Raw genomic sequence first — 70,903 nt, 5'->3', positions numbered from 1 at the left:
AAGGGAATTGTTATTGGCACTCCAAAAATCTCATTCTACACTCCAAACTTTGTATAGTTGGAAAGAAAAATACACTTGTGAATAGTGTAGAATGAGATTTTTGGAATACTAATAACACTTCCCATGTCAAATTTTCAGTTTTTTTTTTCAATGCTTGACACTAGATAAAACAAAATGATTCTCTTTTAGGTATCAGGGTAACCAATTACGCAATGGCAATGGTATGATGTCAGTAAACCATTAGGAAAGTTCAGACTGGTCATGCAATATTTAGAAGACCCTCGTTTGACTTCTGATTTTGCTCACCAAACACGTCATCCCAGCCAGCATTTATAGACGTATAAATAGCAGCCAACCACTTCCCAAATTTAGCAATCCCTCATGCTCTCTCTCTCTCTCATTCTACTAGCCAAAGCGGGATTAATCAAGGGCAATTTTGTGATGTCTACAGAACAAGAACACCCCAAGAAAGCCTTTGGTTGGGCCGCCAGAGATTCATCAAGCTTTTTCTCACCCTTCAAATTCTCAAGAAGGTAAATATTAATCCAAACTTCCTCATCAACTTCTTGTTTAATCAATCTTTTTATATGTTCTCTGAAAATTGCATTTTTTGGCTGCTGAGAAACCGGTGACAAAGATGTGATGTTTAAAGTGTTATACTGTGGGATATGCCATTGGGACCTTCACATGGCCAAGAATGAAGGGGGAATGTCTAACTATCCATTGGTTCCCGGGTACGTACTAAACTTGCATTTTAAATGCTACAAGTACTAATGTCAAATGGTACATTGTAGAACGAACACATATATTTATAGTATCTAAATTTGGATTTTGGTATCCATTTAACTTATGGAATGTGAACTGGCCAATGCAGACATGAGATTGTTGGTGTAGTGACAGAGGTAGGGAGCAAAGTACAAAAATTCAATGTTGGAGACAAGATAGGTGTTGGATGCATGGTGGGATCATGTAAATCTTGTGAAAGTTGTTCTGACAATCTTGAAAATTACTGCCCCAAATCGATACTTACTTATGGTTCCAAGTACTACGATGGAACCACCATATACGGAGGTTACTCTGACATCATGGTGGCCAATGAGCACTTTGTAGTCCGTATCCCAGACAACCTTCCCCTTGATAGAGCGGCTCCTTTCCTATGCACTGGGATTACAACTTACAGCCCTTTGAGATATTTCGGACTTGACAAACCAGGTATGCAAGTGGGTGTGGTGGGTTTAGGTGGTCTAGGCCATGTGGCTGTCAAGTTTGCTAAGGCCATGGTGGTTAAGGTTACTGTCATCAGTACCTCCCCTAATAAGAAGGATGAAGCAATTGAACATCTACACGCTGATTCGTTTTTAGTCAACCGCAATAAAAGATCAGATGTAGGTACGGTGAGTATTAAATTAAGCAAGTTTGTTTAGTGATTCAAGTTGATTTGAAGTGTGTAGGGATAACTAAACTTCTCTGGTTTTTTTGTGTGGATTTTTTAGGCTGCCACGGGCACATTGGATGGTATCATTGACACGGTTTCTGCACTTCACCCTCTATTGCCTTTGATTGGTTTGTTGAAGTCTCACGGAAAGCTAGTGATGGTTGGAGCACCAGAGAAGCCTCTTGAGCTTCCTGTTTTTCCTTTGCTCGTGGGTAAGCATGCATTTAAAATAATGCACTAACATGTTTACTTTTTGTTTCCTCAATACAAATTATATTTCCACTGAAGGAAGGAGGATTTGTGGCATGACGCGTTTACTTTTTAAACTGTGTAATGTCTTTGGCGGCAACTTCTTTACAAGAGTACAGTTTGCAATTGCAGGAAGGAAGATAGTAGCTGGCAGTGCCACTGGGGGCATGAAGGAGACGCAAGAGATGATTGATTTCGTAGCCCAGTACAACATAACAGTTGATACTGAGGTTATCCTAATCGATTATGTGAACATTGCCATGGAGCGCCTTCTTAAAGCAGATGTTAGATATCGATTTGTCATCGATATTGGAAACACGTTGAAGTCTACCATGTAGACTTTGCACTGATGCATGTAGAATTGATGCCCCTTGGGTTTTTGTTTCCTTTTTTCTGAAGAATCAAATCTGTTTCTGGTTTTTAATGCTAAAAGGGTTTTTTATTTTTATTTTTGGTCGAAGCTGGAAATTCATTACCAGGAAAAAAGCCAATAAGTACAAGGAAAGCCTAAGTAAGGCTAATAGAAAGCATAAATACAAGGCATTGGGGAAGTACCGGGCCTTCAAGAACCGTACCCAGGGTGAATTCGGTTCATTGATAATCCTCCGACTCTGTTTTGCAAGCAGAGCGAGATTGAATTCTTGGAATGATCTAAGACCCAGACCACCCTCACTCTTAGAAAGGCCCATGAATTCCCAACTTACCCAGTGGATCTTGCATTCCTCATTCTTTTGCCTCCACTAAAAGCAAGCAATCATAGCATCAAGGTCATTACATGTGGTAAGTGGGAATTTAAAAAAATTCATCGGGTAAGTGGGAATCGCCTACGCCACCGCTTTGATAAGCACCTCCTTCCCAGCTTAGGATATAAGGTTTTGCTTCCAACCTTGAAATTTCCCCATGACTATCCCTTTGATGTACCCCAGAGCCTGGCGCTTAGAGAGATCCCAAATAAAGGGAATGCCAAGGTATAACCCCGAATCACAAACAGAGGGCATACCAAGAATTGTCGAGCATTCCCCGTCCAAGCCACTTGGAACGTTGGCACCAAAAGAAATGTTCGACTTTTGCATGTTGATTTGTTGTCCAGACGCAGTACAGTAAGACTTTATTATCTAGCTAATGTTTTCTACAGTTTTGGTGATTAGCCTTGAAAACTAACAACGTGTCATCTACAAAAAATATATAAGAAATACAAGGGCCTTGGGCTAAGCCTGATACCCTCAATAAATTCCAACTCCACCGCTTTTTGGATTAGAAGCAAAAAAGCATCACTGACCAGTAGGAACAAGTAAGGAGAGAGGGGATCACCTTGCCGCAAGCCATGGGTGGGGGAAATTTTTTTACCTGGTTGACCGTTCACCAGCATAACAAGGCTTATAGATGAAACACATCCCATTAGAAGGGTTACCCATCTCGGGTTAAACCCCATTTTTAGCATAACTTCACGTAAAAAGTCTCATTCAATCCTATCATATGCTTTATCCCCAACTCAAATCTTGTTTTTGCTTTCCTTAACTTCAGAAAGTGGAACATCTCATGGGCAATAACAATGTTATCTTGGATTTGATGATCTGCAACAAAAACGTTCGGAATAAGATAGATCAGGTCCAGGGGTAAGGGTTTGAGCCTATTAGCCAGTACCTTCGAAAGAAACTTATATGAATAGTTACATAAGCTTATTGGACAGAACTGAGCGATCGTCTCCGGATTCTGCACCTAGGGGACCAGGGCAATGTGAATGAAATTGAGGCGTTCAAGGCAGACATCACCATTCATAAGCTCCTTAGCCATACCACTGACATCTTGGCAGATTGTATCCCAGTTTACTTGGTAGAATACTCCTTGGAAGCCATCTGGGCTTGGAGCCTTGAGGATCCTCATATGAAAATAAAACCGCCTCCTTGATTTCCATGTCAAACAGCATTTCCGTTAATCTTTGGAGAGATTTTTTGATCGACATAATTGAGGATTGATCCCCAATCACATTGGCCTTCAGAAGTAAATAACTCGATGAAATGTTTCTCCACATGTTCCGAAATACTTCTTGGGTTATCCACCTACTGATCATTTTCAACTCGGAGCTTCATGATTTTGTTCTGCCTTCTCCTTTGCAACGTTGATTGGTGAAAGAAAGTCGTATTCATGTCCCCTTCCTTTTGCCACTTGACCCTAGATCGTTGGAGCCAATATTTTTCATCTTTTTCACGCAACCTGTCAATCTGGATAGAGAGTCACTCAATTTGAGCCCCATTTCATCCCCAGTCTTTTTGCATTTCCTCTAGTTGTAATAATAGGGAACTGAAAGCTGGCCCATTCATACCAACCTGCCTAAGACTCGACTCCAATAGTCGACATTTGCAGGAGTTGAGTTTCTTCTGCCACCTATCGAGCCATCCCCCCGAGTACACTTTTCCCTAACATTTGCGAACTATTTCTTTTCCTTCCTCATCTTTCGCCCAGGACGCGTCATACTTGAATAAGCGTTTGCCCTTCCCCACCCACGGCAAGCAGTTAGTAACAATGGGGCAGTGGTCAGATCCCATCACCGTACTGCGCATGATCGAGGTGTCCAGCCAACATGCATGCCAATTCCCATTTGCAAGCACCCTATCCAAGCGGATCTCCACTAAACGTCCATTCCTGGTTCCTTTCCATGTAAAATTTGGGCCCTTGAAACCCAAGTCTAAAAGGTCTGTACCGGTCATGAAGTGTTGAAGGAATCTAGTGCAATTATACAGCATATCAGCACCCAAAGAAATTCATTAAAGTCACATCCGCACATCCACGATAGGTCGCATACCCCAAAATGCTGACCCATCCAGTTCCAAAACGCTACTTTCTCACTTCTATACAATGTGCCATACGCCCAAGTTGCACGGAACCAATCATGAGTACGGATATGCCTGCAATGGGTACCGATAACGTGTTTTGATGAAAAAATAACCTTCACTTCTAGGGAATTATCCCACCAGAGACTTAGGCTGCCTGCCACACCCTACGAGGGCACATCGAATCCCTTCACAAAACCCATCCTTCTATGAACCCCCAACCAAGCCAGTCATATAAATTAATGATGAAATATATATATATATCAAACCCCACAAATCTGTCCTTGGATCCAAATGGATAAACTCCACCACAGAGGTATAGTCACCGTTCAAAATGATAATTCCAATTTCTCAGCAGCAAATTAAACTCCAGACACGACATTTACCAAGTGGCGAGCAGAAAATTGCCAAGCCAGAAGTTAGCTGTTCGATGAAGTGGTTCTTCCGGTATGACAAGATTATGATCAATGTAGCTCATGTTGGTAACTATTACAGTGATCTCACTAAGATTCTTCAAGAACTTGATCAACCAAAGTCCTAGACGTACTCCTTGCAACAAAAAGGATCCAGATGCTATCTGAACCACACAAGCAAGAGACTGAGTGTCTTCGAGTTTATTTTTTCCTTGCAGGATTAGGACTAACAGTTGATCAGTAAAACTAAACTCTTTTTTAGATTTTCAACAAAAAACAGCATTATCCAATTGCAACTTTTTTGGATGTGAAATCAGACTTGTGCGCAGTCACAGTTATACCGTCATTTTGTCGTCGTACAACACCAAATCCCTTATGGTGATAAATAACAAGATAAAAAAGAAGAAAGACAATATTTTGGAATTTTGGACAAGCTTTTCTTGTACTTTTTTTAACTCATTTTTGGAAGGGGATTTCTTTATTCCAAAAATTTACGAAAAGAGTTTAGATAGGGCGAATTATTTCTCTAACTATACACATATATATCTCCAAGCTGCAGACTCAAACTCCATCCAAACAAAAACCATGGATACTTTTTCTGCTTATTCTTTCGAATATGAAGTTTGTTTTGGCTTGCTCAGATGTGTTTGAAATTTTTCGTGAACTAATTAGATTATTAGTTTGTAGTTTTAGTTTTAGTTTTTGTGAATGTTATAGATAGAAGAAAATATAAGAGAATGAGGACCGGACAAGGATCAAGAAAGAAGGTGGGAGAGAGGAGGGAGAAGTGGTGGAGATTATATGCAAACAGAAACTTGAAAATGAACACAATTTTAAAAAGTTTTTAGTTAGTTCTCTTTTAGATTTTGATTTCCAGACGTATTCCATTCACATTAAGGTTCTAAAACTGCTAGCCCGTTACCAAGCGGCAGGTAGGGTCCTAGATTTTTTTTAAGGGTCCTAGATTTTTTTTATAAATAGGTGCATACTTATACTTAAAGAAATACTATACTTGTATTGAGAAACATAAATGCAATAAGAAAATATATTTATATTATAAAGTACCACAATTTATTGAAAACACATGGATAACAAAAAACTTTGGCATAGAGAGACGATTGAATATCGCACACAGTCCGGGTTTTCTTTTTGTTAGAGGGAAAGTGAGTCAAGACTATAAGTCAATTTAAAAAAAAAACAAAAAAAAAAAAAAAAAAAAAAAAAAAAAAAATCACCTAGCCTGCCTAGCCCGACCTAGATGCAATAACCGATTTTTTTTTTTTTTTGAACAAATGATAGTATTACACTAAGGAGGTAGGGGAGTGGGCTAAGCCTTAGAGCACTTCTGCCGAGGTGCAAATGTGCCAGCACCTAGTCAAAAGACCAAGCTGGGGGTCAGTCCATTCACTTTAGCCCACAAACTTGCTTGGCACCCAGCCCAAACCAGGCAACAGATCAGCCCATTTTTGACAGACCCAGAGACCGGCCTATTTGGTTGGCGTATGCAGTTCACTCGCAAGTGGGCGCGAGTAGGGGACATGGGTGCAGGCGGCGGGGCTTGCTGTCAACCCACTTGTTCTTCACCCAGAAGTAGGCGATGTGACCCTCTCAGTGCAGTTGGATTTCCAACGGCTAGTTTTTCTAGACCGTTGGATTTCCAACGGTAAAAAAAATTTAAATTTTACTTTTAAAATAGACCGTCCGATCACAGATCAACGGTCCACGTTTTTTCCCCAAAAATAAAAATAAAAAGGCCCAACAGTTAGAATTATGACCGTTGGCCACGTGGCAGCTCCTTGGCTCTTGGATTTGAATATTTTTCAAATCCAACGGTCTAGATTAATTAACTACATTAAAATTTATTAAAAATTATGAAAAAATATAGAAAAATTATTAAAAAATACATAAAATTTTTTATTTTTTTTTCTATAAATACCTAATCCTCATCTTCCACCTTACACCACATTTCAATATTTTCTACACTTTGAGAGAGAAAAATGTCTATGTGGAAGCTCATTGAAGATGTTATATTGTGTGAATGTTGGGTTTACACAACTCATGACCCGATTACGGGTAATGAGATGGATAAGTGAGAAATGTGGAGTAAAATTACGAAAGCGTTTTGCGATGTACATGGAAAAGACGCCAGAAGTAGCCAAGGTCTTCAAGGTCGTTGGAAAAAACTCAACGCATCCTTTACTTGTTGGAAAAACGCCATCTCTCATGCTTCCGGTAATGTACGTAGTGGGACAAGTTTAGTGGATCAGGTGACAATATTTTTATTTATTTATATATATTCCACCCGCATCAATATTTTTATTTATTTATTTGTGTTACACCCACATGTTTTATAATACTGTCTTATCCCACATTTACAGACACTACAAGCACAAGCTTTTTACAATGCAAAAAACCACAACAAATCATTCAACAAATGGGAATGTTGGAAAATTGTCAAAGATTGCCCCAGATACAAAATTGTGTCAGCCGGTCCAGAAGTTGTCATGCACAGCATGGGTCTACACGGTTTTCCAGAACCAAACACGGCCGAACAAGAAGGCGACACATTTGAAGACACAGAAGGGACGCCTGAAGAAGTGCCGGAGACCTAACCGACTCGTCAGTCCCTCAGGCCTCAAGGTAAAAAGGCATCAAAGAAAAAAAGTAGTTCTTCCAAAAATGACTACACTAAATATATGGAGGAAGGTGAACTGAACATGGCGCGGTAAACGACTAGAAATGAGGAAAAAGCTGCTGCTATGGTAGCAATATTAGCAACTACTAAGAGGCGTGATGCGGCGGCTGAGAGACAGAGAAATAGTTAATCGAGAGAACGAGATAATTGAAGAAGCACTTAATTGAGAAAATGAGATGCTTAGAGAAGAAAAGATAGCTCAAGCAAATCGTGACATTATGAACAAGTCTCTAGTAGGACTGTCTCCGAATTCAAAATATTTTTGGACATCGGAAAAAAAAGATGTCATGCAAATGAGGCGTGAAAGAGATGCAGAAACAAGTCGAGGGGGTTATAGCTACACAAATCCTAGCAACGAAGATCCTAGCACCACATATACTAGCTCCAGAGACTTTGTATAATTTCGTATTTATTTGTAGTACTATATTTAATTTCTTGTGCAATTTCTTATTTATTATTAGTACTTTATGTAATTTCTTATTTATTTTTATTTATAGATGTAATTTCTTATTTATTATTAGTACTTTATGTAATTTCTTATTTATTTTTAGAACTTTATGCAATTTCAAATTTTTTTTTTTGTACTTTATTTAAACACATCAAATAAGATTACATAACCTGACCAAATAAACTTAAAAAAAATAAATAAATAAACACTTTATTCTTCAACCACAAGCTCATTTTAATTATCTTCACCTTTTTGCAATCCCCACTGGTGCTCAATCAAGTCATTCTGGCGAGTTACGTGCTAGTATGGCTCTTCATATCAATGTACCGATGAACGATCAATTCATTGTAACGTCCATCCCGTTCCAACGGCTCATGTTGCAAGGGATCTTTTGTTCAGTCATGAGCATAATAGATACATGTTCTTGAGTTGTTCATTGAATTCGGCTCATATTCATCGACGACATCATAATCATACTCATCTTCCACAATCATGTTGTGGAGAATAATATAAGTCATCATGATGGATCGAAGAGCCTTGACATCAAACAGTCTAGCAATAAACCTGACAATTGCCCAACGAGCTTGCAGGATACCAAAACAACGCTCCATATCCTTCCTACACCCCTCTTGACATTTTGCGAAGTGTTTTTCTTTCTCAGTTTGTGGATGTGGCACTATTTTGACAAACGTAGACCACCTTGCGTAAATGTCATCTACAAGGTAGTTTGGTTCGTCGTATTTAGTGCCATTAACCCAATATGTGCATCTCGGCGATTTTCCTTACAGCAGATCGTCGAACACTGGAGAATGAGCAAGGACATTTAGGTCATTCTGAGCTCCTGGAACACCAAAAAAAGCATGCCAAATCCATCTATCAAATGAAGCCACCGCTTCCAAAATGATACTTTTGGCCCTTTTCTGTCGCCATAAGCTCCTTGGCACGCACTTGGACAGTTTTTCCAAGTCCAGTGCATGCAGTCGATGCTTCCAATCATGCCAAGAAAACCTCGCATCTCACCCTTCCTCAGAAGCCTTCACATGTCCCTTGGCGTGGGTGTCCGAAGGTACTCATTGGTGTACAGGGCTTCAATTGCAGAGCAAAACCGCATCAGGGACTCCAGAACAGTTGTTTTTCCCATCCTCGCGATCTCATCCACTTAATCTGCAGATGCTTCATATGCAAGCATTCGCAAGGCAACCGTAATTTTTTGCTCTGGAAGAAGACCTAAAACACGAAAAACATCATCTTTTTGCACAAAATATGGATCATTGTTGCAAATAGTACTTATGATTTTGTTGAACAAACTTCGTTGCATTCTAAAACGACGTCTAAAAACATGATCAGGGAATACGCTGTTGCGAATAAAATAATCTTCCAAGAGATCTTTACCTCGTCTTTCCCTTTTTCTATCGAAGTTTGCATCACTTCTGGGTTTGACTATCTGACCCACAGCTTCCATGACATCGTGGGAATGTGAGGCCCTCTGCCTTCTATGGTCATCATTCGAGTCCTCCTCCATTGCGAAAGCCTCATCTCCACCTCCACCTTCCTCGAGATTGATCAATTCTTCCTGTTGTGCCAACAATCTTTTTTGTTGCTCCGCAAATTGTTTATGCACTCTCCTTGAAGAAGACATTGTAAAAAAAAACTCAAGGTTTGAAAACGATGAAGAAGGATTTTGAGCTAAACAAAAGGATTGAGTTTGGTGTGAGGATGGATGTAGAGATATAGGGTTTATATAGACAAAAAAAGAAAGGATAAGGTTCTGGATAATGCCACGTGGCACTACGTGATTGGTTGAAAATCTTATCAAAATATTGGCTAAATTATTGCAAACATGAAGTGACAAGTGGTGCGTCAAGATTGGTTGAAAATCTTATTGGAAATCTATCCACAAAATAGTACGTTCGGATAATGATACGTGGCGTACGGATAATGACACGTGGCGTAATAAGATTGGTTGAAAATCGTATCGTAATTTTGGCTAAATTATTGTAAACAGATAGTGACATGTGGCGCATCGAGATTGGTTGCAAATCTTAGCGAAAATCTATTCACAAAATTGTACATTCAGATAATGACATGTGAAGTTACGAGATTGGTTAAAAATCTTATCCGAAATTAAAATATTCTATTTATTTATTCTTTTATAAACAAATTTAAAATATTTTAAATGGGCCGGGTGCCAGCGCATTTTGTAAGGGTGGAGATCGTTTGTGTCATTGCATTTTTAGACTAGGTGCTAGCGCATTTTTTTAGGGGTGGAGATGCTTTGGCCTATTCTTGTTCACTGGGGTCTATTACTGTTCACTTGAGTGGATAAATGCGCTGGGTGCTGGCGCAAAGTCTTTAGAGGTGGAATTGCTCTTACAATGAGCTAACAATAATGTGGTTCAAATTCGCCTTTGATAAGAATCGAACCTAAGATCTCTCACTTACAAGTGAAGCGGAATACCACTAGACTGTAGTACTAAGTGGCTACCCGATTTTGTAAATGCCTAGAATTTAATTATGGCAGTAGCCAACTGCCTAGACTGCTTTTTAGAACATTGGTTCACACTGTTAGTTTCACCATTTGTCCTTTACCTTTCTTCATTCCTAAATTCCTCAACCAAAAATAAAAACAAATTGATTATCAAACGAGCCCTTAATTTTAATTTTGTATAAATTTGGTAAGGCGTTATGGAAATCTAAAGCATTTCACTGTAGAAGTCAAACTTGAAATTTACTAATTTGTTTTTGCTACAATGGATGTGATTGTTCTACACATGCCATTTGGTTTTTTCTCCGGATGATTGTGTATCCAAAACTCAAAAAGTAGTTGTATTAGTATCAATGTGTCCATGTTGTCCTTAACGTCTTGCGGTCATTCGAAATGCTATAATGGTTATATATGCTCATTAACTTTTAGCTCAATTGGAAGTTTAGTCCTTGAATTAAAAATTTGTGAGTATTGGTTCTTGAACTATTATAATATAGAGCAATGGTTATTTTGACTAACCCTATAATAATTGTCATCCATTTTTTGCTCTTTAAACCCTTTACATTTTATGGATTTTCTAATGGACTTGGCCAAAAAGACTATTGTTCCACATCATAACAACTCCGGATTTTTAGTTTAGGAACCAAAATTCCAATTGGGTCAAAGTTCTGAACCATTGCTTTAAATCTGAATAATCAACTAAGAATTATAGTTAGAAAGTTTTTACTTGATTCACGTTTTGATTTTAGGATAGTATTATTCACACACCTATTTTTACCTCTCACACACCTTCGTTAATCTTTTTCCATTAATCATTTTCAATTTATTCGATTTGATGACCGAAAATTAATTGAGGTGTATGAAAAGTAAAAATAATGTGTGAATAGCATTACCCTTGATTTTATACCAAATACAAGAAAGAGGATCCAAATGCATCGCTATATAATGCTCTGTACCTATAGTTTCTTTTCTTCCTATTTTTCTTTTTCATAATTCTATCGATAAAATCCCAAATTATGTTTATACTTTAATTCAACGAAGGGAATGCTGTAATGATTCAATTTGCATAGCATACTGTGTTCTTTAGAAAATTTAACGTGTAGATCTGGGTGTAAGTGTAACATGGACAACCAAAAGAGCTACACAGAAGGATTCGATATTAAAAAATCTTTTTGTTTCCTTACATTCACTTTTCATTCTTTTCTTTTCTTTTACAGACACAGTAATCACAAACATATTATTTAGTATACAAGTAATACGTCTAAATTTAATACATAAAGGGCGGCAACATCTATATATAAGTTACATGGTCAAAAAATTTGTCATAGATATTGAATAAGGAAGTTGAACTGTCAAGGCTTTTGTGCAACAAACAATATCGTCATGGACTTATGTGACAATTTTGGAGACCAATTTGTCAATGTCTTTGATCCCTTATAATGCGAGAACGAAACTCCCTAGCGCAAAATCATACGAATCTGCGTACTATTTTATTGCTCCAAAGCCATTAACACTGTTGGTGGTGTTGAGCGCATTTCCAAAGAAAGCTTTGTTGCTTTGTTGTACATTTGTTAGTGCAAATTTAGGAATGGCTGTATCTAGATTTTTGAGATTAAATGTTGATCGAATTAGAATATCATTCCAAAGAGATTTTATGCATTTCTTATGCTTTTAGCCAAATTGGTCTCAGGTTTGCTTGCTAACAAATGAAAACACTCTTGCATTTGCAAGTGATGTTGGAGACAAGGAGACACATAAGGGCCAAGAATGTAATAATAACTGATTGAGGAGTCCATTGTTCATGGTGTATGTTTTTTAAATCGATGCTAAAGTGATTACAAATTATTTGCTTGGGTTAAGCAATTAATGAATGGAGTATCATACTTATAAGCAAGCTAAGGAGTGCATGGGTCTAAATGGTAATGTTAGGGAGACTAACTATTTAGACCAAATTTCGTAAATTATATGACATGATTGTTAATGATTGAATTATTACTTAAGTATTAATGTGTTTATTTTGTATTGGTAACACATCACATAGTTTGCAAATTTAGTCTAAAACTTTGGTGTGCCTAACATTTTTCTGATCTAAATTTAGGAGCGTAGAAGGTAGAAGGTGGAGAAACCTATTTCTTTTGATGTATTTATGCACCTCATTTTTTGTTTATTCCCTTACGTACTAACTAATAAGTTAATAGCGCATTGGATGCAAACCAGCTAATATTCCACTTTAATTTGTTAGAGCTAAAACCAACTCCTTTCTAAACTCCAGCATAACAAAAAGTAATGCATGCTTTACAAAACCACGAACAACACTAACATAAGGATTAATTTTTTTCTTTACACAAATTCATGATATACAACCATATTTACTTCTATATATATGATGTATAGATTTCTGAAGAATCTAAACAAATTTATATTTGTTACAACGGATTTGAGTGCTTCCATCATTAGCGAAAGTACATATAAAATACAATATCCAACAATATGCTTTACCAGATAAAGGTTGGCATATTTTTTTTCCTTTTAAGTGCGACGGCATCTGAAGATTTCCATCACCCATTCCTATGGCCCCCCAACCACCACCATTCATCGGCATCTCTTTTCTCTTCTCTTGTTATTGTGCACCGAGCTTATCATATAAACCAAAAAAGAAAACAAATAAATACAAACCTGATCGCATCCACCACTCGACTCTCCACTCTCGCAACAATGAACATGAATAGTCCCTTTGAAGCTCAAGGCACAGCCCAGGCCAACAATCCTTATGTCCATTATTCGCCTGTTCCAGCGACATCGAATTCTTCTACCAAGCGTTAGTGTTTCCATTGCTTCCTTGTTTCTGTACATTTCTCTTAAAAATTTGGTTTGCCTTCACTTATGAATATGAAGCATAACATCAATCCTTCATTTACGATCATGATAACTAGTTAACCTTCATTTAAATAAATAAAGGAAAATTGCTTTTCGGAAATTTTTGCGCTTTAGTTTTATCCATGCTTATGGAAGATACTTGGTTTCTTACATGTAAAGAGCTTATCGATTATAGTTTGTTGGGTTGGCATAATCTTTTTTTTACGTTATTTCATTTAGTCTGAGAATGTGATTAGGAGATAAGTTGGAACGATTGCTTTTATTTTTAATGTTTTATTTTTATTTTTATTACTTTGTGCTGCAGGTCCGATGGCTAATATGGTTGAGGCATTGAGCCAGTGCGGTAAAAGGGTTGAAGTTGCCACCAGAAGAGCAGAGGCCATGGTGGATAATGTCTGGAACCACTGTGAGTTTCCTTTTTGTGAACTCCTATGTTTCTCCCTTGCTATAAAGTTAGAAAGAAGAAAATTTTCAATTTGTTAAGTTCACTATGTTGGTAGAGCCTCCCTACAGGATTTTGAATTGATTGACCCTTATCGATCTTCGTTTGCATGTCATACAAGTTTCACAGAAGCAGCGAAGGCAAGGCTAAATACCGGCACAAAGGTGCTTACTACTGGAGGACAAGAAAAAGTATTCCAGCAGACATTTGAAAGAATTACAGGAGAGAAGCTCTAACATTCATATGCTTGCTATCTATCAACTTCTCATGGATCTGTGATTGGGATGCTGTGCATCTCCAATGTACGAATAGCCTTCTGCAGTGATTTCTCACACTATTTGTCCCCAGGACATCCAATTTCCATGCATTACAAGGTAGATTTTCTACTGGACATATAATTCAAATTCTTAGGTTTATCTTTCCTCTAACAAGTTACTAAATCTCATGTAGGTGGTGGTGCAGCTTGATCAGTTAAGAACATAAATCCTTCAACAAACATATGGAACCCTTCATAAAGGTATATACACATTGTCACAAGAGAGGGTCATGAATTCTGGTTCATGGGGTTCATATCCTATGACAAGGCCCTCGGTAATCTTAGCTGAGCTATACAGCTATCTCAGAATAAATGAAGGAAACGACTACATAACTCGAGTTAATTCAGACAGATTGGAATGTAAAACGTTAACACCACTTTAAAGTGTAAGTACACTTTCCCATGATCTGTTTTGCTCATCTGCCATTTTCTACTACTTTTTATGAAAGCCTAACATTCCTAAAGTTAGTTGAAGCTTTATACACAAGACACAGAAAAACAGAATATCTTTAATCAACTCTCTTGCAAGTATAATATTCATTTGGAAAAGCATTAATCTTGGGAAATTATTTCAGCACACGCCTATTTCCTTCTGCACATCCTTGTGTATTTCTGTCTCTTGATTCTGCTTTCATTTGTTCGATCCAAAGGCTAGAAATACAAAGGCATTTGTAAGAAGCTGTGAAAAGAGGTGTGTGGAAAGCATTTTTCTTAATTTTTGCAACATCAACACCCCTTGAAAACAAGCAGAGTAAATCCCTAAATAACAAGTCTATACGGGATCTTATAAAAATGCACCAAGGAACATACTCTTCAAATTTAACACCATGAGGATTTGAGTTCACTGCCCACAAATGAAAATCTGTAAGATACTTCCTGTATGAACTTGAGGTACAACTCTTAAAGGTATATAATTAAGTGGAAAATGAGATTCAATGTTTTCGGGTATTTCTACTGAAATGCCACAAGGCAATTCTGTAAAAGCCACCATACGACACCTCCATAGCCATGGCCACAAGAAAGATGAGTTGCTAACATGGAATCCCATTTTGAATTTCTTGTGTTTTAAAGCATTCTTGATCCAAGCTGAGTCCCTGAACTACCAAATGTTCACAAGATACCTTACAAATCTGGAATCCAAGTTATCTATTGCATCAAAACATACTGAAAATAATCAACATCTTGCCTAGATTCATCACTCTCATGTTCAGGGACATGAATACTTTTCCAAGAGTTCGCTCTCAATGAGAACATCTCCATATACAAAACAGTCTCAAAATTCCTAGTAAGATCAGCTACTAAGAGCTTATAGTAGCCGACACATAACCCAAACCATAAATCGAAAATTGCATTCCTGTTGATGGGTTACGGAGATACAAGTCCCAATAACCATCAACAGATACCAATACAAGACCATTGCAGGAGCCCAGTAGGTCAGTAAACTTAGGATGCTTGGAGGTCACGGTTTGAAAGGTATTTGTAACCGAAGAATCATCTCGAATGGTGGCGCTTCCAAGCCAAGGGAATGGAGTGATTGAGAGGCGACGGAGACGAGATGCCTTTGACTGAGGGTTGGAGATGATAGAATGCTCACTATAATCTCCTCAGGAAAGTAGACGTACGCTTGGAGTTTCTTCTTAGTCGTCATTGGAATTGATGACACACACGAAATGGGTTAAGGTTACGGTTTAAGGTGGCAAGTAAAAATTTACGAAATAACCTACAAAATAAAACATAATCCCCATTAGACCCTCTGACAGCTATAACATATCATATGGTTTCCCCTGGCTTTTTCTGAATTGGTGGTGGGGTTAACCACTGGGTTTTGATGATCTGATGTTCCTTCTTGTTTGCCTCCGGTGGTTGTGTGAGGTTTGGGCGCTTTTGGAGGTTTGGGATGGGCTTTGATTATGTGGTCAAAATGATTCATTATATTCTTAGCCCATATATACGTTGAATCCCACGTCAGCTAAAGGGAAAGAAGAAAAGCAATTTAAATAGAATTATTCTGCTCTAACTAATACCGAAACCTTGCATAATTAAACTGCAGACTTGACGGATGGGGTAGGGTAATTACCAAATTGATGACACTATTGATGTTATTGAAAGTGGACCCTCAACACGTCTTTCTGATAATTCTACAATATATTGCATGTCTTTTATGTATTAAGTGAAGATTTAGCCTAAGCCACATAATGAGTTTTTTATAATAATTTGGTATTACACTTGTCATCTAAAAGTGAAGAGAATTTAGATTCGATTCTCACTAAAGACGAATTTGAATTATATTATTACTAACTCATTGTGAGATTTAGCCCACCTCCTCATCCTTAGTGTAAATAATATCGTTTATTTAAAAAAAAATTAATAGGACCTAAATCCTCCCACGTATAAATAAGGAGGAATACTAACAGTTATAGGATTGATGGCATGATAAAGTTATTTAGATATACAACATTGACACACTATTTAATATGGTAGGCCCACATTATTACTTAAGTATTAATTAACATGCTTATTTCTTATTGTTGACACATCATATAGTTTACAAATTTGGTCTGCATAGTATACTCCACAATAAAATAATCATAATAATTAGACATCAAACTTGTCACCTATGTAAGTTAAACTAGAAACTTTTTATTTACAAGTCCAAAATTACAAAATATTGTAATGCTAAGACAATAAACTCTATTGTTGAGTTTCACATTCTTTTAGGGTAATGCTAGAATACCAAATTTTTAAAACCAAATGATGTTGTTGTAGATGATTGGATTATTAATTCGATGTTGACTAACGTGCTTAGTTCTTATTAGTAACATTATTTTATTTATAAATTTAATTTAAGAATTTGGTCTCATGAGGTAGCATTATCCTTTCCTTTAAAAACATTTGTATTCGAGCAGTGTTATCTCGCTACTCTCAGACACATAGCAACGTGTATGGACAATTGGGTTGTAATCTCCTTTCTTCATTTTCCCCCCGGTTTTTGGTGGAGGAAATGATTGACGTCAAGCTTCCCATTTGTCACTGTTGGGCATTTGTGTGTCATTGAAAATGACAAAGGTGGTGTTGGACACTTAAGGATATGGTGGCATCACAAAACAAATACACATGTAATGAGGGAAAAGGCTCGGTAGCAACCAAGTAGGGACGTCGAGCCTTTTGTTTGGCACATCGCTGTGAGGAGAAGAGGACCATAGGACCCCATATGTGCTTCATACCTTTGAGGCATTAAGAGTGATTGTTCCGAATTAACTCATAATTGGCACGTATATATGGACCTCTGAAAATCTTGTAATTATCGATGCGAGATCATAATGATGGTGCCAAACTCTCGTTTCTGTTCCCATACCAATTATGCTTCAATTTCCTTTATGTTTAATTTTATTTTCTTTCCGCGTTTTCAACCTTTTTGTCAAATACAACGAGATAATAATGCACTACGACTAATTTATACATTAGAATATAAAAATCACGATTGCATTAAGTATAAATTCATATCGTAGAAAACTCCAAATAGTACAAGAACTCTTGGAGGATCGAATGTAGAGTTGTTGAAGTCGAATTCCCCAACACAAATCGTGCGTCATCTGATCCAATTGTTCTAAACCATTAGTTTTAAAACGAGTTAGGTACTTGTCGAAATGGATTAAAATTTAAAATAGGTTATGGTGAAGAACTTGGAGGGAAAAAATGATAATCTGTTTTCATGCATGTATTAATTAATTATAAGAGGAGATTTTGATAGTGTAAATGTGTAATACTATTTCACCGTATAAACATTATTGGTGTAGGTCCTCAATTGGCTTGAATGACAAACAAACAACCAGTTAGAATGAATGGTTATCGACATTGTGTTTAGGCTGGCAAAAAATTGACAGGACAAAGTTGTTTATAACTATAAACTGCTGGATGAACTACAAGAAGACACAGATCGAGCAAATGGAAAAATAAAAAATAAAGGAAGGGGAGCACTCCATAACATAGAAGAGTGATTTAAGTAGTATAGAACTATGAGTATTCATCATAAATGGTGGGCTTGACTTTTATGTGGAGCCTTCCTCTACACTCTTTTAATGAATATATGAAACCCTAGCTCTTTTTGGGTAAATAAAATACTAATTACTTGAGTACTGCTTTGTTAATTTATGTTTAATCTCATTTTATTTGCTAGTGACTAAGAAAATAAGAAACTGTCATCTATATGATGTGATATTAATTGGTGGAGAAGGGTTACTAGGAAACTGTTATAACTGTTGTAATATCCTATTGTGTATTGTTATGTACGTTATGTAGGAAAGTCAAAACACATAATACTACATGATTGGTTTGAAACTATACCGTTACAATTGTTAAGTAATATGCAGAAAGAGAACAGAGAGATCACAAAGGAGGAAGAAGGAAACAGAGAAGGGAGAGAGAGAGAGAGAGAGAGAGAGAGAGAGAGAGAGAGAGAGAGAGAGAGAGAGAGAATGAATTGCTATTTTATTTTCTTGATTGATTCTTTGTTACAAAGGGTACAGTTGCTACATAGAAGAGTACTTAGCTAACTGCCTTAACCAGCTTAATTACTTACCAACAATCCTAACTAATTATTCTAACAGCCACACTCCTAACTACCTTATCTATTTGGCTAATTACATGTGTCATGATCCACACCCTCCATATCCTATATATTCTAACAACAATAACATCATTTCAAAGTAAGTTTCTCTCCGTTTGTGACTGAAATATAACAAACTTTTCAATATATTGTTTGTCAGCAAATGAACCTAAACCCAGGTGTATTCTCTTCCTTTTTTTTGGTCCCTCCCCTAGTTTCCTGCACCACATGGCAGAGCCATGAGTTACAAACTTACAAGTCATGAATGGGATGGTCCTCGACCTTGAAAAACCTTTTATCTAGGAAGAGGAAGGTGAATAAGGCCTCTCCTCTCTCTATCTGTGTGTAATGGAAATCGAATAACACGTGTTGATGATATATTTTTCAGTGTATCGAAACACAACTCGATACTCCATGATTAAAAACTTAAAAAATAAATTTTTAACAAATCATATTATAACACTTAATATTTTGGACCATACTCTTAGCACACTGAAATATTTCTCTGTGTTGACACCCTCATCAAAGCACACATGACCTCCTCCCTCCCTCCCACATGCAATGATGCAAATTCCCATAGCAGCCTTGGCCCCCTCCTTGCTCCCAACTAGATAAAAATAAAGAAATATCCAAATAAATTCAGAAAAAACTCTGCGCGTAGGACAGGAAGCATGCGATTAGAACCAGCTATATCTGTGCAATATTAATACAATTTGCATATCTTGATGGATACTGTTGCCCACAAGACCATAACTATTCATCGGTATTAACTTGTATGACTGAGAAATAAACTGTAAGAGTGAGTTGGCTCAGATAAGTAATGTGCAAGTAATGTGGCACAGTAGTGAGCAAGTTTTCTTACGCGTCATTCCAGCTGTACATCCCATGTATTCAGTGACTACATAGACGATGGGGCCAATTTGGCTCCAATTACGATTGCGTAATGTTACTAATTTATATGTTATTATACGAATGATGTCTTCAACTTAAGGTATAGTTTAAAATTTATACACTATATTAATATGAAGTAATAACATTAGTGTAGCAGTCGCGACGATGGACATTAAAAGTCACTTGTACATACTAACTATTTTAAAATAAGAATTTTTTGTTAAAATGATCTTTGAGTTTGTCATAACTCTTAAATTTGGTCTCTAAGATTTAAAATCTATAGAACTGGTCATTAAGTTTACCCACCGTCAATTATTTTGATATATCCATGAAAAAGCTCTGTTAAATGAGAAGAAAATGACAAAAATAACTCAATTTTTGTCAAATCATTTTGGATCATTGTATTGAGGGTATTTTTGTCATTTTGGTCTTTATTTAACAAAGATTTTTCATGGAATGACCAAAATGATTGACGGTAGACAATTCTAGAACGATTTCAAATTCTCAAGGACCAAAGAGAAAAGTTATGCAAATCTTAGAAATCAGTTTAACTAAAATGCCTTAAAATAATAAAAATAAAATGATCCCTTTATTTCTCTCCGTGTTTTGTTCAAATCTTTGATGCCACTCCACTCAATATTTTGCATCCCTTTATGTTTTACTTGTAGTTTTGAAAGTGATCGACACTAGAGTTCGAAGGAAGTATTGTCAAACATATCATGTGCACAAAAAATGTGGTTGTGGTACTGAAAGATAATAATAACCAATTGAAAGTTGAACTAAAAGAATGTGGTAATGGAGAATCGAATAATACCTTTTACTTTCATTCCAAAATTTCATTCTAAAATTACTGAAATTGTATATAAATAGTAAAAAGGACTATAAATATTAATATTTTTACAAATACATTAAGGATCAAAAAATTCGTGAATCTAATGTGCAGGTTCAAACCCTCTGCGTAAATTATTATAATAATTTGATTTTAAACAAATAAAGGTTTTTTTTATTATTTATAATTATGTAAAGGTTATAGGGGGGTGGTATGAGACTATTCTTGAATCTTAATGTCTCCAACCAAAGCTTGACCAAAGTTGATGTTAAAAGACTACCAACATTGTATTATACAATTAATGTGATGAAATCATGCTTAATTAATAAAGTATTGTGTATATTTTTATTTATTTATGATGAAACACTGCATGCATTTCTTTTGAATTGATTTTTCGAAGGTGCATGGATATTCTCGTTTGGATGTGTTTTTAAAATAACTGAAAGCGTTTTTGGTGAAAATATTTTTGAAACCAATTCTTAGTAAAAATGCAAGTAAATTCTGGTAAAACACTTAAAGTGTTTTTGGAACAAAAAAATATTTTCTCTAAAAGCACTTTCAGTAATTTTAAAAGCACATACAAATGCGCTCCTAGATTCTTGTATAGTTGGCTGAGGAAAACAAAGGAGGAAAGAAAATGGAGCGTTGAAATTACAAATATTAAAAGATAATATTCATTAGCAATCGAGGAAAATTGTAAGACACACTGAAATTACTTTTAATCTCAAGTTTTCAAGTGAACATATTTCAAAAGCACTACGTTGAAAGATTAACAAGAGAAGAAGCAATGGACTTTTATAGAAATATAGACTAGAGTATAATTTTGGATTTCTTGTATTTTAATCGAGTTGGATTATAACCATGCTCAAAGAAAATATTAAAATCCTTTTAAAAAAAATGGTAACGAACGTCAAGATATTTGCAAAATATTTTAGGACTCGATCACACACCTAAATTGTGACATCCCGTCCCGGAAATATCGAAACGTATATTTGAAATTACAAATTTTACCCCTAGTTCGTTATTTTACGTGTAGTTTTGTGTTGTGTGGTGTTGTAGGACCACACACACACTCATACACCCCGTTTCACTCTCCCGTGTTTTCCTCTCCCTCTGTCTCTTTTCTGTCACTTCTCTCTCTCTCTCTCCCAAGCTCCGTTCTTCCTCCTTCTTTCTTCAAAAACGTACGGACAACACACAAATCACCCAAACCTTGATGGATCGAAGAAACTAAGGACACCATCGAACTCGTGAAGCTCGTACGAGTGCAACCATACCATTTTCAGGTGAGAAATCCTTCGTTTTCGTGTCGATTCGAGGTATTCCGATTTCGAGTACTGTTCATGAAAGATTAATCTAGTTAGTTTTTGGACTTTTGAAGCTTGTAGATGTGTTAGTGAGGTCCCAAGGAGCCTCGGAGTACTTCGTTGGAGAAGTTTGGACGTCGGGATCGTCGTGTTCAAAGTTGGCCGGAGCTTTCGGGGCCTTTTCCGGCGAATCCACGGCGAGTTAGGGGTCGAGGAAGGTATGGATGTGTTCGTCTCGTCAATACCTTCAATTTGATATATAGTACGTCGAAAATGGTTAAGAAATGAAGAAGTTATGACACTTTGAAATTTACCCAGAAATTCCGGCAAAACACTATTTCCGGCGAAACCAGTCCGGCGACGCGAGGAAGAAGACGCGCGCGTGGGCAGCGCGTGAACAGTGCGCGTGGGGGCGCGTGAGAGCTCCAAATTGAGTTCTGAAAATTGTCACGCGTTCGTGACGTCGTGTAGATCACCGTGGTATATTCATAAACCCAAATTGAATAACGTATGAGAAAGTTATGGACGAATGTTTGGTGTATGTACGTTAAATAACGTCAATTTGGTTACTTTTTGTATAGGTGAAAATTATACAAAAGAAGAGTGTAACCAATCTAGGGGAGGCTCAGGGACCTACGAGACGTCGATGTGATATGTGAGTGGGCAGTTATTTTTCAGTATATATATATATATACGTATGCTTGACGTATTTCCCAGAAAACGTATTTTAAAAGAAATACGAATTATATATCCTGTCATATATGCATCATATTTTAATATGTGCATTACCATAATTATGCATACTGTTGCATGGTGCTGAGGAGGCCAGGTAAGCTACCTTTGAAATACATTTTATATACGTACGAAATACGTTTGGAATACGATTGAAATACTGTCATCACATGCATTAGTAGTGGCATGCATTTATATATGTGTATTTGGTGCTGTGGACGCACAGGTAAGTGCAAGGTAAGTGGTATTCCTGTTTGTATTTCAGTAGTAGTTTGAGATGTTAGAGAGCTCATAATCTGCACCCCCGGTGTTAGTGCTCCCGCCCAGGGCCAGGGCACAGTCCTTCACGTGATGTTCACCAGCACCACACGCTCGCCTTGGATCCAAGTTAGGTGCAAGCCTTGTCGTACAGACCACATTAGGTGGTTCCGACTCGTAGGTGACCCGCGATTATTCGCACAGTCTTCACGTGATCGTAGCACTAGAGCGTATATATTACACCCAGTCTTGTCGTACAGACCACGTTAGGTGGTTCCGACTCGTGTGCAGATTCAGATATTGAGTTGAGAGTGGAGCTCTAGATGCAGCCGTACAGGTCACGTTAGGTGACTCCCGGCTGCTAGATTATATGTTATTGATGTGAATTACGCTTGAGCATTTATATTTGATTATGAGATTCTGTTGTGGCATATTCTCAAGCATGAATGGCATATTGTGAGCATGAATGGCATATTGTGAGCATGAATGGCATATCATGGAGCATGATTGACATATCTATACATACGTATATATGTTCATTTTCTGGGAAACTATATTTGTTTTACGGCGAGGGGTTAGTATATTCAAAAGAGAAAAGAAGGTTTTGAATAAGTTTGCTTTGCTGACCCACTCAACTTTGTTTTGCGCCCCTCCAGGTTCAAGAATTGCAAATGTGTGGTGACTACGAGGAAGTTCAACGGTGTTCTGACAGAATGGACCAAATGAGGACTCACCTTAGGGTGTTTCATCTTAGAAGTTGTATATTTTAAGCTTCCGAACTGTGTAAATGGTTACGTCACTCTCACGTGACGGCCAGCATGCCCTCCTTCGGGACGGGGTGTGTCAAGTTGGTATCAGAGCCAGGTTTCAATCTTGGACATCTTGAGAAGTTCTAGTGAATTCTGTCAGAACTACACCGCCTCGTAGCAAACCACGTAGTTAGAGGAATTTAGTCTCCCTGATTTAGCTCTTAGGGGAAACTGTTATTTTGGTGATTCAGTATATTATCTGAAAGGGGCATTTTAAGATGGGTTATGAGTTGAATTTGAATCACCTTATGGAAAAATGATGGACCTAAGGGAGCAAAGTGATGGATTAATCATTTGGAAAAGATGTTTTGGATTATGCAAGTCAAAGGAATCTTCCTTTTGACAGAAGGGTTGAGACGATTACCTGGTTTGAGTTATGAACTTGTATCCTGGTGGAAACAGGAGTATAATTCGTTGTCACCAGAGGAAACAGCCGATTGAGAATTGTTTAAGGACTTGTTTAAAGAAAAGAATTATTCCTTCGGCATCTTATGATGGTAGAAAGCAAGAGTTTGTAAATGTGAGACAAGGAAAGCTGACGATCAATGAGTATTATAGAAAGTTCTCAGACTTGCCTCGTCCCATTCGAATATTGCTGCTATTTTGATTGAAGTATTATATTGTTTTAGGCTGGGTGGCATAAGGCAGTGGTACTTTGGGTGACCACTATCCATTGTAATTCTTACCAGGAATATACAAGATGTTGTTGAGCCTTGAGGACTCTGAGAACATGTTCAGCGAGAGTAAAGAAGAATGATAAAAGAATGGGAATCAAAAGAGGACGATAAAGTTAATGATTCGTCATATCAAGAATATAGAAAGATTCGGAACTTCAAAAGAAGTGAAGCTAATTCTAGTTCTTTTGGCAAAGGTTTAATGCCATTGATCAGAGGTGAAGTGATAGATATATTGGTAATCTCAGATCTCAGAGACAAGGTGATTTTGGTAAAGGAAATGTACCTTTGTGCTGTAGGTACAATAATGGACACCTTTGAGAATGTAGGTGAGAAAGCATTGGACGCTTTACAAGTGGATAGATGAGACATAGAACTGCAAATTATGTCCAAAGCCAACAGAAGCCCTAGCAGTCTTCTTTGCCACAACTGGCGCCGATCCAGCAAGTTCCTGGATATATTAATTATGGTCAGTTAGGTCGTGGTGTACACGAGCGAAGTATTTACACTAATAGAGGTTGTGGGAGACAACAACAAGCCCAGGGATGTGTTAACCACACATCACTGCAAGATACTCAGAATTATTCGGATTTGATTAGGAGTACGATAATTATTCTTAATGACTTAGCTAAAGTCTATTTGTTGTTAATGTAGAAATTTTACGTTATTATTGTTATTGCCTAGAAAGTAGTATTTAAACGCGGTTGAGACGTGTGTATGTATTTTCTAATGAGTGGCAAAATAGTAATATTACACCCTCGAGAGTTGTTGCTTACTTATCGAGACAACGATGATTTATCAGTATTGCGGGCTGCAGACCGTAATATTAATAACTTATTCGTGGATTCGTTAAGCAAGCAAACCGGTAGGTTATCCTATGTTAGTATCGTACTTATTTAGAGTGCTCAGTAATAGTAGAGTATGTATTGTTGCCAGCTATTTTTGTTTCATTAGATTGTGGATTTCGATGTTATTCTAGAGCATTCTATTATGATACTTGGCATGACATACATTCATATTGTCTAGCATTTTTGAGATATATTACGTATATGAGTATATACTTTAATTCCGGGAAACCAGTTATTTTCCATCGGTCTGGATGACTAGAGATTACTTTTGTAAGTATGCAAAGTGGAGTGAGGCAGGCCGTTATTTATGCTGTGAGAGCAAAGAGATTATTATCAAAAGGCTGCCAAGGATATTTATATCATGTGGTGCTAAGTGATGTTACTTCTAGTAGTGTGGAAGAAGTGGGAGTAGTCAAACATTTACCTGACGTTTTCCCTGAGAATTTACCTGGATTGCCACCAGTTAAAGATGTAGAGTTCACTATGGATTTGTCTCCAGGTACAAACCATATATTATAGAATGTTGCCTTTTGAACTAAGAGAATTGGAAATTGGTTGATAAAGGTTTTATTCAACCTAGTACATTACTTTGGGGGAACCCCAGTGTATTGGTGAGAAAGAAAATGGACTTTAAAGACTATCCATTGATTATAGACCATGGAATCGGGTAACGATTGAGAACCGTGATCCATGATGGTGTACTGATGTTTAATGAATCAGCTCAGAAGTATTTGTGTATTTTCTAAGTTTGACTTGAGGTCTGGATATTATTAGTTGAAGATTATCGGTGAGGATGCCCTTATGATAACTTTCAGGACTCGTTAAGGTCATTTCAAGTTTTGGTGATGCCATTCGGAGTGACGAATGCATCTACTACTTTATGAATTTGATGAATGAAGTATTCCAATGATATCTAGACCGATTTGTTGTTGTTGCTATTGAAAAGATTGATAAGACTAGAGCAAAGTATGCTAAACATCTTAAATCGATATTGCAAAGATCGAGGGAATGTCGATTGTATGCTAAGTTTAGCAAATGCCAATGTTGGATGAATCAAGTGGCATTTTTGAGATATGTTATATCTGCTTCAGGTATTCAAGTGAATTCTTAAAAGGTAGCAGAAATTGAGAATTTAGAACAACCACGAATCGTGATTGGGATTCGGAGTTATCTTAGCTTAACAAGCTATCATGGACGGTTCGTGAAAGATTTTTCAGTCATTGCTTTGTCATTGACGAGATTGTTGAGAAAAGAGGTTATGTATGAGTGGGAAGGAAATTGTGGGCAAAGGATTCAACAACTGAAGTATTTCCTCACTCATGTACGTATTTTAGTATTCCCAGAGAATAGTGGTAATCATAAATTTTTAGTGATGTTTCTTGAATGGTATTGGATGCATGTTGATGCAAATGTTAGGGTGATTACATACGTTTCACGACAAAAGGAACCTCGTGAAATGAATTACCCTACTGGTGATTTGAAAGTCATGATTACCATTCTTGCTGTGAAGTTATGAAGACATTATATTTGGTAAGAATGCAAGATTTTTACGAATCAAAAAAGTCTCCAATATCCATTACTTGGAAGGATTTTGATATAAGGCAGCGAAGGTGGATTGAATTGTTTAATGAACATGATTGTACGACCAGGGTGATCGTAAAATTGTTCTAGCTGATGCACTTGGTGAGAAGACTGCGGTAAGAATTAATGTCTGGCACGCTTGCCAAGATTGTCTTCTTGTGGATTGGAAATCAACTGAAGTAAAGTTGAGAATGGAAGATTGAGAAGAAGTTGTAATTGCTAATTTTCAAGTTAAGTCTTTTTAGTAAGGTCGTACTCAAGACTCAAATGGTTAACGAAGAAAATTAAGAATTAACCAAGGCAAGGAAAGAAGGGAAAAAGAAAGATTTCTGAGTTCGAGAATAGGATGGTTATGATTGAACTTGAAGTGATAGTTGATCAATGTACCAAGTTAGTACATTTACTCCAGTGTTGAGTAACAACCACAGTGCAACAATACTTATATGTTTTATGGAGAAGAGATTTGGGTTACGGAACTGCTGAGTTTCTTAAGTATGTTGGTTGCGCAGTTTCCAAAGTAACGCCATAAGGACCATGAAATGTGTCGATTTTTGTTGATTTGTGGAAGAAATACTTCTGGATAGAGAAGATTCGATCACGAAAGAGTTTTGGTAGGCCCTGAAACTATGGATGAGTCTTCTCAAAGTATTCAGGTGATTAAGTTTAACTTGAGAGTAGCCAGGAATGGCAAAAGAGATTAAGAGTTGAACATGTCACTAATCGAGTATTTAACGTAGATGATCTTATAATTTTGAAGTTTTCACTTTAGAAAAGTAAGATTCGGCTGGGAAAGGAAAGCAAATTAAGTCCTAAGTACATCGGACTTTATGTGATCATCGAAGAGTAAGTGAAGCTGCTTGATTTACTTCCAGAGTTATTGTAAGAGCATGATGTGTTTCATGATTCAACATTTTTAGAAATTTCATCACGAAAAGAAATAGTGAGATTTGGAAAGGAGACAAAATAAGTCTTAAACACATCAAACCGTTTTTGACCACTAAAGGAATCGATGAAGTTGCATACAAGTGGTGATGTCTTCAAAATTGGCTAAGGTGCATAATGTATTATATTTCGATGCGTTGTCACTAGGTGGCAGATTCGTCACATGGAGTTCCGATGCAACTATTGAAAATTAATCCGGATTAAACTGGTTGAAGAACCAAGGACGACTTTGGATTGGAAAAAGAATGTATTGAGAATTAAGACAGTGTAATTGGTGAAAGTTTTGTGGAGGAATCATTCAGTCGAGGAAGCTACATGGGAGACAGAAGATCGAATGAGGGATTTGTATCCTAGATTGTTCTTCGATCACTAGGGGTTATATGTGGTTGTTTTGAATTTCGGGACGAAATTCTATTAAGGAGGGTAGGTTGTGACATCCCGTCCCGGAAATATCGAAACGTATATTTGAAATTACAAATTTTACCCCTAGTTCGTTATTTTACGTGTAGTTTTGTGTTGTGTGGTGTTGTAGGACCACACACACACTCATACACCCCGTTTCACTCTCCCGTGTTTTCCTCTCCCTCTGTCTCTTTTCTGTCACTTCTCTCTCTCTCTCTCCCAAGCTCCGTTCTTCCTCCTTCTTTCTTCAAAAACGTACGGACAACACACAAATCACCCAAACCTTGATGGATCGAAGAAACTAAGGACACCATCGAACTCGTGAAGCTCGTACGAGTGCAACCATACCATTTTCAGGTGAGAAATCCTTCGTTTTCGTGTCGATTCGAGGTATTCCGATTTCGAGTACTGTTCATGAAAGATTAATCTAGTTAGTTTTTGGACTTTTGAAGCTTGTAGATGTGTTAGTGAGGTCCCAAGGAGCCTCGGAGTACTTCGTTGGAGAAGTTTGGACGTCGGGATCGTCGTGTTCAAAGTTGGCCGGAGCTTTCGGGGCCTTTTCCGGCGAATCCACGGCGAGTTAGGGGTCGAGGAAGGTATGGATGTGTTCGTCTCGTCAATACCTTCAATTTGATATATAGTACGTCGAAAATGGTTAAGAAATGAAGAAGTTATGACACTTTGAAATTTACCCAGAAATTCCGGCAAAACACTATTTCCGGCGAAACCAGTCCGGCGACGCGAGGAAGAAGACGCGCGCGTGGGCAGCGCGTGAACAGTGCGCGTGGGGGCGCGTGAGAGCTCCAAATTGAGTTCTGAAAATTGTCACGCGTTCGTGACGTCGTGTAGATCACCGTGGTATATTCATAAACCCAAATTGAATAACGTATGAGAAAGTTATGGACGAATGTTTGGTGTATGTACGTTAAATAACGTCAATTTGGTTACTTTTTGTATAGGTGAAAATTATACAAAAGAAGAGTGTAACCAATCTAGGGGAGGCTCAGGGACCTACGAGACGTCGATGTGATATGTGAGTGGGCAGTTATTTTTCAGTATATATATATATATACGTATGCTTGACGTATTTCCCAGAAAACGTATTTTAAAAGAAATACGAATTATATATCCTGTCATATATGCATCATATTTTAATATGTGCATTACCATAATTATGCATACTGTTGCATGGTGCTGAGGAGGCCAGGTAAGCTACCTTTGAAATACATTTTATATACGTACGAAATACGTTTGGAATACGATTGAAATACTGTCATCACATGCATTAGTAGTGGCATGCATTTATATATGTGTATTTGGTGCTGTGGACGCACAGGTAAGTGCAAGGTAAGTGGTATTCCTGTTTGTATTTCAGTAGTAGTTTGAGATGTTAGAGAGCTCATAATCTGCACCCCCGGTGTTAGTGCTCCCGCCCAGGGCCAGGGCACAGTCCTTCACGTGATGTTCACCAGCACCACACGCTCGCCTTGGATCCAAGTTAGGTGCAAGCCTTGTCGTACAGACCACATTAGGTGGTTCCGACTCGTAGGTGACCCGCGATTATTCGCACAGTCTTCACGTGATCGTAGCACTAGAGCGTATATATTACACCCAGTCTTGTCGTACAGACCACGTTAGGTGGTTCCGACTCGTGTGCAGATTCAGATATTGAGTTGAGAGTGGAGCTCTAGATGCAGCCGTACAGGTCACGTTAGGTGACTCCCGGCTGCTAGATTATATGTTATTGATGTGAATTACGCTTGAGCATTTATATTTGATTATGAGATTCTGTTGTGGCATATTCTCAAGCATGAATGGCATATTGTGAGCATGAATGGCATATTGTGAGCATGAATGGCATATCATGGAGCATGATTGACATATCTATACATACGTATATATGTTCATTTTCTGGGAAACTATATTTGTTTTACGGCGAGGGGTTAGTATATTCAAAAGAGAAAAGAAGGTTTTGAATAAGTTTGCTTTGCTGACCCACTCAACTTTGTTTTGCGCCCCTCCAGGTTCAAGAATTGCAAATGTGTGGTGACTACGAGGAAGTTCAACGGTGTTCTGACAGAATGGACCAAATGAGGACTCACCTTAGGGTGTTTCATCTTAGAAGTTGTATATTTTAAGCTTCCGAACTGTGTAAATGGTTACGTCACTCTCACGTGACGGCCAGCATGCCCTCCTTCGGGACGGGGTGTGTCATAAATTGTGCCTCTTTTACAAGAAAATAAGTATATTTAGTATCAGATTCACTACAAATATATATCAAACGAACATAATTACTTCCTCCAAGTAAGCATATTGGCAAATAGCTTTGGACCAAAAACTAGGAGATCAAATCTCTTGCACCTAAAATGAGTGTGATCTCAAAATTGAAGCTTCAGAGAAGTTACACCTAAATTTGGTGCAAAAAATTTGATCCCGAAAATTAGTTGATTTTCAAAACAATTCATTAATTCAAGCTCTTTTTCCTGAATTCATTAAAGTAAGTCCAGCACCCAAATTAAAATTCAGATACTTTATATTTATTGCTTGGTCAGTGAGAAAGCTGTGGAAGAATAAATACCACTTATTCATTTATAAGTCTTCCAAAATCTACCACCAAAACGGCAAGTAAAAGTCGATTGAAGACCAGGAGTAAATTAGTTTTGAACTTATTATTTATAAGATTTAAACATAAAACTTATCAGCTACATGTGTACCTTTGCTTGCCGGTTGCCGGCTTTCCGTGTTTCCTCTGCCTTTTGGCTTTGTTTATGATATGATCCGTTGCATAAAAATAAAAATAAAGATCATTTATTTAAAATATATGACGTAATTGTTTATTATTAAATTATGTGTTGATTGACATGCTTATTTTTTCTTAGGAACACATTACAAAAATTACAAATTTGGTCTAAAAATTAGTCAACCAAGCATTACTCAATCGTAATACTAAGATGAATCCAAGACCTATCAATCACAAATAAAAATAATTTTTTTTAATATTATACTGTAATACTAAATGATTAGTTTGATAAAATTTGAGAATATGGTTTGTGGAATTTACGTTTTCGAAGGTGGTCAAGCTTAATTTCCTAATGGTAGTTGTTTTCAGCTTTTAAACGTGTAGACGAAGGCAACAGCATCTTAATCACAGTTAAAAAATGGATAAAATAACAGAGTGACGAAACCGTAACAAGTTGAAACTTTCAGAATAAGATTTCGGATTAGATTATTTATAAGAAACAGAAACTCCACCGAGTTCATAACTTTTAGAGAGAGAGGGAGTGCGGGATGCGTTTGTGTTGCGTGTCTGGTTTTGGCATTTGACTATTTGTGGTTTCCTTCAATTTTTTTCCAGTTTCATCCTCAGTCATACTCCAGCTACTTTTAGTGAGAATAGAAGAAAGCAGAAGAACACAGACAACAATGACATCCACTGCAATCCTCCTCCACCTTTGCTTCTCCATTGTCAGAAACGAAAGTTCCATCTGATCATTTCCCATCCCCGGAATCAGAAACCCACCAAAACCCCCCGTAATGGCAAAGACGGGCGTATTCGACTCTGATGCGACGGCGGTGGCGAAGGCGGCGGAGTTGAAGAAGGAGCTGCAGAGGCTGGTGAAAGCAATTATCGACGACGAGGATTTCACCACCCAGACAATCGATCAGGCCAGAGACACCCTCTCTGCTCTGAAAGAATTGAAGCTCAAGAAAAGATCGCTCTCTCTCAAGCTCAAAGACGTCCTCTCTTGCCCGGAAGAGTTCCGGTGCCCGCTTTCGAAAGAGCTGATGAGAGACCCTGTGATTGTTTCCACAGGCGAGGTTGATTTCGAATTTTGAGAATTTGGTTTTGTTAATTTGCGCTGTTCTTCTTGTTTTTTGTTCCAATTTTGAAGCTTTTTGGTTGTGGTTTGAGTTTCTGCAATTTTTGCTTCGTCCTCTGGTTTTTGGGGCTGAGAAAATGTCGGCAAGGAAAAGATAAGAATTTTTTATTTTTGTTTTTCCTTTTCACTTTCTCAGCAACCAAACACGGAGCTCTGAGGATTTATTTTGTGTGGCACGTAAAAGGAAGGTGATTTATTGTCTTCTTCATTTGGTTACTGTTCTTCTTACTGTTTGTGGTAATTTTAATTTTCCGGTGGTTGGCCTCTGGAGTTACAATGGTGGATTTAAAGTTCTGTGTGTCTTTTTACTGATTCTGCGACTTGAATTTAAATCTGTAATTGCTTGATTGGGTAGAGTTTTGTTAATAAATGTTGACAATATTCTGCTAATTTTTTGAATTAATTCTGCTAATTTTTTGACTTACTTCTGCTAAGAATGCTGTTCTGCTAATTTTCCGCTGACTTTTATAATATCATTTGTGTACTTTTTTGTAATTCATGGTTTAAGTTGCTCAATGGGTTCTTAATTAGGTCCAATTTTTCACTCTTTGTATTGGTAGACGTATGATAGGCCATTCATCCAAAAAGGACTAAAAGCCGGCAACAGGATATGCCCCCGAACGCAGCAAGTGCTCACACACACAATCCTTACACCGAATCACTTGGTTCGTGAAATGATATCGCAATGGTGTAAGGATCGAGGGATTGAATTGTCAGATCCCGTCCTCCTAGTCAATGAGGATGGCATAACAGAATCAGATCGTGACCATTTTCTTTCTTTGCTCAAGAAGATGTCTTCAACATTTCCTGAGCAGAAAGAAGCTGCTAAGGAGCTTCGGATGTTGACGAAGAGGATGCCTTCTTTCCGGGCACTTTTTAGCGAGTCTACACATGCCATTCCTCAGTTGCTCAGTCCTCTATCTGAAGGCAAGTTTGAAGATGGTATTCACCCGGAACTCCAAGAAGATGTGATCACCACGCTCTTGAATCTGTCAATCCATGACAACAACAAGAAACTTGTGGCAGAAACTCCAATGGTAATTCCTTTACTTATGGAAGCACTGCAATCGGGGACCATTCAAACAAGGAGCAATGCAGCTGCAGCCCTTTTCACTTTGTCAGCTCTTGATTCCAACAAGGCACTTATTGGGAAATCAGGTGCCCTAAAGCCACTCATCGCTCTCCTAGATGAGGGGCATCCATTAGCTATGAAAGATGTTGCCTCTGCAATTTTCAATCTGTGCATCACTCATGAGAACAAGGCAAGAGCTGTGAGAGACAGGGCAGTGAAAACGATTCTGAAGAAGATAGCGAACCGTGTGCATGTTGATGAGTTGTTGGCCATCCTTGCAATGCTCTCAAGCCATCCCAAGGCTGTGGAGGAAATGGGAGAGCTTGGAGGCGTTTCTTGCTTGCTCCATGTTATCAGGGAGACCAATTGCGGACGCAACAAGGAGAATTGCATTGCAATCCTTCACACAATCTGTTTGAATGATCGAACCAAGTGGAGGGAAATTAGGGAAGAAGAAAACGCTTATGGAACAATAACCGAGCTTGCACAGAATGGAACTTCAAGGGCTAAGAGGAAAGCTAGTGGTATTCTTGATCGACTGAACAGAGCTGTAAATCTCACACATACTGCATGATGGTGAATCCTCCTCTTTCACCATATTTGTAAATTCTTCACCTATTTCCAGAGCTCGGGCTGTTAGTATAGCGTACTACTTAAGCAACACCGAGCATCATGTGTTCATTCTCAATCCCTGTTTTGTATGTTCGCGTTTTATCTTCCAGAGATTTCAAGTTGAAGAGCTAGCCATGAAGAAGAAATAAAAAATCAAGCTTTATATATCTTATACATGAAAATTCTTTGTTTTGTTTCGTTGAATGGGTCTAGCAGATGGTTCTCAAAAAATGTTACTTAGATAACTTTGCACTACACACAATGCAGGACAGAAGCGGCCTGCACAAGAGAAAACTTGGGTGTAATTACAGATATATCCTCATCTCTTGATCTGATTCTGCACCAGCTCTCTATCCAACTCATCCCGCGATAAGTGAGAGATATATATTCCCGATTACATGTAATGTAATAATGCCACACTGCAAAGAAGTGGCAACTTCTACCCTTCTTTCCTCAACCACACCCAAAAATCACAAAAACCATGAATGTTTGACAATTTACCAACCCAACAATCAACATTATTGAAGCTGGATTGTTTCACTACAATCCAATGAGCTCCTTTACTCACTTTCACAACAATCCAATGAGCTACTTTACTCACTTCTGACCTTGAAATAAGGTCAAAAGTAAATACCAATAAGGATGGTTCCAAATAACGAATGAATGGCTGCAAACAGTTGTTGTGGTCCATTGAAGATTCCTCCTCTTTTTGTGAATGTATTCATTGGAGGAGAGAGCACACCAGTTATATAGTATCAAAGGCTAATGGAGCAAAAGTCTTTCAAGAAATGAGTCATTTTTTTCGTTCTTGCAAATCACATTTTAACACCTATACAAATAACTCAAAAAAAAGAAGAAAGAAAAATTTATGCATACATAACATATATATAATTAGCGTAAATTTAGGAATGTGTATTTTTAAAATTCCTCGTCAAAATACTGATTTACTTTTGATTTTGGCAAACATAATTGTACGTACACATTATCTTGTGCTATAACATTTTCATACCGAAATATCTCCTCTTGGTCTCCTTTTGTCGTTCATTATTTTCATCGTTTGTGAGATTCTTCTGCTTTTGATTCTTCCTTTGCACTTACTCTTTCCTAGTCAAAGTCATGGGGACTCTTATTCTTTGTCCCTTTATACTTCTAATTACTCAAGGAGAGAAGCAGCAAATTACTTATAACATATCAGAACTATACCGTAAATTATTCGAATTTATGAGAAGAGAATTTGAGCGTGAGTGAAAAAAACGAGCACACTATCTTTACCAATTGAAATGGTTGAACTTAACTCAGTCTGTTGAACTTTTCCAATGCGTATTCAATAACTATGAACCTGACCGATTGCATCTTCTACACCAGTAACTACATCGTTTGATAAGGCGTTATTGCACACTCATACCAAATTATAAGCAATTAAGGATAAAGAAAGTGTCCTGTATGTTTGTGAATAATTGAGGTTTGGTCTATTCATGCCAATCTTACCAAAATATGAGATGGAAATGAAGGAATAGGTCGTGTGGTGGCGAAATTAGAGGATATCTAAAAGAGAAACATTAACATCATGTATTGTACAATGCATGGGACAAAATTAAAACACAAAACTGGACGACCAATTAAGAAGGCACCAGAAGAGATGGGGACTGCTTGATTGAAACGTGTCAGTTTTCATGTAAAAAGTTTTCTATTTATGAAAGAACTTGTAACTTAGTTGGTTAAGAGTAATTCGGATTTGAAGTTTAATTCCTCCTCCGTAAGTATCTCTCACATAAAATGATCATAAATCAAAACTAAATTGTTGAACATACTAAATTAATAAATGTCGACAACATATTCATTTTAATGATCATTTTAGTCAATAACATATATTTTTTTCCAATCACAATTCTCGATAAACTTCTTATATCTAGAACATTGGTTTGGTCAAGAAACACAAGGCTTCCAAGATAAAAATCCATGAAAAGTATTACACATGATAAAATGATAAAAATACTCTCAATGTTCACCGGTTCCAATCAATGAGATGAGAGACATTAGGACCTCACCAAATATTATTTCATTGAACACATCAAATGATAGAACGCGCGCATTTGTTGATGATTTGTACGATATAATTGAGACCAACGCAAAGCAACATTGAACAAACTAGGGGGATCAGGAGGAATAATATAAGCATTAAGACTCCTCCAAGAGCCCTTGGCTTGGGACCAAATCTCCACTCGACTTTGGGTTTATCCTGACCCATCAGTACTTGTCACGCTTCTCAAAACTTTATAGTCATTTGAATGTCAATCATATAGCCAAGGGCATGACTTGAAGTATCGTAGTTTGCAAAGGGCATAACTTGAAGTATCGTAGTTTGCAAACGATTATCCTAGCCGGAACTTGTACTCTGCTCTTATGGGGAGGCGCATGCATAAAGGTTTGGAACTCTTCGACCTTGTGTCTCTCACGACAAGCAATAATAACTAGATTTGATGGTTTATATTATATACAATACCAAATTAGGTAGTTTGACTGTTATTACATTGTGTGATCAGGAGGAGAACACTGTCATTTTTGTTGGTCGCACAGATCTGAGCATTAGGTTTGGGAACAATCACAAATTTTCTTATAGAAGGTTTCCAAATTATTAATGTGGTATAGTGACTGCCAGAAGAAGTAATATTAAAAACTGATTCTTTGATAATATGATAATCTTTATAGACTCATACATGAGTTTCTTTTATACAAGAATAGGAAAAACACGATCCTATATCTAAGCCTAGGAAAAAGTAGTTGCCTAGTTTACAATGCTACAAAAGGAAATATAATCTGTACAATCAATTAAGCATGATACATAGAGAATAGGAGATCAAAAATTTAGCTGACTTTACTCATTTTTCTCAACAATCCCCCTCAAGTTGGAATGTATGTTAATGATTCCCAACTTGCTGAGTAAAGTTGAAAATTGAGAAGAACTCAAGGCTTTGGTAAAAATATCAGCTGGCTGTTGTGAAGTTGATATGTGTGCTGTTTTGATCATGCCTTCTTGAATCTTCTCTCGAACCAAATGACAATCAATTTCTATATGCTTTGTTCTCTCATGAAAAACTGGATTTGAAGCAATGTGTAGGGCAGCTTGATTGTCACAATACAATTTGATGGGATATGCATGCTTGATTCCCAAGTCTGCCAAAATGTATTTTAACCAAGTAATTTCACAACATGTCGCAGCCATGGACTGATATTCTGCTTCTGCTAAAGATCGTGACATTGTTAGTTGTTTCTTAGTTTTCCAAGACACTAATGACTTCCCAAGAAATATACAATATCCAGTGGTAAAACGTCTAGTGTCTCGACACCTTGCCCAATCTGCATCACAAAAAACATTCAACCCTATTGAGCTTGTCGCTGAAAGAAGTTTACCTTGACCATGCGAGTGCTTAATGTAACGCAAAACTCTATGGGCTGCTTTCAGATGTGGTTTCCTTGGTTTATCCGTGAATTAGCTCAAGATATGCACAATATACGCTAAGTCCGGTCTCGTAATGGTTAGGTAGATTAAACGCCCAACAAGTCTTCGATATGATGATGGGTCATCAATGAAACTCCCATCATTTTTGCTAAGGGACAGATTTTGTTCCATGGGAAATGGCGTTGGTTTGGCACCAAGACAACCTGCATCCTGTAGAATCTCCAATGCATACTTCCTTTGTGAAAGTACAATGCCGCTGGTTGATCTAGCCACTTCAATGCCTAAGAAGTATTTTAGTTGACCAAGATCTTTTAATTTAAAATGCCGCTTCAAAAATAACTCCATTGCTTCAATATCCTCCAAATTATTTTCTGCTAAAATGATATCATCCACATAAACAAGTATTGCAGTGAATGTAATACCTTGGGTACGGACGAATAATACGTAATCAGCTTTGGATTGTTGATACCCAGCTTGCTTAAGTGCTGCAGAAAGCTTCAAAAACCATTGTCGAGAGGCTTGCTTGAGACCGTATAGTGATTTATGAAGCTTGCAAACACGTGTATCCCCCTTTCGTCCGAACCCAGGTGGAAGAGCCATATAGACATCATCATCGAAATCGCCGTAAAGGAAAGCGTTATTGACATCTAACTAATGAAGATGCCAATTCTTAGTAGCAGCAACGACAAGTAAGATACGCATAGTGACTAGTTTAGCAACAGGAGAAAATGTTTCACGATAATCTAGGCCCTCTATTTGACTGTAGCCCTTGGCGACTAATCGAGCCTTGTTTCTTTCAACCATGCCATCGGGATTAAATTTGATTTTATACACCCATTTGCAGCCGACAAGTTTCTTTCCAGGAGGTAGAGGTTGAAGAGACCAAGTTCCATTAGCTTCAAGAGCAACAAGTTCTTGTTGCATTGCAAGACGTCATTTGGAGTGTTGTATAACCTGCAAAAAAGAACTTGGCTCTTTCTCAACAGAGATGGAGGCGATAAAAGCACAATGTTAAGGTGATAGTTGATCATAAGATAAAACATCTGACAAAGGATAAGAAATACCTGTCGTGCGAACCAAAGCAGAGGTTGATGACGAAGGGGAATGAGAAGGAAGGGACACTTCAATATGATAGTCTGTAAGATAACTTGGAGGTTGTGTAATTCGTGTAGGCCGCGAATGATGTGTTGGAGCTTCAATAGATGGAGGAGGCGATGGTACTGTTACCTCAATGGGAGGAGACTATGAGCCATTGTCGTCGAATGGAGACGAATGAGGAGTAGGGAGAACCGTATCATCAATGTATGTTGTGGTATCATGGGTAGTAGGTAAAACAATAGATGAATCCATAAGGGTAACCAAGAAAAATACATCGTAAGGCACGAGCATCAAATTTAGTGGGATCCTTGTCATGAGTGGATGCAAAACATAAACATCCAAATACCCTCAAGTGATCATAAGCTGGGTGTTTATGGTAGAGGAGTTCATATGGTGTTTTTCCTTGTAGCAATGGTGTGGGAGTATGGTTAATGAGATAAGTAGCTGTTAAAATGGCATAGCTGTTAAAATGGCATTTCCCCAAAACTGTTTCGGCAAATGTGCTTGAAAAAGAAGAGCTCTAGCAACATTGAGAAGATGACGATGCTTTCTCTCAGCTACCTCATTTTGTTCGGGGCTAGCAACACAATGTGTTTGGTGGATAATGCCCTTATCGGAATAATATTTGGCCATGGTAAACTCAGGACCATTATCACTGCGAAGCACTTTGATCTTAACGGAAAATTGTGTTTCCACAAAATTAATGAAACTGGTTAGGTACTTGAATGTTTCAGATTTTTGGTGCATTAAGTAGACCCAAGTGCATCGAGTAAAATCACCAACTATTTTGAGAAAGTACCAAGCCCCATTATTTGTGGCAACATGATAACTACCCCAAATATCAACATGAATCATTTCAAAAGCTGCATAAGTTTTGATAGAACTGGTGGAAAACGAAGAACGAGTATGTTTAGCTAAAGGGCAAATTGAACAATCATTAATCTCACAAAATTCAACATTCTTAACATAATGTGAAATTAAATTCAAAATTTTATTTGAAAGGTGCCCAAGGCGTTAATGCCAAAGACGAGAAGAAGAAAGACAAGTCTTGACTGTGCCAACTGAATTACACATAGCTTCCTCTGTGATATTGAGGTAGTAGAGTCCTCCTCTCTCAGTTCCTGTCCCAATCATCATCCCCAAGCGTTGGTCCTATAATACACAGATATTTTTAGCAAATATAGTGATATAATTTGAATGATTTACAAGTGCGCTAATGGAGATCAAGTTCAATTGGAATGAGGGAACACAAAGAACATTATGTAAGGTCAGATGATGGGAGAATTGAATGTTCCCCATATGTGTAACATGAGCTATTGTGCCATCAGGAAGGCGCACACTTTGGTTCTTCACTGGTGAATAAGTGGTGAACAAGCTAACTGAACATACAATACTATTGCTCCATAGTCCAAAATCCAAGCTATATTTTTCCAAAGTGCAATACCACGAAATGATGTACCTGAGAGATTATTGATGGTAGATGAACCACCAACCAAGTTAGCCATAGAAGGCAATTTATTGTTACCAAGCAAGGTCAACAAATTATGGTATTGGTCTGGTGTTAAACTGATAGGACTAGACTGCGGTTGTGCTTCCTTCTTGGATTGAACATGATTGGCTTTGGAAAAGAATGAACGTCAGTCCTGAACATCTCCTTTTGCTTTGGACTTCTTGAGTTTGCGACAATAATCGATCGTGTATCTTTTCCAACCACAAAAATCACATTTAAGATGTGATCGACATGCTTCTAAAGTGTGACCAATTGTATCACATCGATCACACTTCAAATGAGGATTCTTTGGTGTGAAAGTTCTCCCAAAATTTCAGGTATTATCCCGAACACCAAAGGTAGTGGTGTGATATCCCGTCCTCAAAATTATTATTTTATTTTATTCCTGACGTATTTAGAAGATTTGATTGGAACTAGTTATTTATTTCTCCAAATTTAAGAAAAACGAAGTGAGGGGTACTTTAGTCATTTCAAATTTTCTCGACCTTTTTGGTCAACTCTTGAATTGGTTAGGTAGAGTTCGATTCCATGAGCACGTAGGCATAAACAGATCTTATTTCCGAGTCCGAACGGAGAAGTTAGAGTCGTTTGAAAATGGAAAATGGGTGCTACCTAACCCGTTTTAGGGAGAATTGGACCCATAAACCTACCAAACTTGACCCGCTTGTATCTTCTTCATCCGAGCTCCGTTTTGGATGATCTTGGTGTCCATGGAAAGCTCTTGACGAGCCATACATCTCTGTGATGTTATATTTTTCCCATTTCTTTTGCATCTTTGCAGTTCAAGGTCGCAAAACCCACGACTTTTCCGGCGGTTTTATCATTTTTCCGGCGATTCCGGCAACGATTTCCTTCGAGCGAGGTATGAAACTTCGTCTACTCTTCATAATCTTCAAGTGGGTATGCTTAGTTTGTGCTTTCATATTCATTTTAGAGTTGGGTGTTTAGAACCCTAGAAATCCGGTTTTCTCCAGTGAAATTGGACGGTTTCCGGTTAGAATTTATCATCGGCCTAGTTGTGAAAAGTGTTTCCCTTGTTGAGCTCTAGCTACCACGTAAATTTGGGTTCATCTAGTTAATGTTGAAAATTCGGGGTTTCTAAACCCTCCATCTTGAATACCACCGCGTGTGGTGGTGCGTGGGATTGTTCACGAGTGTTGTCTAGGTTTCAAATACCTTCTAGTGACCATGTGAACCTATGTCTAGCTCGGTTTCCAAAGATTCAATTTTTTGGTGTGGTGATCAATTTGCACCGCCACTTGTTTGTGTGATTGATGACAATCCGACCATTGGATCATAATGAAACTTTAATATGTTATTCTCGAAGCATAATGTAGACTTTGGGCAGTTATGGATCATAAATCTAATTTGCGGATCGTTGTGGACCCCATCGTTGAACGAGAGTTGAATTATGATCAACATGTCTCGGAACGTTCTGAATAATAAAATTAGTACTATGGGAGACTTAAGTGAAGTCTAGTGGGCCTACATTGGTTAGAGAGTGACTTGAACATATGTGATATGGTTATTACCTTGATTTCTTATATTGGTATCATCTGTGAATTTGACTTGGTCTTATAATGTGATTCTATTGAAATGTGATTATATATATAGCCATAGACCTATGTTTATTAAACATGATTTGGCTTGTGTACTGATGATGATCGTGATATGTGATTTGACGTGCATATTCGAAAGGTGGTTGATTTAAATAGATGGTATGATATGATGAAATGTGAGTGACTTAATATATGTGAATATGAAATGGTTTTATAATCATTTTTCCTATAAATTGTTAATTTTCATATTTAGCCAATGATATAGTTATATGAAGTGGGATTTGACGTGCATATTGGAAATATGGTTTGTTTTGTATGATTGGCTTGATTTGATGAGGTGAGGGCTAGTGGTGGACCGTTAACCCATTGTCATGGGGTTTGTTGCTTTGAAACATGTGTCAATGCTCGTTTCATTATTTCATTTCTTGTTTCGTTGAGCCTTTATAACTTGAGTAACTTGATTCATGTGTTGTTTCATTGATTGGTGGTTATGCAATGTACTCCGCGATTCCATTGAGTGATGGTCCGGAATCGTATCCTGGTTTGGATTCCGTTGAGTGATGGTCAAGAATCGTATCTTGATTTGGGTTCCGTTGAGTGATGGTCCGGAATCCTTCTTACTCCGCGATCCCGTTGAGTGATGGTCCGGGATTGTATCCACCTTAGTTCATTTAGTTTAGTTTGAGATGGTTGCAAAGGTGTAGGCTTTGGATGAATTGGGTCGCCCTAGTTCTACTTTCATTGTGTGTATGTGAATATGGGTGTGAGATGTTATGGTTGTTTGAAATGAACTTTTGGATGTCTAGGTGACTCCCTCGGAGTTTTCAAAAGTTTGGTATTGATTTCTTATGAAAGATTTATATTCAAGGTTTATAAATTATGATTGATGGCTAGTTTTATTATTGTATCACATGCTTAATTTATTGTCCCTCACCCGAGCCTCTTAGCTTATCTGAGTGCCTGATTTGCCAGTGAACCAATTCCATAATATTGGCATTGACTTTACATATGACAGGTTTGGGTAGATTATGAGAAACCGCTTGATATTTTGGTTCCGTTGAGTGATCCGGAACCCAATGTTGTTGGATTCCGTTGAGTGGTCCGGAATCCTTGCTCTTGTTCATTCCGTAAGGTGATCTTAGAATCCTAAATTCGAGTAGATGGGAATTACCCACAATAGATGTTGTGAAAATAAATTAGAATTATTATGTTATTATTCATAACCCAAGTTGGGAATTATGTAGAGTTCTTTAATTAAATTCGTGAAATGATATGTTATCTCACTGATTGATTAACATAATTAAATATTAATATTGTGCTTTGTGATTCCTTGATATGTTACAAGCTATATATTGAGATATAAGGTTGGAAGTATAGTGAATTGGCAAGATGAAGTGAAATGTGATTTGACTTGTGTATTGGAAATAGTTGTGATATGTGATTGAAATGCATATTGAATTGCTTGGGAGATGTGAGGTCTAGTAATTGACCGATAACCCATTGTGATGTGGAATTGTGCTCAATATTGCTTCGTTCGTTGAGTTTTCATAAATTGGGTAACTTGAATCATGTCTTGTTCCTTCGAGCCGTTGTTATGCTTCTTGGACTTCCATTCAATTCGGTTGGGTGGTTTGGAACTGAGTTCTGTTTGGATTCCGTTGAGTGATGGTCCGGAATCCCCTTTGGTACCTTGGTCCTTTGGGTGGTCCAAAATCCCCTTTTTCAAAGAAGTAGTCTTCAACCGAATTGTGTTACTCTAGCCTTGCATTTCGACATGTTGTATGTGTTATTGATGATGTGATGGTTGACATTATTGATTGATGTGATTATGGAATGACGTTGGATATGAGTATGGTTATCATGAGTATTTTAGTTGATTAATATTTCTAGAGAATAATGTGTACTTTGTTAATTCTTAACTATGTTACACACTATGAAATGCGATTTTATGTGGGAAACGTGATGAATTATGTGATGGATGAAGTGGAAATGTCAATCGTCAAGTGGGATTGTTATGTTGGTTATCATGGTTATCGTTATGATTAGACTTGTTGATAAACATGGATGGAGAATGGTATTGTGCTTCGTTGGTTCTTTGAAATGATATATGTTGTGAATTGCGGTATCATGTTGCGACATAATGATTTATATTTAGATGGAGGGGAACTCATGATTTTTAGGTGGGTTTGTTATGTAACCCTGAGTCGAGTAATTTCATGTTTGTCAAGTTCTATTGATTGATTGAGAAATGTTATGCCTTTCGACTTAATCAGACTGTGTTGTATGTCAATTATTGTGCATGACGAACTACGAATGGCTTGATCCCTGTCTAGGGTACGTAAGCAGTCTAACATGGAGGTTAGATGCAGCCATAATGTGTACGAAAAATAACTATGTGATTCGATTATTGAGTTGTGCTTGCCCATATCCCGGAGGTGGGGTATGATAGATACAGATTTTTGGTGACGTCACGTGTCAATTCTGGACGTATGTCGGGATTGGGGCGTGACTAGTGGCATCAAGTACAGATCCTCTTCCAGATGAAAGGATGCGTTGCTTTTCATCTTGCAGGATGAGTGAGTGTACCTTGTTAACGGTGGGCAGTGGATCCATGAGTAATATATGTCCTCGAACATCAGCATATGTTTCATTAAGATCCATGAGGAACTTCATGGTCTTTTGATTTTCTCGAAACTGTAGAACCTCCTTCATGGTGCTACATGTGCAGGATAGGATGACACATAACGCATCATGCTCATCCCAGAGGCCCTTGAGTTTTGTGTAGTACACACCTATGGTCATGTTGCTTTGTGTACAATCATGAATGACCTGTTCAATATGGAAGAGATGAACACTGTTGACGTGAGAGAAGCGTTCCTTGAGGTCAGTCCAAATATTAAGGGCCACATCATTGTAGATCACGCTTGCCCCAATTTCTTTGGTGATGGAATTCAATAACCTTGATTTTACAAGGTTATTGCAGCGAGTCCGTTGTTGCAGTTTAGTTACAAATGTTTTCGAAGGTTTCTGAATTGAACCGTCGACAAAACCTTCCTTGTTTTTGGCGCTGAGAGCCATCAGCATGGCACAACTCTAAGTCCCATAGTTTTGTACATTGAACAACTGAGTGACTAGTATTGCACCAGGTTAATCAGAATGATGTAGGTAATGAGGATCATTTAGATTTTCATACTTGTTTTCCACAGGCTTGGATGAGGAATTCGTTAAGTTGTCGTCTCCCATGGATGATCTCTGGTCTGTGTTTAAGAGTGGCTAGAGTTTTAGCGGAAAGTGGGTGTTGGTCACCAAGAGCGGTTTCGCTCTGATACCATATTAAAAACTGATTCTTTGAAAATATGATAATATTTACAAACTCATACATGAGTTTCTTTTATACAGGAATAGGAAAAACACGATCCTATATCTAAGCCTAGGAAAAAGTAGCTGCCTAGTTTACAATGCTACAAAAGGAAATATAATTTGTACAATCAATTAAGCATGATACACGGAGAATAGGAAATCAAATCCTTAGCTGACTTTGCTCCTTTTTCTCAACAAGTAAGGCATATGATCCAATCAAGCTCATAGTATGCCTAAATCTATTTTGTCTTTCAAGCAAGTAATTGGACATGTGAATGGATTCAATTCGATTTCATGTAAATAAACATGTCCTAACCTTCTCATTATTCAAGAAAAGAAGCGTCAACGTCAAGCATACCATCATCGTATTCACACCCCTTACAGCATTTTCAATGAGGAACTCCATATGGGACTAAAAAAGTGGTGGATATAGTTTATTTTGGAGCTCCGAGGAATCTTTAGGGCTCTATAAAAAAATCTCTCTCAATAAGGGGCTATTTACTTTTGGGCTTTACATAGGGATATACATAATTTGATTATGTGATAAGTTTTTTTTTTTTTTTTTTTTTTGGTTAACTTTTCTTAAATTGATTTTTGGATGTGTTATCTCAAAAAAAAAAAAAAAAAAAAAAAAAAAAAAAAAAAAAAAGAGCAGTTGAACCTTAAAAAATCCAAATTTTGACAAAGTTAGATTTTATCACTTATGAAACATTGGATTAGGTTCTCTTATCTCAATCTTATCCGTTGATTTGTTTCTCTGAAATCAGACCAAAAAAGATTTTGTCTCATAACTAAATTGTAATGCCCTTGCAATTTAGATATGTTGTTTGTTTGTTTTTGGTTTAGGTCTCTAAACTTTCAATGTCATTTCAAAATTTAGTGTGATTTTTATTTGGAAATTAATAAAAGTAAGCCCTTTTAGTAGGACATCTAATATCATTTTATGTCTAAAGCATTAAACATACAAATAAAATGGAGGACCTTGGGTATAAATGTATTCGCAAGTGGGGGGGAGAGTGGCAGAATTTGGGGAGCATTTTTGCTCACCACCATAAACTATGGTGTATGTTTACCATACATCTAACACCTGCCACATGTCCTTTCATCTAACTATAATTTTTTTTTTTTCAAAATTTAAAAAGTAACATTTAATGTGAAAGTTAACTATAGTTAGATGAAAGGACACGTGGCAGGTGATTATGTATATAGTGAACATACACCATAGTTATGATGGTGAGCAATAATACTTCACATAATTTGGCTCACACAGGTAGCTACTTTTCTCGTGGGCCTACTGCCTCTTGAAGCTAGATATAACCTAATTTTTTGCTATCCAAGGAAGAAAGTTGCTAGTTTAAGTAATAGACCTAACCCTATTTTTTGGCTTATTAGAGCAAGTCCACCCCAAAAGGGTAGGCCAGCTCACAGCCCCCAAAATGGCCCAGCACACACAAAAAGTGCTCCAGCCCAGCCTAATAGGTTGGCACCCAACCCAAGCCATCCTATAAGCCAGCCCAGAATGTGATGAGCCAAGGCTCAACCTATGTGACGTCATGCTAACGCTAGCGTGACGTCACAAGCTGTTTTAATTTTTTTTTTTTGCGCCAGGCGCATGCGAAACACGTTCAAGTGGCCGCACATTCCGACAAGAAAAAGTGAGCGGGGCCTGCATGTGCAGGCGTGACAAGGGCGAGGGTCCGGATGCCACGTGGCTCATTCTGGACCATTGGATTTCTAACGACTAGTTTTCTAAGCTGTTGGATTTCCAACGACTAGTTTTCTAAGCTATTGGATTTCCAACGGTAAAAAAAATATTGAAATTCAAATACAACGCCTAGCCACGTGGCGTGATCTGGGCTATTAGATTTGAATTCTTTTTCAAATCCAATGGTCCAGATTAACTATCTTAATAAAAATTAATAAAAATATGTTTAAAAATTCAGAAAAATTTAAAAAAAAAAATTTTTTTTTCTATAAATACCTAATCATCATCTTCCACCTTACACCACATTTCAATATTTTCAACACTTTCAAGCAAAATAGTACTTTCAAATAATGACACGTGGCGTGATAAGATTGGTTAAAATCCTATATGAAAATAAAACTATTTTTTTTTATTTTATAAAAAAATTAATAATATTTTAAATGGGGTGGGTGCCAATGCATTTTGTAAGGGTGGAGATCGTTTGTGCCAACTCATTTTTTAGACTTTGTGCCAGCACATTTTTTATAAGTGAAGAAGCATTTGGCCAAATTACTGTTTATGAGGTCTATCACTGTTCACTGAATGGATTAAATAGACTAAGTGCCAGTGTATTTTTTAGAGATGAACTTGCTCTTAGAGATAAAATTTCTCGCTAAGGCTTTAAATTATCAATTTCATGAAAGATAAAACCCTACTGGGGACGGTCTTAGGCCATCTACAGCCAAGAGTCATGCCAACATTTAGCCCTACTAATGACAAAACAAGTGTCCAACCTAGGGCCTAATGAAATCAGGTTGTAGGGGATTATGCACATTTAGTTCAAGGTTCGGATAGAAATAGGCAGCCCGCAGGCCCACGGACCAAATTTTCCGCAACCCCAACCACGTTTAGTCAAAAGATTAATGTCCAAGATGTAATTCTTCTGATACAGATTTACGACAAATTAATTAAAAGAAATAATTCAATGGTAACATTGTCTAGATCTCCAGAAACAATCCATTTTTTCAAATCTAAACTCAACGGCTTCCAAAACAATCCATTTTTTCAAAATGGTATATCATAATCCTTTTAGAAAATCCCAAACGAGAAAGGAAAATCTAGCCGACTACGGATTCAACGACATTGTGAAGAGCACCCCTTCAAAAATTCCTCAATCCCAGCCACTAGGAGGAGGAACAGCACCTTCAACCGCGGCAGCAGGAATTTGTGCTGGAGGAATAGAATCCCACTCTCCTCCTACTGCGCCTACACTCAAACATAAACAAGATAGGGAAGAAACAAACATGTGTCAGAAAAGGTACAACTGACCGAAAACAGATGCATACTTGATAACATAAAATGTGATTAAGCTCAAATGTTTCTCACAGCCTGCAGAATCCAACAAGGTAATACAACAAAAATGTGATGATTCTAACACAATTTACAACAGTTAAATGGTTAACAAGTGAAACCTGGTTCTGCGGTCCAGCTAACAACAGGAGCTGCCTGGATAGTTGCAGGGGTATCTGTTGGCCATGGAGCATCAGAAACTTGGGTAGGCCATTGATCAGCCCCGCCGATAACAGGTGCAGCATAATCTGCAGTTCCATAATCTGGGATTTGAGGAAGATCTTCATCTTCCTTTTCCTTGGCCTCCTCAGGGTCTCTATAGAAGAAAAGATCAACCTGCAAACAGAAATTTCAGGCAATGATTAGAACTTTAGAGAATGTCTCAACAAAATCAATAGAAATGTTCCGTGTTTACCATGACATCCCACTTAAGCCCTGGACGGAGGGAACCACGCATCTGCAAAACCATCCTTGCTAGGAGCCAGAAAAGACATCCGATGCTGTGCTTCCCCTTGTTATTTGCAGGGATGCCAATATCAACATAACGCATAGGGGAATCAGTATCACAGAAAGCAATGGTGGGTATGTTTCCCAAAGCAGCCTCCTTAATTGGCTACAGGCACACAACGATTATTAGAACACAAAAAGAAAAACAAGCAGAACAAAATTGGGAAATAAGAGAGTTATATAATAGCACATACACAAACCCTGGACATCAACTAGCAGTCTAAATATGAACATACAAAGACATTAAAAATAAAAGATGACCATCACCTGAGCATCAGTTCGTGGGTCAGTCAGAATGAGGAGACGGGGCTCATTGAACGACGTCTGGAGCTGATTTGTGAAAGTACCAGGCGTGTGCCTTCCAGCAATAGCATTAGCACCAGTGTGCTGAGCAAATTTCAGGACAGCCCTCTGTCCATAGGGCCTTGCTGATTGTACAATGATATCCTTAGGATTCTCAATCGCAACAATCACCCTGGCAGCCATCTGAAGCTTGTCCCAAGTTTTCCCAAGATTGATAATGTAAATCCCTAAGAATAACCAAAGCAGTAATTAAGCACTAAAACGCCAATTCAATAAACGACAGCTTAGTTCCAGAAACAAATCAACAGCTAACGAAACAATAGGGAAAACAATAACACAGAGTAGCACACTCTTGTGCTTCACAACCGCCGATCACACGCATGCCAAATTAGAGTTTCTTGTACAAAACAGTGCCAAAAAATAATCAATTGGTATTAAACCATCTAATTTTGTAAAACCAAGTAAACTGAACCAAATAAGTCAGTTCAAATCGGCACAAATGCATATCAAATTGAAAGAAAATTACAGAAACAAAATGCACCTTCAGAAACAAATAATCCTCTAAACTATCCAAACAACAGATCTGACAAAACAAACTATATATTGCCCATCATTCCAAATACAAACAAAACCAAAAATCTAATATTTAGTTTGATAAATGTGCATTGCAAAAGCAAAAATAAAACCTAAAAAACAGGACTATATCTGAAAAAATGGGAGGAGATGAGAGTGTACCGTCATTGCGGCGCTTGAAGACGTATCTTTCCATCTGGAAATCGCAGTTTTTGGTACCCAGATGCACTTCGGCGGCCAACATCATCTGAATGTCAGCCTCTTTCTGAGAGAGCTGGCGCGGGGCCGCGGCGGTGGTGGTCGCCATGGTTGCAGTCGACCGAGAGTGATGAGGTCTCTGAAAACCCTAGAGTCCCGCCGGGAGGTTTTGTGAGCGAGAGTGAACGAGGCCGTGAGAGTTTTTTCTTTTTCTCGGGCTTACTGTCAGGGCGAGTTTGTTCTCTTTATATATGGGGGGGTGGGAGCGAAAACCCTAGGAAAATTAAAATATTTTCTTCGAGATGTAATTTTATTTTTTTATTTTATTTTACAAAATGATACTCTAATTTACAGCAAAACGAATCGAACTTAAACTTAACAAAGGCGTATTATTTTATTAATTGACTTAATTCACGTATAGAATTCTGATGTAAAATTTGTTTTTGCTCCTAATACTAATAACCATTTCAATTAACAACAACAATGGCATTATATACGAAAATAGGGGAAATGCATGAAAATTGTCCACTTTTCGGTATTATATAATGATTAAATTGGCTAAATTTAAAAATGTAATGACCAAAGTAACTTCTAGGGCATAACACTGTCTTTTAGATTTAGCCAATTTTGTCTATGTGATCCCAAAAGTATACAATTTTTGTACATTCGTTGTTTATGTGAAAAAAAAAAATATTCATTAACTGATATAAAATTAGTTATAAAACATGTATAATTTAAAATCTTAAAAATAAAATTAAATAATAGAAATAAGGTTAAAAATTTATAACAAAAAAAAATTGAACAAAGCTTGCTGGTGTATGGGCCCTTTAGGTAGGTTGTAGGCTTTTCCTATTGGGCTCACTACCAACTAAATGGAAAAAGGATTTAGTTGAGAAACAGAAAAAACTTTGAAGCAGAGATTCCGCAATGCATCAATGTATTAGTTCAATCTAAAAGATTCAAATATAACTTGTGATTGAACGTATACATTGATGCGTAGTAGAAAAACCCGTTTTGAGGTCCGAGAGAGAAACCGAATTCACAAACCACGACAATTTTAAGTAACATAAATCTACACCAGCAGTAAGTGAAGAACTGATCTACACCAGCAGTAAGTGAAGAACTGGTTTATAATGTAATATATGTACAATTTCAAAGAGGATAGACCTTCAGTATGATTCTAGGTCACACCATACATTAAAAACACAAAAGGACACTGCACTCTGCCACATTTGGTACATTGCATGTTTTAGAACAACTATCGACACTCCAAGTTTCCAATAAAATTCAACCTTCGCTATGTTCCGTAGGCCCAACCATGCTGTTGTATATATGCTTGAACTGCTTCTTTTATGGCAAAGTTTGGTATTAGCTCTGATTGATCAAGTGGCTCTCGTGTGATTGGATCGAACTTGCCAACCTGGTATATAGAGTAAACAAAAGGCCAGAGATCACTGTGAATATATACATAGCGTAGAGAAGGCATTTGTATTAGCAGATGCAATATGAAGATATTATACCTTCTCAAGATGGTGACGGATCACTGATCTCTCATATGTGACCCCACTTGGAGTAATCACAGGATCACGAAATATATCAAGCGTTATTTTGCAACACAGGTAATCCGGCACCTGAAATTTTTTTACAGTCACAACAAAAGTAACTGAGAATGGAAGACAAGAAAACCATGTACTGACCTCACTTGGCGTGTCAGCTTCTGCAGCTTTCTCAAACACTCTTCCTAACGCCTCTAACTGTTTCATATAGGTAGTAGCAACTTCATCCAAAAACCCTTCAACTTGAAGAGCGTCATGTTTCTCTTTGAGAGCAGTCTCACAGTCTTCTCTGAGACATGAAACAAGTTTTATGAACCAGCTACCTTTAAAACGAACACCAACAGTTATGCAATATTGAAAACATTTTCAGACATCACAGGCCTGAACAGGGCACACATACTTCAAGTTTTGCAATTCCCATGATCGTTTGCTCGATGTATCCTCCCACTCCATGTACTTTGCTTTTGAAAGCTCCTGCCAGATTTCCTCTACCATATAACCTTCCGGATTAGCACCCCTCCCAAGATCCAAAGCCTGTACAGGATGTTCAAACAAAATTTCAGTAGAATTCAAATATTTTATCTACGTCGTAAGCAACTATATCGAAAGTAAAGGTTTTAAAAGCAGTATGAAATGTCTATGAAAAAAATGAATATATCAAGTATTATGATAAAATCAGGAAGAAGATTTTACTGCACTAGTGCCATTTGACTGATTATGCTTCTGTAAGACACCTGACTTCCCCCCTGTTTTCAATTTTTCCAAACATCATATACAAGCATGTCGAGCAAGGCCTTCAAAACAAGAAGAAATAACTTCCAAGAAACGTAGTGGTGAATATCAGTTGCATCATTGTGATGCAACTATAATACAGCCTCTCGTAACCCTCTTTCTGTGAATATTAGATTACGCAACTTTCACAATAAGATCAAGAAAACCGTAATCATTCTAAAGTATCCTCAGTTGTATTTAATTTTTCTGAGTGCGTTATGCAACTTTCATAATTTCACTAGATACATGTACTTTCAAGTTAAATATCGTGAGTTTGATGGATCTCCATTTTCTTCTTCTATCATAATCATATACTGAAAAGAGGCATAGTAAGAGAAATTTTCTCAATGCTCATGATAAGAGTATGCTAGACCAAAAGCACTTCTTACCCTCTCGAGTGCCTTAACTCCCTCAGCATACTCTTGCTTCTGCAGTAAAGCAAGCCCCAGCATATAGTTACCCTGTCACACAGGAAATTTTCAATGAACTAAACGGCACGATGATGATTCAATAGTAAAAAGGAAAATGGCACATTAATGCAGAAGATAATAGGTTAATGTGCAAGACTCAGAGAATATTGTACAGGAATACACGCAACATATGCAACAAAAATATTTTCATGTGTCCAAAGCTTGATTAGATATGTACTGCACTAAAAAGATGACAAGGAAGCAATGATTCTAAAAGCATAATCGCAACCGGAAAAGTCAGGAGCACAAGGCATATAGAAGGAAGGAACCCATGCTTTCAAGCTATCATCTTGGTGAAAATTCCTATTATGCATCTGGATCCAAAACTGTTATTAAACGTCTTTCGCCACTTGAATGCGCTCAAATTGTATAAATAGCATCTAACTCATAAAATGATGGTTTGCTAGAAGAGGAAACAAACAGACAAAGTCTCCGTGCATGTAATGTAGGCCAACGATTTATGACCCGACCTCCATGCGTTAAAATGCAGACAATCAATTTATCAGAATTTAACAATGAATACAACTCTCTGCAGCACCACCACAAGTACTCAAGTCGATACACAAAAGAATATATCAATATACCAAAATTTCACTCCTCCGAAGACCTCACATCTCTATTTTCAGGTCACAGATGACATCCTAGAAACACATTTATAGAAAAAGGCGCAAAACAAAATCAAAACACCAGAATTTACCTTAACTGAATTGTGATCAAGCTGAATAGCTTTCCGAGAATCCTCTTCGACTTTTGTCCAATCACTGCATTACTCAAAACCCATTAATGAAATCCAAGAAACAAATAAGGAAAACGAAAACTGAAGAGAGAGAGAGAGAGAGAGAGAGGGAGAGAAGGTGGTCATACGTACTTACGCTTACGATGGCAGAGAGCGCGATTCGTCCAATAAACAGGAACATTAGGGCACAGAGTGATTGCCTTCAAAACCCAAATGCCAAAAAATAACACCACGAAATCATCAATCACAAAGATCAAACCTTTACAATTTTCCACACACGCAAAGTACACGAGAGGAGCGAATCGCAGAAACAAAATAATACCTCAGTATAGGCATCGATGGCGGCCGCGAATCGATCTTTCTTGAAGTAAGTGTTGCCGTCCTTCCTGAGTTTCTCTGCCGTCGACAATGCGAGACTCGGCGCCATATCAGTCCTCCCCTTCCTCTTCCTAAATTGATTGTTTCCTATGGTGTTTTCAGCGAATGCGGGCGCGGCGAATCGACGTTTTGGCAGCGGAGAGAGGAAATGGAGGGGAAGGAGGAGAGTTCGAGAAGTTTCTGGGCGAAAGCGCGAAATGGAGGGAGACGAAGACGAAGAGAGGCAAAGGCAAACCCTCAAAGGCTCAGAGGGAGTCGGAGACGTTTCGCATAGGGGGGTCTGAGAAGGCAAAGACTTGTTGTGACTTCTTTTAAATTGGATTTTTGTTTGCCTTCCCTTGCAAGTTCAAATTTAATTGGAAGATTGTCCTTTTTATTTATTTTGATTATTTATTTATTAATTTTTCATTGCTGAATTTTATATTTTTGAAAGTGCCATAATAAAACTAAATTAGCGTTGGTTTTGACTGGCCAATGCCCTGACTCTTTCATGACAGTATCATTGGATATTAAAAGTTGGTCATTGGGATTGATCCCAAACAGGGTGATGCAAATTATAGAGAGAAATGCGAAGAGTTTTAAAACGTGGAACTCTCTATAAATATTTTGATATTCGTATTTTTAGCACAATGTTTTATATATTAGCATAAAAATTGATGTTTAAATTATGAAATGTCAGATAATCTCACTTTGAAAGAGTTCCCTTAGCATTTTTTAATTTTAGATCATCTTTTGTAAACTACATAATGCAATGACTGATAGTTGAACTATTAATTTAAATCATTAAAAAAAACAAAAAAAGTAGCTGAATCATCAATGAACACATCATGTGGTCTACAAAACATGGTCTAAAAATTTGATTTCCCTAGGATTTTTCTCTCAAAAAATAGAAATTGATGTCAAATTCATTTTATTCGTCAACGTGAAACTCAGAAGGTTCTGTATGTGATTTGATAATGTCCAACACCTATAAGATTGTTCGTGTTTTCTGAAAAGCACCGCAGTCCCTACATCCACGACACAGAGATCTGAGTATGAATGTGGTTGCCCAAGTTTATGTATTGGGCACTAGCATGTGGCGAGAGATAGACTCAGTTCCTCCTCGCGAGTTAAGTGTCAGTAAAACATCTGCATGCGGAAACATGCATTGGCTTGTAAATGAAGATGATGAGGTTGGACGAAACCCTTATCGTACCATCTCCTTCGATTTCAAGAAAGAGGAACTCTTTTGGACTCCTCATCCCAACATACACTTTTCTCGCTACAATTATATGTCCAAGACTTACAACAGTTACACTGCTGCATATTTGGAGGTACATTTCGGTACTTCCAGGATCTAAGAAATGATTCCTTGAATCTTGTGTCCTACAAATTCACCCTCGGACTTCTAGAGTCCGAGGGTGTGCTGTTATACTAGAAGCCTGATTCACCAAAAAAATTAGGTGGAAGAAACATATCAATGGAAAATTTTCAAAGTCCGAGGGTGTGCTGTTATCCTAGAAGCCTGATTCACCTAAAAAATTAGGTGGAAAAAACATATCAATGGAAACTTTTCGAAGTTTGATTGGAGCACCAAGAACAGCGTTGGTGCGGGACAGATATTGAGATTACGCTTTTGTTTCCTGGTTTTTAGGTTTCGTGCTTCTTTCGTTCTGAATAAACCATTGTTCTCGAACTTGAGGAAAAAGAAAAAGGAAATCATATCATATTCATTGTTATTTTGATGTCCAGATTTTGAAAGGAAAAAAGAAACACTATGTAAACTGGTGAGCTCAGCCTTCTATATGACATGGAACAAGTAATACTTGCAAGTCATACAACATTCCAAAGAATTAAAGTATGTATATTGCACATAATTGTACACTGAAAATTACATTTTGATCGGACGAAATGTGCACCTAGTTTTCGGTAAGACTAGATCCTTCACCCTTGGCTGATTTTGGAGTTGTCTGATATTGACAATTGCTCTCGAACACAATCTGCAAGTCGAGATGCTTCCTGGTCTGAGTTCAGGGGCCGCCTCCGCAAACTCTGTGGAGTTCATATATATTAGTATCAAGCTTATATCCTCAAGACTGTACAGTTTTCACGTATAAAGAGGCAAAATTGTGAATGATAAATACCTCAGAAGCCCAAAGGCAATCAAGGGCCTTGCGCGGTATTATGTGAATATGAGTCTGAAATTACCGTGTTACACAGCAAGATTAGCAAAAGCTTAGCACATTGCTCGTGTTAAATAACAAAATAACTGGATAGAAAGGTACAATACTATCATCCATTAACAATAACCACAAGTAAATGCTGGCAGAGGATGCATCATTTCGAATGTACATGCTGCTATAAGCTTTAGCCAGAAGGAAATTCAAAACGGAAATTATAATGACTCACATGAAATACAACTTGGCCTGCAGCTCTACCGTTGTTAACTAACAAGTTGAACGAATCTGCATAATTAGAGCGTACTGTGTTAAGTATTTATAACAACAAATGTTAGGTAGGTATGACCGAATATGCAATTGTGAACAAGGATGTCAAAGAAAATATCTTTGAAGTATAAGGGCCACTTCAGCACATCCTAATGGCTAATCGAGTACTTAACCTGAGAACCAAAAGAAATTACAATACGGCATTGCCAGAAAATGACTTTGAAGACATACCAGAATCAGTGGCTTTCATGATTGCACTGCTGATAAAGGGCACTTTTGAACACATTGCAGCTACCACCTGCAGAGCAAGTTCATTCGGACTCGTGAAACATTATAACACTACACAACAAATACAGAAACGCGTGTACAGGATTTGCAGAAAAAAGTACAAATATCTAAACAACTTATCGGAGATATGTCGAGAAAATTACAGTCCAATCAATCAATAATGTTCAGATAAATTCATCCCATCATTTCATCCGATGCATAACATATGAAAGTAAGCAATACTCTTCTGTCTTGATATCTAGTAACAATTCACAAACCAACTGCATCTGTAAGACATACTTACATCCGGGGGTGTGGCTTTCAACGAAGAAAAATGAGATTTGGGGATAATCAGAGAGTGCCTGCACGAGCAAAAGTACGGAAATTTAGCAAGTGGAAAAGAAAACATTGTTAAAAGACGATGCAATTGCATTCTTTCTTTCTTTCTTTTATGCAGTGTTTACTTGCAATACAAAAGAAATGTTGGCAAAATTGACACAAAACATTTGCATTTCTACTGTTAAAAATTAGAAGCATCCATTAAATGCCAATAAGCCCGCCACCATACACTCAAGTTCGAATTCACCTCTCCGTCAATTAGAGCAGTTTAGAATATCGTGTTACTATAAAAAGAAATTGAATGAACTGGGACAAATTTACCATAAATTCCAGCACAAAGAAAACAAGAAAAGCAAGAAAATTGAGAAAAATAATGATTGAAAAATTAAATATTGGATAAATGATACCTTACCCACGACTCAGCGGACTCGTATCCAATATGCACAAGCAAATATCATCTTCGTAGAGCTGCAAAGTATAAAATTTCACAAATAATTAAAACATGAAAACCCCATAATTAATTAAATAAAATGCAGTTTAATTAGAACCATAGAAACCTTGAAAGCCGGTGACTCTCCGCGAATAATTTTACAGAAAACGCAGCCGTTTTCGCTATTGCCCTCGTCGGAACCACTGGGCCACTGCTTACTGTTCAAACCGGAATCGCAATTGGACCTGGAAACGGGAGCTAATTGGGTCGGAGCGAGAACCGAACCGGGTCGGATGTGGGAGCAGATAATGGCGAGCCTTCGGGCCTCCATTTTTCAAGTAGAGTCAGAGCTAATTGCGCAGCTTGTTTTTGCCATGTTTTCCAAAACGTTTCGGAAACTGGGAAAGACAACGAAACCAAAATACCGGAGTTTTTTTTTTTTTGTTTATAAATTGATGGAGTCAAGGGGGTGCCGCTTACGGCTTATCCGCATGAGATAATAAAACACATTACGTGTCATGTATTAAGTTAGCGGTCGGACTTTTTTCTCCCAAATGATCCAATCGCAATTTAAATTATAGATAATACGAAGTAATACTTGAGGAAGAAATACGAATTTTTCATAATTACTGTAGTAGATGACAAACCGCTTGCTCATCTTCTAAGAAAGATTATAGGAGCGAATTTTTTTATATTAAATATTAATCTGTCGACGGAAATATGACTTTTAAATGCTAAATGCATTGAGTTAAAATGAAAGGTCTCAACTATTATAACAATCTAACTACAGTAAGTGATTTAATAGTAAGAACGTGAATTACGGCTTTTCAATAAAATAAAATAAAGTAAGAGGTTGCAATGTTCCGGACTGGTGAGTCTACTTAAATGTGGCAACTATGAAATTATTTGCTAACAGTTGTCTTTCTTTTTAAGATAAGAAAAGAGTTACCATAACAATATACAACTTACCTTTTACGATTCTTTTGGATAATTCAACTAAATATCATAAAAGAGTTACAGCGATATAAAAGATAAAATGGAATGAGTCAAATGTTGCTCAATTTTGGTGGGGCCGTGAATCGGGCAAACCTCAAATTTATCGAATGAAGTGGAGTAAAATGTGCAAAAAGCGAGGGAGGATGTTTTTTTTTTTTGGGGGGGGGGGGGGTGGGGGGGGCGGGGTTGGGGGATTTTAGGGTTTAATGACCTCTCGCTTTTAACCTTGCATTATTTGGTAAGCTAGGATGGTGTTTCATCCAACAACGTGATTCTCCTGCTGCACGCGTTTTCAAAGCCGATTTTTTTCAACGTCAGACTTTTTGCAAGCCTCCGTGAAGAGACAAATGCCTCGTATTGCTGGAGAAGTATGGCAGAGGCTCGAGTGATTATTCGAAGGGGTTATAGGTAGACCTGTAAACGGGTTGAATTTATTGAATTTGGGTTGATTTTAACTAATTCATTAAGTTAACGGATCATTCAAATTCAACCTGTTAAGTTAACGAGTTATTCAAATCCAATCTGTTAAGCTAATGGATCACATATTTAACCCTTTAACATCCATTTACAATATTTTATTTTATTTTATTTTTAATTTTGCAAAAGTAACTCAAACACAATTGCATATTTTTTCCAAGTACAGATTAACGGGTAGAAGTTAGAAATTAGAACGTAACACTAGTTTGAGAATATTTCGCATATGAATCAATCACATCATGTAGAAATTATTTTGGAGGAGGGTTCAATGATGCTTCTCTTCCAATCCTTGGGCTCACACTTGCTAAACCATCAAGCTCATTTGATCATATCCCTGGGACCAAGGAGGTGCAGATCATGATGAACTACAATGATCAGATCAAACGTTTACTGCTGCGACACTTCAGCTACTGGGAGAACTCAACGGTGAAACTGTGTGGTACAGAGCCGCGAAGGATAAGAATGGTGGTTTGGGTCCTAAGCTACGTTTCTGCAAAACCGCAGGGAGGTAGCAGTTTGCTCAGAGGAGGAGAGGAGGAGTGACGGTGGGAGGAGCATGGCTTTAAGAAGGAAATAAGGATTAGTTTTTATTTTAATGAAATTACATAAGCATCCTCATTAACGGGTCTTAACGGGTTCGCGGGGTGAACCTCCGTAAAATAACAGGTGGTTAACAGATCAATCCGTTAACAATCCAACCCATTAAGTTTTCACCATAATATTGATTTCAACGGATTGGGTTGGATCGGATTAACGGGTCAGGTCCAAAATGCCGCCTCTAGTTATAGGTGGCGAGTAAGGGACGGTACAAAGATTAAAATCTGGGGGGATAGTTGGCTGCCCAGAGTGTTTCTTTAAGGTTTTAAGTCCTATTCCTGTCGGCGTGGAGCATGATACTACAGTGAATAGTCTGATGGTGGATGAGGAATGTGTCCGATATGAAATGTGGATTAATTAAGTGCTTATTCTTTGAGGAAGAGGCAAAGTTGATTTTGAGTATCCCCTTGAGTTTTTTCAAGCCACCGTATAATTTAATTTGGGTTGTGGAGAAGAACGGAGTGTTTTCGACAAAAAGTGCTTGCTTACTCTGTAGCTCGGTCTTGTGGAAATATAGGTGGGGATGGATCAACTGGCTCTGTATTGAATGGGGAGTCAAAATATATGTGGAAGGCTTTGTGGAGATGTTGTGTACCAAAGAAGGTTAAAATATGCGTATGACGGTACTGTCTAAATGCCCTACCAACTAGAGCAAATTTGAAGAGCAGGAAGGTGATCACGACTGACACTCGTCTTTTCTGTGATGGAGACACGGAAAGTGTTGAACATGCGTTGTTGGAATGCTCAAGATCAGCGTCTATCTGGTTCTCCAGCCCATTATGTTTGAGGACGGAAAGGCATATCTATGGTGGTTTTCGTATGTGGCTGGTAGAGGTGGCGAGATTACTTGCCCATCAAAGCTTTGACTTAGCTTTGATCTTGATATGGAATGGTACGGCTTTGAATCAGGTTGATATCAATTGCAAATCCCAAGCTTCGCTGCAGGGATATAGGAAGTTGCACGGTTCCAAGAAATGCAGCAGACCGTCAATCCCTCAAAAATGGGAGAAACCTGATGTGGGCTGGCTTAAATGCAACTTCGATTGCACGTGGGATGAGTTAGGTGAGCTAGGGGGTATTGGTGTGGTGATTCGAGATGATAATGGTGCTTTGTGGCAGCTACAGCAATGAAAATTCGAGGGGTCTGCTCGGCAGTGCTGGCTGAAATCATGGCTGCTCGGGCAGCAGTACTTTTTGCTCACGACCTGGGAGTAACTTATTTGGAAGTGCAAGGGGAGGCAATGATGGTTATCAATGCTCTTCAAAATGATGCGGCAACTCCGTGCAATGGTACCTTTGGGAATATTTTGAAAGATGCTAGTCAATTGTTGATGTCTATTCTGAATTGGAAGGTCACGTTTGGTTGATGTGAGACAAACAAGATTGCACATCGGCTTGTGAGATTGGGCTTAATGTTGGATGCTCAGGTTTCTTGGTTTGAAGAACCTTATGCTGTAATATTTGATTTTCGTTTATAGGATAGTGTTACTTTTTAACTTAGAGGTGTGAAACACTCTTTTTTTCTTGGTTTGGATTGAAATTTTTGGCAAGATTTTTATCGAGATCCATTGTTAGCACCCTATCCTCTTTGCATGTACGTTTTCTTTCTCATATAATGAATATCGTATTTCATAAAATAAAATAAAAAAAGATTAAATGGAAATGTAATGATGACTATATCTTATATACTCTTATACCAAATCTTTCACTTCCTGATAAAAGTATTTTTCTTTTTAAAATATAAAAATTTGGAGTTAACAACTAAATTTCTGGAGCACCAATACAAAGAAATTTATTTAAAATTTATATTAAAAATAAATTTTAATAAACTATCACGACCTAATAAATAAGCTGTAGATAGAGCACCGTAATAGAACATGGTTGTCCATAAAACTTTTTTGCACCAAAAGACCCATAAGAAATTATCCAAAATCTTGCATGTCAAACCAAACCTAAGACCGAAAGAAAAAAAAAAATCCCATCACCAACCAAATCCACTTCACCCATTTTTATGTGTAGTGTGTTTGACTCAGCACACCTTCAACTTCCAACCACAATCCCTTAATGTCGAACCCGACCTTGAAAAAATCGAACCTAGTAGTACTGCACCGTTGTGTACCCAGAATCAAACAACTACGGGAACTTGGTAAGAGGATCGGGACCACGACGCCATTTCTTCGATAATACCAAATGGTTGATTTGATTGACCGTTTGATTTTATGAACGTCTGGAAAGGTTCTAAGTGAGATAGATTTATATTTTTCAATTGAAATATATGCGGCCGTTTGATTTGATTGAGATTAGATCTCAATCGCTCATAAAAATATAAATATTTCTCACTTAAAACCAAGCCCTCTACTCTCTGACACTCTCTCGTGACTCCCACCCTCTTTAGCTCTGTTTCTTCTCCATCAACTCCACACACCACACCATCAGATCGTAGCATACCTCCAAATTCATATTCTTCCACGACACCGCACCGTCAAATTCATCGCCCATTCCCACCTAATTCATCGTCCAGTCCCACCAAATTTACCTTCCACCTCCGGCTTGTACATACTCTCTTTCCCTCTCGACCTTCCACCACTCATTCCTCTATTAGCTAGTAGTCGACCACCGTAAAGCTCGATGAAAATCCCTTTCATTTCAGTCTACAACGTAAAGCTCCATCATTTCTCAACCAACATCTCGATTCAACCGCTGTGTCTGCCACTCCTCTCTTTCAAGATTTAGGGTTTTTGAATTTCGGATTGGGTTAGGGTTTTTCATTTTCAAATTGGAGGATGAATTTAGAATTGGGAATTGATTTTCGATTTTTGTTTCTCTTATTTTAATATTTTCAATAACCAGAGTCGCGTAAGCACCGTAAATTTATCGTTCGCCACCAGTTTGAACCAAAACATTCCCTGCACCGCACGCCTTCTGGAATAAAGACCGCATCACGGACTCACATTCACTGCCCCCGGTTTCTTCCTCTCCAAGACATCAACAAAATAAAAGAGAAAAATCTCCCAAACAATAATATTTCAGTGACGACGTCATCCTCAACAACGCGCAAGAAATTTGCCCGCGCTTCAAAACAGTAAACCACCGCACGATCCCGCCACGCCACCACACACCCAGGAAATATCCATACGTGTCCGCATCACAGCGCACCACGTACACCAACAGCAGCATGCAAAGAAGAGGAAAAAATGTAAAAGCCAATGTATGGGCCCCGCCCCTTGAATTGAATCCTTCCTCGCTAAGGCTTCTATAAATTTCGGTCTCTGGCTCCCTGCACAGCTGCCACCCAAAACAGGCTTTCAACCATGGCCAACCAAGACGACGGCGTCACGGTTCCCAGCTTGGATTTCCAGCGCCTGAGAGTGATCTCGGTGCTGGGCCGCGGAGCCAAGGGCGTGGTGTTTCTGGTGAAGGGCGAAGAGGCGGCGGAGGAGCTCATGGCCTTAAAGGTAATTTCCAAGGACTTGATCGAGCGGAGGAGTAAAGACACGAAGAGTGACGGCAGCGAGTACCGGAGAGTCAGCTTCGAGCAGCAAGTACTACGTCGTTTTGACCACCCGCTCTTGCCGAAGCTGCTTGGCGTTCTCGACACTGAGAAGCTCGCCGGCTACGCCATTGATTACTGCCCCGGCCGCGATCTCAATTGCCTCAGAAAACGACAGACGGAGAGGATGTTCTCCGATGAGGTCATCAGGTAATTCAATCTCAAAGATCTCTCGAATTAATGTATTCAATTCTATTTGGCTGCCGAGAAAATTAAATTCGGATTTTCGTTTCCTTTTTTTTCAGATTTTACGCGGCGGAATTGGTTCTGGTATTGGATTATCTGCACGGATTAGGAGTGGTTTACAGAGATTTGAAACCGGAGAACATCATGATCCAAGAGAGCGGTCACATTATGCTCGTCGATTTCGATCTCTCCACGGAGCTCTCTCCGATAAGGACTCCTCCTCGATCAGCTCAATCGGATCGGATCAGATCAAATTCCATAGCAAAATCAATCCCAGTGCAAAAGAAGCGGCGCTCGCCGTTCCACCGCTTCTGCAACTCGGGGATTTCGCCGGACGAAACGGTGGCGCCGCCCGAACTGCGCGTCAACTCGGAAAGCCTCTCCGGTTCGGATTTGTCCGAGAAGTCGAACTCGTTTGTTGGGACGGAGGAGTACGTGGCGCCCGAAATTGTATCGGGCCATGGCCATGACTTCGGCGTCGATTGGTGGTCCCTCGGGGTGCTTCTTTACGAAATGCTGTACGGTACGACGCCGTTCCGGGGATCTAACAGAAAAGAGACGTTTTATCGGATACTGACAAAAACTCCTGTACTAACAGGCCAAACGACGGCTTTGAGGGATCTGATAAAAAATTTGCTTGAGAAGGACCCGAAGCAGAGAATCGGATCGGTGGAGATCAAGGGCCACGATTTCTTTAAAGGGGTTGAGTGGGACTCAGTTTTGCGAATCTCGAGGCCGCCGTACATCCCCGAAACTGCGCCGGCGGTGGTTACGGACGGAATTGAAAATAAAATTGATGTGGAGACGGTGGTGAAAGGAGTATTCGGTGGTGAAGATGGTGGTGGGGAGGAGGAGGAGAATAAAGGCAAGGAAAGTGAGGAGAATAATAGAAAATGGAATAATAATGGGAAGGAAGGAAATGAGGAGGATGTAAATAAAAGGGTTTGTGTGGAAGGTTGTGATGCATTTTTGGTTTTCTAACTATTCTTTGAGAGGTTTTAGTTTCGAATCTCGTGAATAGTTAATTTGATACCAAATAGGGTTACTTATTGTATGGTTTAGTCGAATTCCTTTCTTTTTCTTAGTGTAAAATATATCATTGCACTAAAAAAAAAGAACTATTCCTTCATTAGCTTAATTTTGTAATTTAGAGGTGATAGAACATAGATGGTTGTTTAACTTATCTAAACTTTTAATTTAACATTACGTGTTCCATATTTTTCCAATGATATCCTTGTGATACAAAGGGTTTTTTGGAATCCGGATCTTCGCCAGATCCTTTTTGTGAGAATCTTTTTGTGAGAATCTTAAAGATTCGTCAGTTTGGTCAGTTCATCGTACATTATGCGGTCATAAATTATTTTAAATATTTTTATTTAAAATTACACACAAATAATACTTGATAAAAATTGATCGCACGATGTACGATAAACGAATACGATTCACGAATCCTCAAGATCTTCACCAAAAGGATCCACAGAGGATCCTGTTGGGGTTTTTGGTAGGATATTAGGGTCAGAGACTCAAAAATAGTTATGAAGATGTCATTTTCGAGATTTGAGACTTGAAGGTTTACAAACTTGTCATTTGTCATTTATAACATAATTTAAGTGAAAAAGAATATTACAAGATTTAAGAGAAAAGCTTACAAACATGTCATTTGTTAATTTCAAGATCAAGTGAATTGTCATTTGTTAATTTCGAGATCGAGTAAAGTGAAAAAGTATATTACAAGATCTGAAGCCTATGAACTTGTTATTTATCATTTGTTGTTTCGAGATCTGAGTAAGTAAAAAAGAATACTATTAAATTATAGTATTAAGTGGCAAGATACGTTATTAGTTTCATAACTATCGATGTATGTGTCGAAACAAGATAAAGGAAAATGTGGCAAATGTCGTAGACGATGTTATGGCATTGGACACATTGGCCCCAAAGGGTTTTTTATAGTTACATCAGTTTGCTTCTTTCTTTTTTTGCCATATTATGTTGTTACAATTTTTTTTTTTTCCATCCTAACTGTAACAACCCATCTTCAAAAACTACAGTTTTTATAATTTTAAAATGTGAAATTCGAAAATGCCCTTCAAGGCAAATGCATTGACTTTTGTTGACCGCCTTGTCAAGTCATGTAAGATCCATTTTCTTGGCTTATCCTCGTAGTACTCATCGTTACGAATGTATGGGCGCAAACGGAACGTAATTTGGAGTTATAACGAATGAGTTATTAACGAATGAAGTCGAAAGAAAAATTGTAAATTTATTATTTTTTGGAATGCTCCAGATTTTTGGAGCAAAATCTGGAAAGCCACGTGTGTGGCCCAGATTAAAGGGAAGAAAAGATGGATGGTGGATATGAAATATAAAGGAGAGAAAGGAAGGGCAGGACACCCAATCAAAAAGAAGGGAGAGAAAAGAGTGACCAATGGGGGAGAGAAGAAAGGAAGGGAAATGAGATAGTGGAGGAGCACCGGATCACCCTTGACCCAGTTCCTCCTTGTTGACCTGACCCGTTCTGCGTTATTCCAACGTGATTTTCATCGGTATTTTCGTCAAGTCGCCGCCATCCACGACTTGGAAAACATTCCATGATCTCCCATCTTCCATTTCCAATCAAATTTCATTAAATTTAGCCTTGATTCCATGATGAATGGAACCTGTGGGTTCCGAGGTGCCACGGCTGAAATTCGACAATCATGAAGCTGACTCTGTCAACCACCAACACTAATAGACTTTCCTCAACGTTAGGAACAAAGCCCATGCATTAGTTGGGGTGTTGGAGCTTGTTTGGAGTCGAATCAAAACCACTCATTTCTAGGGTTTTTGACGGGTTCCTAGTAATTTGAGGCTTTTTTTCCAGTCAAATTGGACTTGGCCGCATGTATGAAACTTGCTCTACTCAATAAGATCTTCATTTTCGTGAAATTTGAGAATTTTTAAAATTAGTTGATTTTTTTGGTTAGTTGGGGCAGCCGACTGCCATGTATGACGGCGCATGGGTCGAGGCATCTCCTGACTTTTCTAGGCTAAATTTGATTCTCTAATTCTGTATGTGAAGTCCTATTGACGAATTTCCGTCGTTTGAACCTAGTTCCATTAAGGTCCACCACTTGATTATTATAGTAATCGATGATTCGACCGTTGGATAGTCACCAAATTTTAATACATTATAGTACATAATTTATGAGGATCATAGGAAGTTACAGATAGGGAATCCGATGTAAGGATCTTCCCGAATTGGATTTGTTAGTTCATAAAATAAAACGTTGACCGCCACTTGAATTTGCAATTGGCGGAGATCCAACCGTTGGGTCGTAATGAAACTTTAGTATGATGTTTTCAAAGCATAATATGGATCTTTGGAAATTACGGATCAGAAATCTGAGTTGCGGATCTTCCGAATCGAGTTACGTAGGTTTGTGGACCCTACCGTCGACCTTCGATTGACGGTTGACTTTTGGTCAATGGTTTCAAATCATTCTAGAACGTCCTTGGGGATGTGTTTTACGTAAGTTACATGTTCTATCAATAAGAATTCTGAGTTGTGAATTGATATTTGTTCTACGCGACGATCGTTCGTGACGCATTGATATTCTTGCTAGGGAATTGTAGCGCGGACCTCAAGTGAATGAGCTTTTTTCCTTTCTATAGTGTATGTCTATATATATATATATATATATATATATATATATAAACTTTAAGGTTTCCAGAAACATTTTTTATATGGAACTATGTTTTGCTTGTCATGTCGTAAATAAGTTACATTTTAAATATTGCATTATTACACTTTTGAATTGTATTGTGTGATGTTGCGGAGACTCAGGTAAAGCTTCAAGTGAGTATTATGTGATTGAATGGGTTGTATTGCATTGGTATGCACACATTTATTTAGAGCTCATCATAGCTGCACCCCGGTATTAGTGTTCTCACCCGGGGCTAGGGCCATCCTTGTCGAACAAACCACAATAGGTGGTTCCGACTCATAAGTGACCGGCGATTTATCACACAGCTTTCGCGTGATTGTAGCACTTGAGCGTACATATTTATACCCAGCCTATCATACAAGTCACACTAGGTGACTCCGACTCGTGTGCTAGCCTAGATTGATGAGCTATAGTTCCAGTCGTACAAGTCACGTTAGGTGACTCCGATTGGCATACTATTTTATATTGGTTTCACACCTGACTTACATTTATTATTGATGAGATATTATGACATGGCATACTTTAGTTTTTGCTGCTCTTGTGCATTAGTTTTTATACCTACGTAGTAGTACTATTTTCTGGAAACTATACGGGTTTTACAGCAAAGGGTTATAACACTTTCAAAAGGTTTTTATTAAAACTTTATTTTTAGGGCTAGTCACCCTTATTTTTCGCCCCTCCAGGTGTTAGTAGCAGAGTTTTCATACCGATGAGGATTATTGGCAAATCTTGGTGTAGGCAATTATCATTAATGATATAATTCTCACCCTATTTTACTGTACTGTGCTTATGCTCTGTCATCACGTGTGAAATGAGTTCATACCCGCTCACTGCGCACTCTTGTATTTAAGCACTTTTAGGTTAAATTTCACATCTTCCACATCCATACACTTTATAGCTTCGTCACCTTCTAGGTGTCGGCCAACACAACTCGATTCGAAGTCCTAATGGACATCCCGGGTTGGGGCATGTCAGTTTGGTATTAGAGCATAAGTTGGGCAGTATTACGTTCATCACACGTGTGATGTAAACATTCTTGGTTCTTAAGCCTAATGTTTGAATCTTGCCACCTCGTCAAATACAAAAAATATGTTAACTTTTCCTAAGTTTTGGGCAGTTTTGTCGACTTGTCAACATTTTAGAAGGTCACTTGGGCAAACACTTTTAGACTTAAAGCAAAGAACTTCCCTACCAAGGAAAAATGTAAATTTGAAACAAGCTGATGGCCTTAAAGCAAGGCTAATTTATTGAACCGTGTATCAGCAGAGATTTATAAATCAATCCCATCATTATTTTCACGCCATCATAACCAACCTTTTCGAGATAGGAAACCAGAAATGATTTTGATTCCTTGCCAGTACCCATTATCATATCATCTATTAGGATACCTTTGAAGTTACTTCGTCAAGATTCCAAAATTGTCTTAAGCGACAACATGGTGCTAAAGAGGTAGCGCTCGACAAAAGAAACATCTGGGGGACATTCACGTTTGGTTCCTGATATCACTAATCTTCTTAAATGCACTAGTTATCATTTTGGATCTTTAGGATAAAGATTGACTTCAATTTAAGCCCATTCTAAAGTAAATTATTAGCAAATTCCTCTTTCCGGCTTTGGGACATTCTAACCAATACTAGTTTCCGAATTTCTTTTGGTGATGTACTTGTCATTTCGATGAGTATAGGCATCAAAGTACGAATTGTTATACCTATGATTAGTATAAAATCTCCCAGGTAGTGAGTATTTCTCCTAGAATTATGGAACCACCTCATAGGACCAGTTCCTTATCAGTCGTCCAAAAGCACCACCCGAGCAAGCTCTAGTCTATAATCAACATATGGTGGTGCTACTAATTAACGATATTGTCCGATATTCAAGGCCTGTCAACCAATATTCAAGCGGTAAGATTTTTGATACCGAACACAAGTGCTAGTATATGGGAGTGATACATTTACACTAGAATGTCGGTTCACAGGTTCAGGGTAACGAACAAAATCAAAATATCATAAATCTGTTAATTAGCGCGACTAATAAACTGATTAACAGTGACTGCTGGAGCTGAAGAAACTAAATCTCAGAAAATTAGGAGCGAGCTTTGTATTAGGACAGTAAACTCATAGTTGTTTTTACCTTATCACCTATCTAGGTAAACATAACCTCTCTGACTAACCACCTTTTCGATCACTTCCACAAGTAGATAGTAGAATTAAAGTACGAGTTAATTTTTCACTGTTAGAGTGAATGGAGTATCAAGGAAGCAATGAAGATCTATTAGCACATGACGGAACGAGAGGAAGTATTATAGTACGTTTTAAGGACATTAGCCAAAGTGAAATATTGCTAAGAGTAACAATTTAAATGAAATAATTTAAAAAGTTTTTGTTTCCATAACAAGGATATTATCTGAAAAATCTGATTATTGTTGTATTTTTGCGAGATTCTTTGCATGCTTATTAAAGAAATATTCATAAGTCTTTTGAAATCAGTATTCCCAATTATTTAGTCACGTATCTATTCTTTAGGTTTAAGCTACGAGGAGTGTTTGATAATCATTTAGCTTTCAGTATTTTAGTTTTTAATTTATTTATTTTTAATCAATCAAAATTACTAGTAGCCATAAGGGCGTCATCCAAAACATCTTAAATCACTACAGGGTGATCTAGTGGTTGAAGGCGAATTTCAGATTCATATTCCACACGACACGTCCTAAGTTTGATTCATATCGCTGGTGAATCGAAGTGGCTAAGGGGAGATTGAAATGTCTCTGCGAGCTTTCCGACCCTCGAAAGAGTAGACTACCATAATGAAGCTATCAACTAATAACATGTTCAAAATTTCTTGCATGAACTTGGAGAACCTTATGGTGCAGCAAAAATTCCATAAATATATATTTGTTGAATGTTCTTATAGAGGGCCATTTGCTTATGAGAGCATTTTGGGTTCAAATAGAGGGTTGAAAGGATCTTAATAATCACTTGAACTACAATGAGTCATTCGTCGACCGCTCGTTTCGTGAACATTTAAATATATTGTTGTCAGATGGATTTGTACAAATGGGTGGGAGTAGTTGAGTCTATATATTCTCTCTCGAATGCATGAAAGGTGTCCAAATATCTGGTTTGTCGGCCAAACAAAGTCAAATAACTTTATGGCAATTGTTTGACTCCGTTAGTCCTTATTAAATTCATATATTTAGAAAATTGAAAGAAAGACAATGACTTGCTTTGCAAGTTCACGTGAAAAGCACGTGAGGTGCAGGGAAAAGGGCAACATATGAGCCAAGCTGCAACATAAACCATCTACCTGTGTATTTCGTTGACAGATAATTTCTACTTTTTATATTCTATACACTTTACCATTCACACGCAACAACAACAAAATTATAATTTTCATATATATATGTATATATAATGTACTTATCGCAATAATAATTTAACTAAATCAATCATACGCACCAAACGAAACTTCACAATACCATGGTTCCATTGCACTATTGACCCTTTGTCTGTTAAACTTTCATGTTAATTGTTATTTCTTAATGTGTTATTTTCTGTTAATGTCATCTCCTTCTCTTGGACCACGCATTTCGGTCTCATTGGGCTAACGGCTTTCATGTCGTAGGACACATTTTGTAATTACAGAAACACTACATTGGTGCACTATACATAATAAATAAGAACTTTTCCAAAGAAAACCGAACCTCCTCGTTGATCTGTGTTTGTTGAAAACAAACACATTGATCTATTAATTAAACCATAACCTTGATAACGCACGCACGGAATTTTTCAATGTTCGATCGATCATTTTTGTAGGGAAATAGGGGGACAATAATTTTAATTTACTTTGGTCTAGTGGGAATTGACGGTTACGAAGGTTATCGCTACGACAAGTTATTGGAATCGCAGGTCACAAGGTCCGTCCAGAGAAACCTCGCATGCAACACAAAGACTAACCACAGAGGTCATTGAAGCTACTAAATCAACATATGAGAAGGAATAAGAACAAGAGCTTTTTTTTTCTTTTTTTTTTCTCCAAACAAGAGCTATTGTGGTTTTAGTTCGCTAAGTTTTAAAGTCCAAAGAGCACAGACGGCTTCCCGACCGAATGTGTGGTTTAAGTTTCATAAGTTTTTTAAAGTCCAAGGAGTGTAGACTTGCCGCATAGCATAGGTATGATTTTCCAACCGAATATCCATGGATTACACACAATAACTCACATCGATTACGCACAATAACTTCCATTAACTTTTCACCTCTGAAAGCGTCCTTCCTTCTTAATGCTCGGACATCCGTCAAATACATTATTTCCACAATCTATATAGGGATGAAAAATGGCTCACATGGCACGAATCCAATGTTCATATAAGGCAAAAACAAAAAAACAAAAAAAAAACACAAAAAAAAAAGAAGAAAAAACCCTCCTCGATTGCCAGTAATGTAATATTTTGTAACTTTATGGACTGTTTTAGTCAAATTTGGAGAAAAAAAAAGGCCAACCTGCTACTAATCCCAAACCACTATACAAAGATACAATGTGTAATTAACCCAAAAATAAATCACGAATGTCACACTGCCCATGCTTCAACACACTGGCCTTTTCGGCAGCCATAGTATATTTGGCCACGCATTGCATATTATATTGACTATACTTTGTTTGAAGATAAATTTGGGGAAAAGCAGATTAAAAAGACCGCAAACACAAACATAAAAATAAGGACAACGGAGATGAATAAAAAGAACTTAGAAAAACGAAAGAAAGAAAAACTCGAACGTGTTGCAGTCCT

General features: G+C 37.8%; 6 protein-coding genes and 1 pseudogene across 8 annotated transcripts; 4 read left to right on the top strand and 3 right to left on the bottom strand.

Moving 5' to 3' along the window:
• The first annotated feature begins 441 nt into the window (after positions 1 to 441).
• Positions 442 to 2,022, top strand: LOC137728021 (probable mannitol dehydrogenase). Of its 2 annotated transcripts, none has more exons than XM_068466900.1 (5): positions 442 to 532; positions 620 to 734; positions 875 to 1,385; positions 1,494 to 1,647; positions 1,817 to 2,022. In XM_068466900.1, the coding sequence occupies exons 1-5, from the start codon at positions 442 to 444 to the stop codon at positions 2,020 to 2,022; spliced, it is 1,077 nt and encodes a 358-aa protein (XP_068323001.1). The 2 variants fall into 2 exon arrangements, with proteins under 2 accessions (XP_068323001.1, XP_068323000.1); XM_068466899.1 differs by having other exon boundaries at positions 875 to 1,394.
• Positions 2,023 to 13,277: 11,255 nt separating this feature from the next.
• Positions 13,278 to 14,507, top strand: LOC137728337 (GEM-like protein 2; annotated as a pseudogene).
• A 16,797-nt stretch (positions 14,508 to 31,304) lies between these two features.
• LOC137729627 (U-box domain-containing protein 9-like) lies at positions 31,305 to 33,886 on the top strand. Of its 2 annotated transcripts, XM_068468608.1 has the most exons (3): positions 31,791 to 31,889; positions 32,088 to 32,139; positions 32,512 to 33,886. In XM_068468608.1, the coding sequence occupies exon 3, from the start codon at positions 32,626 to 32,628 to the stop codon at positions 33,595 to 33,597; it is 972 nt and encodes a 323-aa protein (XP_068324709.1). In that variant the 5' UTR covers positions 31,791 to 31,889; positions 32,088 to 32,139; positions 32,512 to 32,625; the 3' UTR covers positions 33,598 to 33,886. The 2 variants fall into 2 exon arrangements, with proteins under 2 accessions (XP_068324708.1, XP_068324709.1); XM_068468607.1 differs by lacking the exon at positions 32,088 to 32,139 and having other exon boundaries at positions 31,305 to 31,889; positions 32,512 to 33,883.
• A 13,334-nt stretch (positions 33,887 to 47,220) lies between these two features.
• LOC137727880 (small ribosomal subunit protein uS2-like) lies at positions 47,221 to 49,444 on the bottom strand. The gene is made up of 5 exons (XM_068466716.1): positions 49,202 to 49,444; positions 48,431 to 48,693; positions 48,072 to 48,269; positions 47,779 to 47,992; positions 47,221 to 47,572 (listed from the first exon to the last, which is right to left on the bottom strand). Exons 1-5 carry the CDS (start codon positions 49,344 to 49,346, stop codon positions 47,478 to 47,480), a joined length of 915 nt encoding a protein of 304 aa, XP_068322817.1. The 5' UTR covers positions 49,347 to 49,444; the 3' UTR covers positions 47,221 to 47,477.
• Positions 49,445 to 50,278: 834 nt separating this feature from the next.
• LOC137729660 (E3 ubiquitin-protein ligase CHIP-like) lies at positions 50,279 to 53,494 on the bottom strand. The gene is made up of 8 exons (XM_068468660.1): positions 53,093 to 53,494; positions 52,903 to 52,970; positions 52,732 to 52,795; positions 51,954 to 52,025; positions 51,194 to 51,327; positions 50,935 to 51,082; positions 50,758 to 50,868; positions 50,279 to 50,657 (listed from the first exon to the last, which is right to left on the bottom strand). Exons 1-8 carry the CDS (start codon positions 53,195 to 53,197, stop codon positions 50,535 to 50,537), a joined length of 825 nt encoding a protein of 274 aa, XP_068324761.1. The 5' UTR covers positions 53,198 to 53,494; the 3' UTR covers positions 50,279 to 50,534.
• Positions 53,495 to 54,909: 1,415 nt separating this feature from the next.
• LOC137729562 (adenylylsulfatase HINT3-like) lies at positions 54,910 to 57,053 on the bottom strand. The gene is made up of 7 exons (XM_068468536.1): positions 56,738 to 57,053; positions 56,593 to 56,648; positions 56,146 to 56,203; positions 55,806 to 55,872; positions 55,537 to 55,592; positions 55,272 to 55,325; positions 54,910 to 55,179 (listed from the first exon to the last, which is right to left on the bottom strand). Exons 1-7 carry the CDS (start codon positions 56,939 to 56,941, stop codon positions 55,072 to 55,074), a joined length of 603 nt encoding a protein of 200 aa, XP_068324637.1. The 5' UTR covers positions 56,942 to 57,053; the 3' UTR covers positions 54,910 to 55,071.
• A 4,934-nt stretch (positions 57,054 to 61,987) lies between these two features.
• Positions 61,988 to 63,563, top strand: LOC137730203 (serine/threonine-protein kinase OXI1-like). Its single transcript, XM_068469274.1, has 2 exons — positions 61,988 to 62,380; positions 62,476 to 63,563. The coding sequence occupies exons 1-2, from the start codon at positions 61,992 to 61,994 to the stop codon at positions 63,395 to 63,397; spliced, it is 1,311 nt and encodes a 436-aa protein (XP_068325375.1). The 5' UTR covers positions 61,988 to 61,991; the 3' UTR covers positions 63,398 to 63,563.
• Positions 63,564 to 70,903: the final 7,340 nt, after the last annotated feature.

This window comes from Pyrus communis, chromosome 3, assembly GCF_963583255.1.
Source record: "Pyrus communis chromosome 3, drPyrComm1.1, whole genome shotgun sequence".
Lineage (NCBI taxonomy): Eukaryota > Viridiplantae > Streptophyta > Magnoliopsida > Rosales > Rosaceae > Pyrus > Pyrus communis.
The sequence above is the reverse complement of the archived record's forward strand: the minus strand, read 5'-3'. Positions and strand labels throughout refer to the sequence as shown.

What these genes read in the sequence shown, in the direction of transcription:
- LOC137729562 (XM_068468536.1), bottom strand. Translation starts at nt 56,941, where the DNA reads ATGGAGGCCCGAAGGCTCGCCATTATCTGCTCCCACATCCGACCCGGT. An exon ending in CAGGCCAAGTTGTATTTCAT is followed by an intron (nt 55,326 to 55,536) that starts GTGAGTCATTAT and finishes CGGTAATTTCAG; the next exon opens with ACTCATATTCACATAATACC. An exon ending in ATTGCCTTTGGGCTTCTGAG is followed by an intron (nt 55,180 to 55,271) that starts GTATTTATCATT and finishes TGAACTCCACAG; the next exon opens with AGTTTGCGGAGGCGGCCCCT.
- LOC137730203 (XM_068469274.1), top strand. Translation starts at nt 61,992, where the DNA reads ATGGCCAACCAAGACGACGGCGTCACGGTTCCCAGCTTGGATTTCCAG. An exon ending in TTCTCCGATGAGGTCATCAG is followed by an intron (nt 62,381 to 62,475) that starts GTAATTCAATCT and finishes CTTTTTTTTCAG; the next exon opens with ATTTTACGCGGCGGAATTGG.
- LOC137727880 (XM_068466716.1), bottom strand. Translation starts at nt 49,346, where the DNA reads ATGGCGACCACCACCGCCGCGGCCCCGCGCCAGCTCTCTCAGAAAGAG. An exon ending in ACCCACGAACTGATGCTCAG is followed by an intron (nt 48,270 to 48,430) that starts GTGATGGTCATC and finishes GTGTGCCTGTAG; the next exon opens with CCAATTAAGGAGGCTGCTTT. An exon ending in GGCTTAAGTGGGATGTCATG is followed by an intron (nt 47,993 to 48,071) that starts GTAAACACGGAA and finishes TTCTGTTTGCAG; the next exon opens with GTTGATCTTTTCTTCTATAG.
- LOC137729660 (XM_068468660.1), bottom strand. Translation starts at nt 53,197, where the DNA reads ATGGCGCCGAGTCTCGCATTGTCGACGGCAGAGAAACTCAGGAAGGAC. An exon ending in TTGATCACAATTCAGTTAAG is followed by an intron (nt 52,026 to 52,731) that starts GTAAATTCTGGT and finishes CCTGTGTGACAG; the next exon opens with GGTAACTATATGCTGGGGCT. An exon ending in AAGCTGACACGCCAAGTGAG is followed by an intron (nt 50,869 to 50,934) that starts GTCAGTACATGG and finishes AAAAAATTTCAG; the next exon opens with GTGCCGGATTACCTGTGTTG.
- LOC137729627 (XM_068468607.1), top strand. Translation starts at nt 31,605, where the DNA reads ATGGCAAAGACGGGCGTATTCGACTCTGATGCGACGGCGGTGGCGAAG. An exon ending in TGATTGTTTCCACAGGCGAG is followed by an intron (nt 31,890 to 32,511) that starts GTTGATTTCGAA and finishes TTGTATTGGTAG; the next exon opens with ACGTATGATAGGCCATTCAT.
- LOC137728021 (XM_068466899.1), top strand. Translation starts at nt 442, where the DNA reads ATGTCTACAGAACAAGAACACCCCAAGAAAGCCTTTGGTTGGGCCGCC. An exon ending in AACTATCCATTGGTTCCCGG is followed by an intron (nt 735 to 874) that starts GTACGTACTAAA and finishes TGGCCAATGCAG; the next exon opens with ACATGAGATTGTTGGTGTAG. An exon ending in TGTTTTTCCTTTGCTCGTGG is followed by an intron (nt 1,648 to 1,816) that starts GTAAGCATGCAT and finishes TTGCAATTGCAG; the next exon opens with GAAGGAAGATAGTAGCTGGC.